Below are 72089 nucleotides of genomic sequence, written 5' to 3' on the forward strand. Positions count from 1 at the left end.
GCTGATAACTCAGATGAGTTAACGTTCACAGAGGGAGAGGTGATCATAGTGGATGGAGAGGAGGACCCGGAGTGGTGGGTAAGTACTGTGTATATATATATATACACTCACACACACTCACACTCAAGTGTTGTCATATCTGTACTACTGACTGTATCCTGTCCTGTGTATATTACAGTTTGGACATATGGAGGGGGAGCCAACCAGGAGAGGGGTCTTCCCTGTGAAATTTGTACACTTCATCACTGACTGATGCATCTGATGGTGTGACCGAAGCTGTCTCTCGCCTCTAGGCTGTCTTTATCTATGGCTGTATCAGAAGAGGCTGGTGGGAGGAGCTATAGGAGGGCAGACTCATTGTAATGGCTAGAATGGAATTGATGGAACAGAGTCAAGCATATGATTTCCATATGTTTGATACTGTTCCATTTATTCCATTCCAGACATTATAATAAACCCGTCCTCCTACAGCTCCTCCTACCAGCCTCCACTGGTCTTTATGTGAGACTGTGAGTGAAAAAAGATGTGGAATGTGCACTGTGTGTATGATGTTATTCTCATGCATCCAAACGTCAAAAGAAAATGTCTGCTTCCCAAATGGTACCCTATTCCCTAAATAGTGCACAACTATTGACCAGAGTCCTATGGGTCCTGATCAATGGTAGGGCACTGTATAGGGAATGTATACTATGTGACCTGCCAACAGAATGTTCTACAATTATGGAAAATGTGTGACAAACTATGTAACAACATTAACCAAATAAGAGGCAAGGAGAAAACTGTTCAGCCCGCACCCCAAGTGTTGAGAAACTTCAGTTTGTTGGGACAACTGGAAATAACTGGAGAAAGATTCTGGTTAGACTATGGCTAGAATTCAATCCAATCGCACTTCGTCCACAATGTGCATTTTAAAGGCAATGTTCCCTCGTCCGCGGAGACCACATTCATGGTATACGCTGCACATGTCGGCTTAATCAAAGATGACCTTTAAATGGTGTGTTGTCCCTCAGATCCAGTAATGTGTATTGTGTTATTAACTCAATGGGTATTGAAAGAGTAAACTCATAATGTAATAAAAAACATATTGTACAGACATTCAAAGTTTTCTACATATTACATTAAACTGCTGTGAATCACAAACACTTGCCACTGTGCATGGTCATCCCTGACCACCTCTGCTGATGGGAAACTGATATGTTTGATCCTAACAGAAAAAAATCTAATTTATCAAGAAAGCATTTGTGAATATATATCATGCTATCGAAAGGGTTACAGGGTAACTCTGTATGTACATTGTTGTAGCTGTACAATCATCTTCCCTCTTGTTCTTCACAAGGTCATTAAAACTTGAAATGGCTCATTGTGTGTTTTGTCTTCAATTCATCATGTTATGACGGATCAGTATAGTGGTCACTCTACTTACACGTACTGTAATGACAGTCCAGATGATGATGATGAGGACATGACCGATCATAGCAATCTAATAACTGCTCTTGCTGCTATGCCCTAAAATGTTGTTACAACACTGGTGTCGTGCCGAAAATCTCCCCCCTGCCAGAACAAACTTAAATAATTTATGTATGTGTGTTATATTAAACGTAGAGGAGGGAGTAAAATGTTGGCAAGCAATAAACATTTCAGAACAATTATGGCTGAATTATTATCCTTCCACTTTCAAAAATACTAATCGAATAAGACATGGGAGAGATGAGGAATTTTGGCGAAGAGATTTATTTATAGACTAATACAAAATCAGTAGCAGATTTAAGTACGGCGACATGGGCAGCCGCCCAGGGCGGCATCTTGCCGTCACCAGCGGGCGCGGCTGCTGTAGGGGGTGCTCGCCCAGGGCGCCATACAAGCTACAACCTCCACATACACTTGGAAACAAATAGCTAAACTGAAAACTACAGACAAAAATACTTTCTGCTACTAAGATCAGTGAAATGTAGGTTAAACTGATGGAGTGAAGAGCAGAAATGTCAACTAGCAAGCAAGTCGCAGCAATGACTCTGTCAATCACCACATTCTTATCGGCAGACTCAATAACCTTGGCTTTTTAAATGACTGCCTTCGCCTGGTTCACCAATTACTTCTCAGACAGAGTTCAGTGTGTCAAATCGGAGGGCCTTTTGTCCGGACCTCTGGCAGTCTCTATGGAGGTGCCACAGGGTTAAATTCTCGGGACGACTCTTTTCTCTGTATATATCAATGATGTCGCTCTTGCTGCTGGTGATTCTCTGATCCACTTCTACGCAGACGACACCATTCTGTATACATCTGGCCCTTCTTTGGACACTGTGCTAACAATCCTCCAAACGAGCTTCAATGCCATACTACACTCTGTCCGAGGCCTCCAACTGCTCTTAAACGCAAGTAAAACTAAGTGCATGCTCTTCAACCGATTGCTGCCCGCACTCTCCCGCCCGACTAGCATCACTACTCTGGACGGTTCTGACTTAGAATATGTGAACAACTACAAATACCTAGGTGTCTGATTAGACTAAACTCTCCTTCCAGACTCACATTAAGCATCTCCAATCCAAAATGAAATCTAGAATCAGCTTCCTATTTCGCAAACAAAGCCTCCTTCCCTCATGCTGCCAAACATACCCTCATAAAACTGACTATCCTACCGATCCTTGATTTTGGCAATGTCATTTACAAAATAGCCTCCAACACTACTGGATGTAGTCTATCACAGTGGCATCCATTTCGTCACCAAAGCCCCATATACTACCCACCACTGCGACCTGTATGCTCTTGTTGGCTGGCCCTCACTACATATTCGTCTCCAAACCCACTGGCTCCAGGTCATCTATAAGTCTACGCTAGGTAAAGTCCCACCTTATATCAGCTCACTGATCACCATAGCAACACCCTGTAGCACGCGCTCCAGCAGGCATATTTCACTGGTCACCCCCAAAGCCAACACTTCCTTTGGCCGCCTTTCCTTCTAGTTCTCTGCTGCCAATGACTGGAACAAATTGCAAAAATCACTGAAGCTGGAGTCTTATATCTCCCTCTTTATCTTTAAGCATCAGCTGTCAGAGCAGCTTACCGATCACTGTACCTGTACTCAGCCAATCTGTAAATAGCACACCCAACTACCTCATCCCCATATTGTTATTTATCCTCTTGCTCTTTTGCACCCCACTATCTCTACTTGCACATCATCATCTGCACATCTATCACTCCAGTGTTAACGCTAAATAGTAATTATTTCACCTCCATGGCCTATTAATTGCCTTACCTCCGTTATTGTCCAAAGATGCCCAAGTGTTTTTACCGGGCTAAATATGTAGCTAGCTAGTTGGTATTTCCAAGTAGTTAGCCAACTCATTTACTATGCATTCTATGAGGTCTCATCAAGATGCATTTTTTATTTTGCTGTCAAAATATTGCCATAATGCGTGCTTGTTCTGAATCTGTCAGAACGTCAATTTGTGTCAAAGGTCATCATCAGACAGTCGACTCCTGTTTCCCTCAAACAGTGGAGCTGGACAGGTCATGCATCATTCTGGAGTTAATGGGGACCAAAAATCATGGCAATGTAACACACCTTCAGTCATAAACTCAGCAAAAAAAGAAACGACCCTCACTGTCAACTGCATTTATTTTCAGGAAACTTAACACGTGTAAATATTTGTATCAACATAAGATTTAACAACTGAGACATAAACTGAACAAGTTCCACAGACATGTGACTAACAGAAATGGAAAAATGTGTCCCTGAACAAAGGGGGGGTCAAAATCATGGAGGGATTGTGCCTTCCTGGTGTAACTCGGGCAGTTGTTGTTGCAATCCTGTACCTGTCCCGCAGGTGTGATGTTCAGATGTACCGATCCTGTGCAGGTGTTGTTACACATGGTCTGCCACTGCGAGGCCAATCAGCTGTTCGTCCTGTCTCCCTGTAGCCCTGTCTTAGGCGTCTCACAGTACGGACATGACCATTTATTGCCCTGGCCACATCTGCAGTCCTCATGCCTCCTTGCAGCATGCCTAAGGCACGTTCACATAGATGAACGTGCCTTAGATGTTTTTCAGAGTCAGTAGAAAGGCCTCTTTTGTGTCCTAAGTTTTCATAACTGTGACCTTAATTGCCTACCGTCTGTAAGCTGTTAGTGTCTTAACGACCGCTCCACAGGTGCATGTTTATTAATTGTTTATGGTTCATTGAACAAGCATGGGAAACAGTGTTTAAACCCTTTACAATGAAGATCTGTGAAGTTATTTGGATTTTTATGAATTATCTTTGAAAGACAGGGTCCTGAAATGGGGACGTTTCTTTTTTTGCTGAGTTTATTTGTCACACAAAATGTGTGAGTCAAACTTCAATAGAAGTAACCTGATATGCTCAATCGTTTGCAGCTGGACTGGAATTCACCAAGGACGGGATGGAACGCAGGCCCTCTCCCTGTATCGATTTGATCAACCCGGCTGAGACAGACCTGCTTCTCATCAGCGAGTGAGTTTTCCTTCCCTCTCATCTGTTCTGTAGAAAACACAATACACAAAAGAAAACAAGTATTTTTTAACAAGTGATTTTTATTGGACAAATCCAGGTAGTCCCCCGTTTCAGTATGGGGATACCTAGTCAGTTGTACAACTGAATGCATTCAACTGAAATGTGTCTTAACCCCACCCTTCTGAATCAGAGAGGTGCGGCGGCTGCCTTAATCAACCTCCACGTCATCGGCGCCCGGGGAGCAGTTGTTGTTGGGGGTTAACTGCCTTGTAGGGCAGAACGGCAGATTTTTATCTTGTCGATTTGGGAAAATCGATCTACACAGCCATGTCTTCAGGCCAAAAACTACAGGATGCTGCTGTGTAGATTCGTTGTAGAGATGCCATCATCCATTATGGACAATTAGGGTTCACATGGTGTCGGTGACTGTCTCCGTTTTTCCTCCAGATAACATCTCTGCAGACGACATGCTGCACACAGAGACCAACGTGGATGAGAGCATGGAGAAGATCGAGGCCATCAACCTCTACGAGGTGAAAGAGGTGCCCGGCATTATGTTATGCTGTTACCACGCGGGTCATGTCCTGGGCACAGCCATGTTTATGATGGAGATAGCAGGGGTAAAAGTGAGTACTGAGTTTAGAAAATGAGGAGAGCTTTTTCAACTTCTTCTTGAAAGGTTCCATTGGTGCATGATTTCCCCTGATTTTGTCCAGTTTTATTATTCTTGAATATCTCCACCTTGTTTTAATAGATGTGCCATTATAAAGTGTAATAATCATCTCCCCAATGCATCACATAGATACAGAATGTGTTGTTTAATCTGGCCAGTAGATGGCACCCATATGCTGGACAAATGTTCCTGTACAAGGCCATTCATGCGATGTTGTTTTCCATGTCTCATCCCCGTGTTTGCCTTGGAAAAAGGCCAGGAATTTCTGCTCATCCTGGGTGAGATTCTCCAACCAGTCCCCACTTCAGCCTGCTTATAGAGCAGGGATCTTCCTCTGTTCTACAGCTCGGGTCACTCTCAATCATGCAAGAGTTCACTAGGAACCAAACGACACATGGCCTCCAATCAGAAACACACTTTTCACTTTCCGTTGCGTGCTCTAATGAACACAAACCCTTCTCTAGTGTGTGTGTGTGTGTTTTTTCCCAGAGGTACTAGCATAACCACCCAGAGCGTCATGACATTCCTGTCTAGTACGCATAGTCTCTGGCTGAAAGAAGTGCTGCTTACCAGACCTACATCAATGCTGTGAACGACAAGATCTGCAAGGCCATCAATGTCAACAACCCCTTTCTCTTCAAGCACATCAGCAACCTCATGGTGGGTAACATTAATCCGACCGCAGGGCACTACAGAGGGTAGTGCGTATGGCCCAGTACATCACCGGGGCCAAGCTTCCTTCCATCCAGGACCTCTATACCAGGTGGTGTCAGAGGAAGGCTCCAGCCACCCTAGTCATAGACTGTTCTCTGCTACCTCACTGCAAGCGGTACCGGAATGCCAAGTGTAGGTCCAAGAGGCTTCTACCCCCAAGCCATAAAACTCCTGAACAGCTAATCAAATGGCTACCCAGACTATTTGCATTGCCCCCATCCCACCACACACTGCTGCTACTCTCTGTTATTATCTATGCATAGTCACTTTAATAACTCTACCTACATGTACCTATTATCTCGACACCGGTGCCCCCAGTGCATTGACTCTGTACCGGTACCCCCAGTATATAGCCCTGCTATTGTTATTTACTGCTGCTCTTTAATTTTGTTATTCTTGTCTCTTACTTTTTTTCTCCTTAACTGGTTAAGGGCTTGTAAGTAAGTGTTTCACTGTAAGGTTGTATTCGGCATGTGACAAATACAATTTGATTTGAGTGGCATTTTATTACTTTTTTATATATTAGGTACCAAATAGTAGATAGACTGAAACGGGGAGGGACTACATGTACTTATTCAATAAGAAACTATGTTAATTTCCTTTGCAAATAGATTTGCTATGTACCCCTCGGTCCATGCTAACTCTGCTGTACCCCTCGGTCCATGCTAACTCTGCTGTACCCCTCGGTCCATGCTAACTCTGCTGTACCCCTCGGTCCATGCTAACTCTGCTGTACCCCTCGGTCCATGCTAACTCTGCTGTATCCCTCGGTCCATGCTAACTCTGCTGTACCCCTCGGTCCATGCTAACTCTGCTGTAGCCCTCGGTCCATGCTAACTCTGCTGTAGCCCTCGGTCCATGCTAACTCTGCTGTAGCCCTCGGTCCATGCTAACTCTGCTGTACCCCTCGGTCCATGCTAACTCTGCTGTAGCCCTCGGTCCATGCTAACTCTGCTGTAGCCCTCGGTCCATGCTAACTCTGCTGTAGCCCTCGGTCCATGCTAACTCTGCTGTAATCTTCGGTCCATGCTAACTCTGCTGTACCCCTCGGTCCATGCTAACTCTGCTGTACCCCTCGGTCCCTGCTAACTCTGCTGTACCCCTCGGTCCATGCTAACTCTGCTGTACCCCTCGGTCCATGCCAACTCTGCTGTACCCCACTTTGATGACGGCGGGCCCAGTGTGGTGATGGCGTCTCCAGATATGATGCAGAGCAGTCTGTCCTGAGAGCTGGTGCAACGACAAAAGGAACTGTCATCATCGCCGTATACTACGTGGAGGATACCCTCACCAAGTTGGGGCTGAGTCTTCAACACGTCTTAAGTTGCCCTTTTAAAGCAGACATTGCTCAGTCACGGTGACACGTTACACCAACAATAATCCTACAGTGTGGATTCATTTCAAGCCAAACTTTGTGATGAAATATTTATAATCAAATGACAGATAAAGAACACAATAACAGAATGAAGTCATTTAAAGACTAAGCTATGAGTGTGTATGATCTGTTCATGAGTTGACTGTTTCTCTACGACTATCCTCAGTACATCATGTCAGAGCCAGAGGAGATCACCACCACATCAGGACAGGAGCTGCAGATGTCAGTGGACTAGAGAGGAGAGGGCTGTATTGGTTAGAACATTTATCCTCTCCCAAAATCAGGGAAAGGATTTTTTTTCTAGAACGCAAATAGGGCAAGCCTATGACCCTCCACATCTCTCAAGACGTCTCAACTTTTAAATAGCACCTGGGCCAGCACAGGTGAAACACCTTCCCATTAACGAGATGGCAACCAGGGCAGGACTACCTGACATGACTCCTTGCTGTCCCCAGTCCACCTGGCCGTGCTGCTGCTCCAGTTTCAACTGTTCTGCCTTATTACTATTGGACCATGCTGGTCATTTATGAACATTTGAACATCTTGGCCATGTTCTGTTATAATCTCCACCCGGCACAGCCAGAAGAGGACTGGCCACCCCACATAGCCTGGTTCCTCTCTAGGTTTCTTCCTAGGTTTCGGCCTTTCTAGGGAGTTTTTCCTAGCCACCGTGCTTCTACACCTGCATTGCTTGCTGTTTGGGGTTTTATGCTGGGTTTCTGTACAGCACTTTGAGATATCAGCTGATGTACGAAGGGCTATATAAATAAATTTGATTTGAGGTGTAACACATACTGACTAACGAGGTGACACCAGTCGGTGCGCAAAACGTGGTAAAATCCAACCTCAAAACATAAATGGGAAAACCAAAGCCTGTAACACCTTCCCCCTTAAGACAAATATCCTATACTCAAAAATATTATTGCAACAATTTCAAAGATTTTACTAAGTCACAGTTGAGAAAATCTGTCAATTAAAATACATTGGGCCATAATCTGTAGATTTCACATGACTAGGAATACAGATATGCATCTGTTGGTCACAGATGGGCCTCACAATGGACCTCAGGATATCGTCACAGTATTTCTGTGCATTCAAATAGCCAAAATGCAATTGTGTTTGTAGTCCGTAGCTTATGCCTGCCCATACCATAACCCCACCATGGGGCACTCTTTTCACAACAGCAAACCGCTCGCCCACACAATGCTATACGTGGTCTGCAGTTGTGAGGCCAGTTGGATGTACTGCCAAATTCTTTAAAACAATGTTGCAGGCTTATGGTACAGAAATGAACATTCAATATTCCTGCGACCACACTAGTGGACATTCCTGCAGTCAGCATGCCAATTGCACACTCACTCAAAACTTGAGACATCTGTGGCATTGTTTTGTGTGACAAAACTGCACATTTTAGAGTGGCCTTTTGTCCCCAGCACAAGTCGCACCTGTGCTGGATCATGCTGTTTAATCAGTTTCTTTTTATGCCACACCTGTCAGGTGGATGGATTATTTTGGCAAAGGAGAAATGCTCACTAAAGGATGAAAATAATTTGAGAGAAATAAGCTTTTTGTGCATATGGAACATTTCTGGAATCCTTTATTTCAGCTCATGAAACATGGGTCCAACACTCTGCATTTTATATTTGAGTATATTGTTGGACAAGTTTGCGCACCAACAGAAAACTTCCATCTCACAACTTAAATTCATCACCTTCGCCAATGTAAACATGGCATCTACTGGCACTCAATAATGAAATAAAAAAGACACCCACTTTTTGGTAAATATAATCACTTAATTTTCTTATAGCTGCTGAAAACTCATAAGTTAATAATGTATGTTTCTAAAACTCTCATCCCCCTGGAAAGAGCGCAACCACAGCATTGAAAAGTGCTAACATGCTCCAACAGATTTGTTGCCCTGCAACAACCTCTCAGTATTCTCAAAGTACCTTTGACATGATGTCCAAACACAAGATCATTCGGACTAAAATCGAGATATTCCTGAACAACCACCCGCGCTGTAAACAGCACAAGACCCCTTCATCCCAGTCTCTCAAACGCAAAGCAGTAAACTCTCAACATAGACTTCAAAGTCTGATAAAATCTCAAGAGCACCTTGAAACTCTGGGTGGTAGGCACTAGAGGGGCAGTGGGTAACACCCAACTATTGTAGCACTTGCTGGAAGATTTGCATTTAAATTTAAACCTTGGTCCGACTGCACTACCTGCGGAAGTCAAAACGTTCAAAATAATGTCACCATAGCCTTAATGTTGGAAGCTGTGATTTTCCTCAGGGAAACAGCCTCAGGGAAACGGCCTCAGGGAAACAAGTGGCAGTACACATAATGGTCAAGAGAAACTAATTATCACTCTGTTTTGGGCAAAGGAACAATACAATCCACCAGAACACTGCTGAAAGGTTTGTCAAGAGCAGGATTAGGCTGCAAAGGTGCAACCGGTACAGCTTGGTTTGGTTTAACCTTCCGCTGGCAAACGCGGCAGGATTTGCAGTAAGACATCCTGTTTCAGACCAGAATAAGTTATGCAAGAAACGGTCATACGTCTCGACCCCAAGAAGGACTGCCTATCACATTGTTTAAAATGTTTGGAGACAGCCGCAGGAATACGTAATAGGGGGTTTTAATACTCCACCCAATATATAACATGACATGAAAAGGCACGGGGACGAAGCCCAAAACAAACATGTATACAAAAACACAGGGATGTAACCCAAACAAAAGAGTGAGGTTAAACCTCTAATAAATACAAGGGACCCGTAATAACAATACACAGGACGAGACCCGTAATAACAATTGCACAATACTACACGGGACGATACACGCAAGCCAAAACAACAAAGCACAGGTACTCACAAGACCAACAGATATGGGAACAATAACCAACAAAACAATGGTGAACAGAGGGCACATATACAATTACTAATCAGGGGAAAATAGGAACCAGGTGTGCGTAATTAGACAAGACAGTCCGGGGTTGGTGGAAAATGAACCAGTTCAGTGACACCTAGAATTTGAGATACACTGGGCCAATCGTCTTCCTAAGAAGTGGGGCGAGAACACCATTTCCTCATTAGAACACCACCTCTGTCAAAGTAACCCACACAAATGTATCTCAGCAAAAAGAAGGGGAAGGGAAACGGCTTTACTCTGTTCTGCAATCAGCTGCTTCTTAGACATTGAAGCGTCAGCTGTAAGGACGCTCTCTTCCTTCAGCGGTCCTACAAACTCGCTCACCTTTGGTCAACTCAGGAGGTTTAGGATCACCTATAAACGTCTCATAAGGATTGACCATGGTGGGATCGCTGACATCCTCAATGCTTGCTCCCGGGGACTTTCTTAGACACGTGTAACGGCACATGCTGAGAACACACAAGGGTACTTTTCTGATAACCCATCAGGTTCCTCCACTCTGGGTTCCTTACAAAGTACAGGATTTGGCAAGACCTTCCCTCCAGCCAAATCGTTTCCCAAAATAAATGAGACCGCCTTCACCGGTAGACTTTACTCCAACGACAACAGAACCAAAAATAAGATCAGACTCTAGTTCCACATTATACAAAGGAACTTCCATGCAACCCATCTCCACACCGTGTACTGACACACTGTAACTAGTTGCTGAAGTGTCAGACAAAGGCGAAACACCCTCCAAAAAATGTTTTGTCATGTAGGAGCCGCTCTTATCCAGAGCGATTTACAGGAGCCTTGCTCAGGGGCACATCGACACATTTTTCACCTTAACCGCTAGGCTACCTGCACCAGTCTTAATGGGCTCCCACAAGAAGAAACAGACATTTCTCTCATTTTCTGTTTCAACTTAGGACACTCAGAGATAATGTGTCCTTTCCCACGGCAGTAATGACAAACTGTAGGATACGAAAAACCAGTTATCTGCGGCTCTATATCTTTGGGCGCTGTAGAAATGGACTGAAACCTTGGCAGTAGGAGGTGACTTCTCTGGATCGATTTCTGCGTAGGGAAAACTTTCCTGGAGACAATTCTTGAACTGCTCAAGATGTATGAATGTATTTAAATCATTGACATCTTGAGAACCATACCACCAATCAAAAAGACATGTTTGTGAACTCAACATGGCGTTGTGATTCTTCTGTCTTTCGTAATTTAATGAAACTGTCTGTATGCCTCTGGGACCAACTCGTAAGCCCGAAGGAGAGCAGCTTTAATAGTTTCAAAATCTGAACTCTGGTCAAGAGATAAAGCGGCGTACACTTTCTGAGATTTTCCCACAAGATCACTTTGGAGGAGCAGCAACCACTTATGTTACGGACATTTTAGGGATGTGGGTATCCTCTTAAACAGAGTAAAATATACTGTACCAGTCAAATTTTGGACACAAACCAAATGGGATGGCGATAATGAACTCATCCTCTGGTTTTTGCGACTGCACTTGAAGAAACTTTCAAAGTTCTTGAAATTTTCCGGATTGACTGACCATGTCTTAAAATAATGATGGATTGCAGTGCTTATTTGAGCTGTTCTTGCCATAATATGGACTTCATATTTTAGCCCTACCTTCACAACACAACTGATTGGCTCAAGAAGGAAGGAAAGATATTCCACACCTGTTAATTGAAATGCATTCCAGGTGACTACCTCATGAAGCTGGTTGAGAGAATGCCAAAAGTGTGCAAAGCTGTCATCAAGGCAAAGAGTGGCTACTTTCAATAATCTAAATATAACATATATTTAGATTTGTTTAACACTTTTTTGGTTACTACATGATTCTATATGTGTTATTTCATAGTTTTGATGTCTTCACTATTACTCTACAATGTAGATAATAGTACAAATAAAGAAAAACCCTTGAATGAGTAGGTGTGTCCAAACTTTTGACTGGTACTGTATATTCACTATAACCCCTGAGGACTACCTGCCTGTGGCATGGTACAAGTGAATCACACATCCAATATGGAGGCTTATGGGGAATTCTTTCATCCAGATCAAAGATGTGTGAGACCATAAAATAATCACAAACAAATTCAGAAATATCAGAGGGACTTTGGGAGAAGTACAATGTAAACACGATTAAAGCATAACACGTCAGTGAGATAACGTCGCTAGCAGATCACAATGAAACAACAAAGAAAATGCCACAGACAATGTTCATTAGTGTCACGGCCTGACCATAGAGAGCCCTTGGTTCTCTATGGTGTAGTAGGTCAGGGCGTGACTAGGGGGTGATCTAGTATATCTATTTCTATGTTGGTGCTAAAAATGAGGTAAGGAAGTTTTGGACTTGGGAGGACATGAGGACACGAGACCCTTCCTTGGCGGGAGTCGCCAAGGAGCATGGAAGGCCAGCGACGACGCCGGGGACCACGGCCACAAAAACCCCAAGATTGGAGCTGGAGGTGGAGCTGGAGGTCGAGCAGCGGAGAGTGCCAGAGCCTGTTTGGGAGTTGGAGGAGGAATTTGATGAAAGATTCCGGATAGGGGTGGTAGCGATGAGAATGATTTTGTGCTGAAGAGCGTGACACTAGTCCGGTGCCATCTGCACCGGTTTCACGCATCTGGCCTCCAGTGCGCCTTCCCAGTCCGGTACGTCCTGTGCCCGCTCCCCGCACTCTCCCTGAAGTGCGTGTCACCAGTCCGGTGCCACCTGTACCGGCTCCACGTACTAGGCTTCCGGCGACGGTCCACGGTCTGAAGCTTCCAGGTAAGGCGTCCAGTCCTACTCCATGGCCGGAGCCTTCTTCTGCGCCGGTGCCCAGTCCAGCCCAACCCAGCTCCATGGCCGGAGCCCTCCTTTGCACCGATGTCCAGTCCAAGCACGGCGTTCAGCCCGGTGCGATGGCCGGATCCGGGGTCTGGGCGGGGACTACAACCTGCACCGGAGCCGCCACCGACACTAATCACCCCCCCTACCCTCCCCATTTGGTTTCAGGTTTTGCGGCCGGAGTCCGCACCTTTTGGGGGGGGGGGGGGGGATTTGAATCGGCTGTGTTGTGCTAGGACATAAACCAAAACGTGCACCCAGGGGGGCCCCAGGCCCGAATTTGTGAAACCCTGCCCTAATGAACACGACCCAGGGCAGGTCAACTCAGGTTCTCATTAGATCCTATTGTCGTCTTCAATATACCGGACGGGTCGAAGCCATGAGGGTATGGAACCAGAGCAGTGTTACCACTGCTACAGTAGTTGAAGTATAGGGAGTGCTCTGTAGTGTTCTTAGCAAATATTCACATCACAACATAATATGGTACAATTTATACAGAACATTCTAGAACTGTTTGTCAATCTTTCATAGATTAAACCATGTTGATTTATAATTTTTGTTCAGAAGAAAATGGCTTTTCAATGCTCAATAGGTTTAATTTTAGCCCTGTGGGTACTTTCAACTGAATTCCCATTTTCAACTGAAGCTGCTCTCCAACTCCATATAATACGTTATATAACTGTCAGCCCACATATTCTGTCCTACAAGTCCTGCTTGTTCTACTTTGCGGTCTGCCCTTCAGTGCTGACTGAGTGAGCATCATCTCCCACTCTGTCCTCTCCTCCTCCTCCAGTCTCTCTCACTCCCTTTTTCTCCTTTGTGTTAGGAGCCCTCTATCTATCTCCCTCCCTCCTCAACTCCCCTTTCCTCTCTCTCCCTCACTCTCTCCCCTCCCTCTCTCCTTTCCACTTCCCCTTCCTCCTTTCCTCTCACTCTCTTCCGTCCCTCCCTCACTCCCCTTTCCTCTAACCCTCTCTCCTTTCCTCTCCTACACCCTCTCTCCTTTCCTCTCCTCCGCCCTCTCTCCCTTCCTCTCCTCCGCCCTCTCTCCTCCGCCCTCTCCCCCTTCCACTCTCCCATCCTCTCTCTCTCCCTCCTTTCCTCTCACTCACTCTCTCCCGTCCCTTCTTCCCCCCTCTCTCTCTGTCTCCATCTCTCTCAGCACTCTGTCTCCTTGCTGTTGATGCAGGCCTGTCTCTGTAGTCTGAAGGATAGGGCCTTGTCGCTGTGTCGGACCAAGGGCCCGTGCTCCGTCAGGTCCTCAAAGGATTGTGGAGCTGAACTCCCATGGGAAAGTCCCCATCCAGGGCCTCCTCATCAAAGCTGGGGTCCTCCGGATAGTGGCCATGCGTGGGCTCTCCAAGGGGGGCAGGGGGCTCTGGCTGGGGATGGGGGTGGAGGTTGGGACTGAGGCCTCAGGGGTTGGGGCTGGAGCTGCGGCTTGGATCCGGGGAGTACAGGTCTGCTGGGGGCCAGAGGGCTGGAAGTGCAAGACTGAGACTGCTCATAAACTCTGCATTTTGGAAAAACACACAGGGTCAAAGTCAAGGGTGAGCTAACCAAAATAACTACAGTGCCTTCGGAAAGTATTCAGACCCCTTGACTTTTTCAACATTTTGTTAAGTTACAGCCTTATTATAAAATGTATTCATTATATAAAAATCCTCAGCAATCTACACACAATACCCCATAATGACAAAGCAAAAACAGGTTTTCAGAATTGTTTGCAAAAGTATTCAAAATAAAAAAACTGAAATACCTTATTTACATAAGTATTCAGACCCTTTGCTATGAGACAAGAAATTGAGCTCAGGTGCAGCCTGTTTCCATTGATCATCCTTGAGATGTTGCTACAACTTGATTGGAGTCCACTTGTGGTAAATTAAATTGATTGGACATTATTTGAAAAGGCACACACCTGTCTATATAAGGTCCCACAGTTGACAGTGCATGTCAGAGCAAAAACCAAGCCATGAGACCGAAGGAATTGTCCGTAGCGTTCTGAGACAGGATTGTGTCGAAGCACAGATCTAAGGAAGGTGCCAAAAAATGTCTGCAGCATTAAAGGTCCTCAAGAACACAGTGGCCTCCATCATTCTTAAATGGAAGAAGTTTGGAAGCACCAAGACTCTTCCTAGAGCTGGCCACCCGGACAAACTGAGCAACCGGGGGACAAGGGCCTTGGTCAGGAAGGTGACCAAGAACCCGATGGTCCCTCTGACAGAGCTCCAGAGTTCCTCTGTGGAGATGGAAGAACCTTCCAGAAGGACAACCATCTCTGCAGCACTCCACCAACCAGGCCTTTATGGTAGAGTGGCCAGACAGAGGACAGTCCTGGGTAAAAGGCACATTGCCAGAAGGCACCTAAAGACTCTCAGACCATGAGAAACAAGATTCTCTGGTCTGATGAAACCAAAATGTAACTATTTGGCCTGAATGCCAAGTGTCACGTCTGGAGCAAACCTGGCACCATCCCTACGGTGAAGCATTGTGATGGCAGCATCATGCTGTCAGGATGTTTTTCAGCAGCAGGGACTGGGAGACTAGTCAGAATCGAGGCAAAGATGAATGGAGCAAAGTACAGAGAGATCCTTGATGAAGTCCTGAGCGCTTTGGAACAGGTTCTCTGACTGGGGTGAAGGTTCACCTTCCAACTGGACAACGACCCTAAGCACACAACCAAGACAACGCAGGAGTGGCTTCGGAACAAGTCTCTGAATGTCCATGAGTGGCCAAGCCAGAGCCTGGACTTGAACCCAATTGAACATCTCTGGAGAGACCTGAAAATAGCTGTGCAGCAACAGTCCCTATCCAACCTGACAGAGCCTGAGAGGATCTGCACAGAAGAATGGGAGAAACTCCCCAAATACAGGTGTGCCAAATTTGTAGCGTCATACCCAAGAAGACTCGAGGCTGTTATCACTGCCAAAGGTGCTTCAACAAAGTACTGAGTAAAGGGTCTGAATACTTATGTAAATGTGATATTTAAGCATTTTACTGTAAGGTCATTTTACCTGTTGCATTCTGTGACAAATACAATTTGATTTGATTATTTACGTTTTTATTTTTGATAAATTAGTAAAAATAAATTAAACAACTGTTTTTGCTTTGTCATTATGGGGTATTGTGTGTATTTTTTTTTCTTTCACCTTTATTTAACCAGGTAGGCCAGTTGAGAACTGCGACCTGGCCAGGATAAAGCATAGCAGTGCGACAAAAACAACAGATTGATGCGGGAGAAAGATTGATGCAGGGGAAAAAAACAGAATAAGGCTGTAAGGTAACAAAATGTGGAAAAAGTCAAGGGGTCTGAATACTTTCTGAATATTTTTTTTATTTAACTTTTATTTAACTAGGCAAGTCAGTTAAGAACAAATTCTGTATCAGTGAAGCCTCTAACACTGAGATGCAGTGCCTAGACCGCTGCGCCACTCAGGAGCCCGAATGCACTGTATATACAAAAATATATGGACTCCCCTTCAAATTAGTGGTTTTGGCTATTTCAGCCAAACCCATTGCTGCAATCTCCATAGACAAACATTGGCAGTAGAATGTGCTTACTGAAGAGCTCAGTGACTTTCAACGTGGCACCGCCTTGGGATGCCACCTTTACAAAAAGTCACTTAGTCAAATTTCTTCCTGCTAGAGCTGCCCCTGTCAACTGTAAGTGCTGTTATTGTGAAGTGGAAACATCTAGGAGCAACAACGTCACAGCCGCGAATCAGTAGGGCACACAAGCTCACAGAACGGGACCGCCGAGTGCTTAAGAGCGTAGAAAACGTCTGTCTTTGGTTGCAACACTCACTACCGAGTTCCAAACTGCCTCTGGAAACAACGTCAGCACAATAACTGTTGGGAGCTTCATGAAATGGGTTTCCATGGCTGAGCAATCGCACACAAGCCTAAGATCACTATGTGCAATGCCAAGTGTTGGCTGGAGTGGTTAAAGCTCGCAGCCATTGGACTCTGGAGCAGTGGAAACGCGTTCTCTGGAGTGATGAATCACGGATTCACCATCTGACAGTCTGACAGACTAATCTGGGTTTGGAGGATGCCAGGAAACGCTACCTGCCTGAATGCATAGTGCCAACTGTTAAGTTTGGTGGAGGAGGACTAATGGTCTGGGGATGTTTTTCATGGTTCGGGCTAAGCCCCTTAGTTCCAGTGAAAAGAAATCTTAACGCTACAGCATTCTCCACCAAATACAGACGATTCTGTGCTTCCAACTTTGTGGCAACAGTTTTGGGAAGGCCATTTCCTGTTTCAGCATGACAATTCCCCCTTCCATACAGAAAAGTTTTGTTGAGATCGGTGTGGAAGAACTTGACTGGCCTGCACAGAGCCCTGACCCATCGAACACCTTTGGGATGAATTTTAGCCGTGACTGTGAGCCTGGCCTCACTAATGCTCTTGTGACTGAATGGAAGTCCCTGCAGCAATGTTCCAACATCTAGTGGATGTTAGTGGATGTAGCCTTCCCAGAAGAGTGAAGGTTGTTATAGCAGCAAAGGGGGACCAACTCCATATTTTGGAATGAGATGTTCGACGAGTAGGTGTCCACATACTTTTGGTCATGTAGTGTATATTCCGGACATTGCTTGTTCTGATATAAAACAAAATAGGGGGGAGATTATGTGTGTATTGTTTTGTATTGCTAGATATTACTGCATTGTTGCAGCTAGAAACATAAGCATTTTGCTGCACCTGCGATAACATCTGCAAATCTGTGTACACGACCAATAAACTTTGATTTGATTAATCTACATTACAAACGGTCAAATTAAGTGAAAATACGGAAGGAGAACAAGATTCCATTTTCCTTAAGAAAAAAGGGGGAAAAGACAATGATCATCTGAGAGGTTATAGTGGAACATCTCCTGGTTCATCAGCCTGTTGCAGCTAGCTTCCCTGTTGGATCTGAACATATCCTGGATCGTCAGCCTGTTGCAGCTAGCTTCCCTGTTGGATCTGAACATATCCTGGTTCATCGGCCTGTTGCAGCTAGCTTCCCTGTTGGATCTGAACATATCCTGGTTCATCAGCCTGTTGCAGCTAGCTTCCCTGTTGGATCTGAACATATCCTGGTTCATCAGCCTGTTGCAGCTAGCTTCCCTGTTGGATCTGAACATATCCTGGTTCATCAGCCTGTTGCAGCTAGCTTCCCTGTTGGATCTGAACATATCCTGGATCGTCAGCCTGTTGCAGCTAGCTTCCCTGTTGGATCTGAACATATCCTGGTTCATCGGCCTGTTGCAGCTAGCTTCCTATTGGATCTGAACATATCCTGGTTTGTCAGCCTGTTGCAGCTAGCTCCCGTTGGATCTAAACACTGTATTCTTTATAGTCCCACCACGTCATCCTATAGATATCATCCACACGGTCAATCAGCTCAATCTGCCTGACCAATCACATCAGGGAGAATGTAAACTGTGTTTTTCACAAGCAACCATCAAGTCAAAGACTACTCCACACGGCATCGTCTGCATCACAAATGGCACCCTATTCCCTATAGTGCAGTTATTTTGATCAGAGCCATGTGGGCCCTGGTCAAAGTAGTGCACTACATAGGGAATAGGGTGCCATTTACAATGACAGCCTACCCTGGACAAACCCTAACAACGCTAGGACAATTGTGCGTGGCCCTATGAGACTCACAATCACGTCTGGTTGTGATTGGAGCGGCAGGTAGCCTAGTGGTTAGAGTGTTTGGTCAGTAACCGAAAGGTTGCTAGATCGAATCCCTGAGTTGACAAAGTAAAAATCTGTAGTTCTGCCCCTGAACAAGGCAGTTAACCCACTGTTCCTAGGCTGTCATTGTAAATAACTTGCCTAGTTAAATAAAAATAAAATGATACAGCCTGGAATCAAACCAGGGTCTGTAATGATGCCTCTAGCACTGAGATGCAGTGCCTTAGACTGCTGCGCCACTCGAGAGTCAAATGTAGTCTACATGTGGTTTGGAATGAAGAGTTATGAGGGACAGGATTCATTTGGGAAAGCACAGGGGAGGTTGGTTTGAGGTCAGTTTCCTCCTCCCTTACTCACCCTCTTCCTGCAGTCTAGCTGACCTCAGGCCATTATAGTCAGTTTTCACGTAGCCACAGACTTTGGGCGAGGCCAGTCGGCTGATGTCCTCAGAGCGGTATACCAACTGATGGCCATCGGGGGGCGCCGCCGTGAACCTCCATAGGGGCTGAGGAGGGAAAGAGATTTGATTTAATTTGATTTGTTAGGTTTGATAAGGATAACGAGTGTGTGTGTCTCAAATGGTTCACTATGCACTACTTTTAACCAGGGCCCATAGGGCTAAAAGTAGTGCATTATATAGGGGAAAGTGTACTACTTTTAACCAGGGCCCATAGGGCTAAAAGTAGTGCATTATATAGGGGAAAGTGTACTACTTTTGACCAGAGCCTCGTGGGCAATTTGGAAGGTAACCTATAAACTCCAGTTGTTTCTATGCAGTATGTCCACAACAGGCATTTCAGATGATTGTCATATTGGTTTCGTATCATAATCTGTCGTTGAAATAGTACAATATGATACCTCTATGTTGTACTCTGCTTTGTCAGTGAGGATGTGTGCCGAGAAGTTGTTGTCATCGATGTGCGCCTGTACTCTGGAGTTCTCCTCTCCTTCAAATGGACAACACTGAGTAAACAATGTTGCTGAGAAAGAGCACAAAATATAAACATGGGACAAAGCCAAAGCAAATTCTTGAGGCTCTAAAAGATGTTAAAGTGATAGTTCACTCCAAAATTAGATGTTCGCCAGATGTTTTCAGACCTCAAAAGTGGTGTAAAGTTGATGAGTCCATTTCTCAGGCTACCTGTAGATTCAGCTATATGCCGCAATCTCAAATGAATGCACTTAAAGGCCCCTTGACAATGTATGTGACCTAAGTCTGATGGTTTCTGTGCCCAACCAGTGGTGTCTGTCTTACCAATGACATGGCCGTTGAAAAAGTTCTGTCTGTTGACCTCGTAGCTGTCCTCCTGTCCATCCTCATCCATGAACACGGCCCTGAAGTCTTCTGTGAACAGCTCTGTTGGTCCTCAGGTACAGCCTGAAATGCCTAGCACAAGTGAGAAACGGGGAATCACAATGCTCATGATGATTAAGACAAGCGACAAGTGCAACTGAGGCATTGACATTTGATGTACATCCCAAATGGCACCCTATTCCATATATATTGCACTATTTTAGACCAGGCCCATAGGCTAGGCACAGCCTTGGAGTTCCTACCTCTATAAGGCAGTGAAGCTGAGATGTCGTTCAACATGGGTCTGTGTCTGGACATCCCGCCGCCGAACTGAGTGAGTCTGGAGATTGGCAAGGGGTAGCACCTTGAAGTCTGGGAGAAAGGCAGAGGAATAACAGAACAGAAAAGTACAGAACACATTTTTCCTCACTAAATTGCACTGACACAAAGAACGTTCATATACCAACCTATTCTATCATATTCAACCTCAAACTATTCAGTTTCATTCTATTCTATGTCAGAGCAGTTTTCTCATAACTCTCAATGCCAGCTAGCCCAGTGTTTAGAGAAACAGCTCTCTGCCAAATAATAAGGATGGTTAACCCACTGTTATTGGTTCTACTATCATCATTATGCTCCCATGCCATGCTGCCATGCCCATGATTGCTACATTGGCCCATACTGTGCCAGTGTGTGGGATGTTTGTGACCATTCCCATCTCAAGAATCATCATAAATAACTCATGACATTTGTTTAACGGAAAATTAAGTTAGGCCACTCTCCATTCACCATATTACGGATCTACAACCTCCGCCGCCGGTGTTGTTGCACCATCCGTTAAAAATAGGGACATTTTAAATAAATAGAACATCTGCATATCAGCATGTATCGCTTAAACAATATGTAAAAAGGGAAAAAAAATCCATACACGGGTTAAAAAACAGCTTCGACAGAATTTGTCCTATCGGGATATGATCTTCCCAAAAGCGCACTTTTTTTTTCGCATACTCAAGGAAGGTAACAATGTGATTTAATTAGTACAGTGACAATATAACCAAACGTTCTGTCGTTCAGCAACTGTAACAGATTGGAGTTCAGATTGTAAATTCGGACTTCTAGTTTGGGCAAAAAAAAACTTTTTTTTGATAACCAGGGCCGCATACTTGGAAGTGTTGTGAGAGACAATTATTCCCATTAATGATGGGGGGGATATACAGTCGCCTATAGTTCACTCGAGTTAATATTATAGCTCAATGACAGTAACAGGACGCGGTACTCAAACATTTCTTTCGCAGTAAATCTACCTGCTATCATAGACTGCTTTTACTTATGAAAATAAGATTTTTTTTTGTTCATCTGTCGATCTGAGTTCGGAAGATATTGCAGAAAATTGTAGTTTAGGTTACTTCAGCACTCTTACATCAGGATAATAAAGCTTCAGCAGCAGGAGAGTGATTTCAAACCCGAGCAACATCTGGGCCGATACATTTTTTTAATGCTTGGTCATCCCATTTTAACTTCTAACATTTGCGTTTAAAATCTGAACCAATATTTGACTGGGTTGTCGTGTTTGTATAGACCCATAATGTGAAATTGCTGTTATTTTTACAGTCAAATATAACTTTTTATTTTTGCCATTTACTGACAAGACAATGAAATAACCTAAATGATTATACAATTCCATTTGTTTGACATCTATTCCTGCACAAACGGACATTAGGTAATAATCCGTGTCAAATTAAGTACAGTATGACGTACATTAAATTGGCGAACACTATTCTTGAAGTGATGTGAGATGGGCTCAAAAGACAGCTATTTTCATTCTGAAGTCCCTAGTCTATTAATATGTCTGGGATTTAATGAGGCTACTGGGACATAGTATTCCCACTCTGTATGAGGATACTGTATGAATCTCATGTAGTCAGTTTTACCAGACACGTACTGTATTATCTTTGTCCTAAATGGCACCCTATTCAGCGCAGTACTATTGACTAGGGCCCTGATCAAAAGTAATGCTGTATAGGGGAGTGTTTCCCAAACTTGGTTCTGGGGCCCACCATGGGTGAGTCTTGGTTTTTGACCTAGCATGACACAGCTGATTCAAATAAATCAAAGCTTGATGAGTTGGTTATTTGAATCAGTTGTGTTAGTGCCAGGTCAAAAACGAAAACATACACTCGGGGGCCCCAAAACCCTGCTATAGGGAAGAGAACAACTTGTTGTCCATGTACAGCTCCAAGACAAAATGAAAGTGAATATGTTTTGTCCAGTGTAACCGGCGTGAAATGGCTAGCTAGTTAGCGGGGTGCGCGCTAATAGCGTTTCAGTCAGCGACATCACTCGCTGAGACCTTGAAGTAGTTGTTCCACTTGCTCTGCAAGAGCTGCGGATTTTGTGGAGAGGGTCCTTGGTTCGAGGAGAGGGATGGAAGCTATACTGTTATACACACAACCAAGTAAAACATGCTGTATAGCAGGGATCAACGAGATTCATCGAGCTGATTTTTTTTCTTGGGCGTATGGTAGTGGTGCCAGAGCATAACTATAAATTGCCCGCAAGAAACCAACAGATTTGACAAAAACTAACATTTCGAATATATTTGTATATGATCACACCTCTGTTGTGTGAGAATACTTTGGAACAGATTTCCAAACTATAAAACGACGTGGAACTGATTGTCTGGTGTTTTTAGTCATGTCCAACGAAACAAATTGGGCGCCAAATAAAACCACAACATGACTGGTTCATAAACAATGTCTGCTCACAAATTATGGTTTACAAAATGTCATTTTTATTCATGTTACATAGGTGTTACATAACATCAGGGCATTAAACATTCTCACAAAGGTTTGGGGGCTACAATCAATGATTAGCAAAAACACTAGTGGTCTCAATCTCTAATGACAATCACTGGACAAACCAAACACCCTCTGACATGTGCACAAACCTGCAAAGAAAAGTACTGAACAAAAACGGGACTCTGTATGCAATATTGATTCCCCATTCCAGTGTACAGTGAAACAAAATTAAAGGGGCATGCATGCACTTATTCTATTGCCATTCCACATTCTTTTTTTGTCTTAAAGTACCAACTTTTTATTGTCAGACATGCTACAAAGTAACACATTGAGGTGAATAATATAACTAGGAAGGGGTGTTTTGTAACCGTGGAGGGAGACCTTGTTACAAGAGCCCATGGATAGGACTTGCTCTGTTGACAGTTAACATCCCAAATAGCACCCTATTCCTTCAATAGTGCACTACTTTACTTTAGTCCACAGCCCTAGGGGCCCTGGTCAAAAGTAGTGCACTATAAAGGTGATAGGGATGCAACCACTGGTTGGATAGCCCCCACATATTCATAAAATACAGGTTTCAGGAGTGTTCACGTTACCAGACAATTTATATCCCAAATAGCACCCTATTACCTTTCATAGTGCATTACGTTTGACGAGGGCTCTGGTCAATACTAGTGCATTAAAAAAAGGAATAGGGTGCCATTTGGGATAAACCCAATATGTCAGGTTGGCTTTCATGGGCCAGCAGGTGTTGACAGATGCAACTACCTAGCAACCTTTTTGGAAGACCAACACACAGGGGGACAGTGGAGGCAGCCAGAATTCCTGTCAAATTTGGGTCAGCTTGACATACCTTTCCCTCCCCACCATATGCCCAGGCGGCACGATACTTGCCGTTTGCAAATGGCCTTTCTGGACACACACACACATCCTATATTGTCATGTTGAACAGACAGTTAAAGTGAAGCTAATATTTTTTTAAAGCAGAAACTGCACATTAGGAAGGCGGGGACAAGCAAACTGAGGCATGGCGATAATATTATTTACTTAATTGAGCTTTTCTTCATACCAAAAAGCAGAGTCGTGGTGAAAACTAAAATGATTCATGTCACACACACACACACACACACACACACACACACACACACACACACACACACACACACACACACACACACTGTAGCTCCATTGTACGACTGGCATTCATTACTAGAATCATTTCAAGTGGAACAATAAGGAATGAAGGTGTAAAAATGATTGTTTTCCTCATTTTTTTTGTTGTATTTCTTGGCGAGGGTTGACAGGGAGCATCTCAGTTCTCTCCATCTCCAGCCTCTGGCTCATCTGCTGCATTGTCAGACGTCCATAGCTGAAACACACAAGACAAAATACCATTAAACTGACAATAAGCATCTCAGATATCCAAAAGACCCTGCTGGAGTGAAGTCAGACAAAATGTACTGACTGTACCGTAAATCACTTTGAAATCAAGTGTGTACTAAATGGTAAACAGTGCATTCAAAAAGTATTCAGACCCCTTCACTTTTTCCCAATTGTTGTTACAGCCATATCTAAAATTGATACAAAGGTTGTTTTTCCTCCACCACAATACCACATAATGACAAAGCAAAAATAGGTTTAGAATCTCTCCAATTTCTTAAAAATAAATGACATGTACATAAGTATTCAGACCCTTTACATTGAAGCGCCTTTGGCATTGATTACAGCCGCGAATCTTCTTGGGTTTGACTCTACAAGCTTGACACACCTGTATTTGGGGAGTTTCTCCCATTCTTCTCTGCAGATCCTCTCAAGCTTCGTCAGGTTGGATGGTGAGCATCACTGCACAGCTATTTTCGGGCCTCGCCAGAGGCTGTATGATCAGGTCTAGACCACTCAAGGACATTCAGAGACTTGTCCCGAAGCCACTCCTGCTGTATTGGCTGTGTGCTTAGGGTCGTTGTCCTGTTGCAAGGTGAACCTTCACCCCAGTCTGAGGTCCTGAGTGCTCTGGAGCAGGTCTTCATCAAGGATCCCGCTGTACTTTACTTCATTCATCTTTTGCTCGATCCTGACGAGTATCCCAGTCTCGACAGCAAAAAATAAATAAAAACCATCCCCACAGCATGATGCTGCCACCACCATGATTCACAGTAGGGACGGTGCCAGGTTTCCTCCAGACGTGACACTTGGCATTCAGGCCAAAGAGTGCAATCTCGGTTTCATCAGACCAGAGAATCTAGTTTCTCATGGTCCGAGAGTCCTTTAGGTGGCTTCTGGCAAACTCCAAGCGGGCTGTCATGTGCCTTTCACTGGAGGAGTGGCTTCCGTCTGGCCACTATCATAAAGGCCTGATTGGTTGAGTGCTGCAGAGATGGTTGTCCTTTTGGAAGGTTCTCCCATCTCCACAGAGGAACTCTGACAGAGCTCTAGAGTGACCATCGAGATCTTGGTCACCTCCCTGACTAAGGCCCTTCTCCCCCGATTGTCAAGTTTGGCCAACTCTAAGAAGAGTCTTGGTGGCTCGAAACTTCTATTTAAGAATGGAGGCCTCTGTGTTCTTGGGGACCTTCAATGCTGCAGAAATGTTTTGGTACCCTTCCCCAGATCTGTGCCTCAACACAATCCTGTCTCGGAGTTCAACGGACAATTCCTTCGACCTCGCGGCTTGGTTTTTGCCCTGACCTGCACTGTCAACTGTGGGACCTTACATAGACATGTGTGTGCTTTTCCAAATCATGTCCAATCTATTGAAATTACCACAGGTGGACTCCAAGTTGTAGAAAGATCAAGAATGATCAATGGAAACAGACTGCACCCTGAGCTAAATTTCAAGTCTCATAGCAAAGGACCTGAAAAATACATTTTCGCTTTGTGTGTAAATTGAGGGGAAAAATGTCATCCATTTTAGAATAAAGCTGTAACGTAACAAAATGTGGAAAATGTGAAGGGGTCTGAAAACTTTCCGAATGCACTGTGTGTAATATATAAAATACCTATGCTCCACTTGGTTCAAATCCTTATATCATAGCTTGTCACTCAGAAAATGGCACAGGCTCCTGCTTGCCATTAAAATACTGAAATGAGATGCACATACACTAGACTGGGTTGCAGTCACAGTGTCTGTGGGTGTATGGTGTGTGTGGGATGTGTTGATGAAGCGACCAATCCCGTGGCTCGGTGGGGGGAGGTCAGAGGATACTTACTGTGAGGTTGTCTCTAAGCAACTGCATGATGAGGGTACTGTCTTTGTACGAGTCTTCACTCAGCGTGTCGAGCTCGGCGATGGCATCGTCGAAAGCCTGCAAACACACAAATAACAATGGTTGATATGCATATGAACAGGGAGATGAGGCAAAGATGGAGATGGACAGGAGAGAGATGGCACATAATGCAGCTGTGTGTGTACACTGAGTAAACAAAACATTAAGAACACCTTTGTTATATTGAGTTGCAGCACCCCTCCCCATTTGCCCTCTGAACAGCCGCAATTCGTCGGCGGATGGACTCTACAAAGGTGTCGAAAGCGTTCCACAGGGATGCCGTCCCATGTTGACTCCACAGTTGTGTCAAGTTGGTTGGATGTATTTTAGGTGCTAGACCATGCTTGATACACACAGGAAACTGTTGAGCGTGAAAAACCCAGCAGTGTTGCAGTTCTAGACACATTCAAACCATAACCAGTTCAAAAGGCACTTTTTTTTTACGCGTTTGTCTTGACAATTCACCCTCTGAATGGCACACATACAAGCCATGTTGCAATTGTCTCAAGGCTTGAATTTTTTTTTAACCAGCCTCCTCAGCTTCATCTACACTGATTGAAGTGGGTTTAACTAGTGACATCAATAAGGGTCATAGCTTTTACCTGGTCAGTCTATATAATGGAAGGTAATGTTTTGTACACTCAGTGTATATAGTACACCCCATAATCTCACCCTATATAGAGCACTACTTTTGACCAAAGCCCCATAGGCCCGGTGTCAAAAGAAAGCACTATATAGGGGATCTGGTGCTGTTTGTATGGGCTGCTGTGTTGTCTCATCATCCCTACCTGTTTGGCCAGTGAGCAGGCCTTCTCTGGAGAGTTGAGGATCTCGTAGAAGAAGACAGAGAAGTTGAGGGCCAGGCCCAGGCGGATGGGATGTGTGGGCTGCATCTCCTTCTTGCTGATGTCAAACGCCTCCTGGTAGGAGTCTTGAGAGTTGGATATTGTCTCTGTGGAAAGGGGAGGAACCATTGAGATAGAGCTCCAACTCTAAAACATTGTCTACGTCCCAAATGGCACCCTATTCCTTATATAGTACACTACTCTTCAAGGCCCATAGGGTCAAAAGAAGTGCTCTATTAAAGGGAATAGGGTGCCATTTGGGACAGAACCAGTCTTTCATTACAAACTTTGTAAATTTGAAACATTACTCCTCTAGGTAGGCCTATCCATCATTGCTGCAAATGGGGTCACTTTCCTTTCCCTGGTCTGGCCACTGTAAGCATTCCTGAAAGCTAGGCTACATGAGGTAATGGGCTTATAAATATCCTTTGTTGAGCACCGGAGCTACATTACCGACGACAGGACGGTGGTAGGCCTGATCACCAACGACGAGACAGCCTATATAGGGAGGTCAGAGACCTGGCAGTGTGGTGCCAGGACAACAACCTCTCCTTCAACATCAGCAAGACAAAGTCGCGGATCGTGGATTACAGGAAACAGAGGGCTGAGCACGCCTCCATTCACATAGACGGAGAAGGTTGAGAGCTTCCTCAGTGTCCACATCACTAATGATCTACCATGGTCCACACACACCAACACAGTTGTGGAGAGGGCACGACAACGCCCCTTACCCCTCAGTAGGCTGAAAAGATTTGGCATGGGCCCTCAGATCCTCAAAAAGTTATACAGCTGCACTATCGAGAGCACCTTGACTGGCTGCATTAACGCTTGGCATGTCAACTGCTTGGCATCCAACCACAAGGCGCTTCAGAGAATAGTGCGTACGGACCAGTACATTACTGGGGCCGAGCTCCCTGCCATCCAGGACTTTTATAACGGGCGCTGTCAAAAGAAAATGTGTCAGACCCCAGCCACCCGTCAGACTGTTCTGTCTATTACCGCACAGCACCAAGTCTGGAACCAACAGGACCCTGAACAGCTTCTACCCCAAAGCCATAAGACTGATAAATAGATAACCAAATACCTACCTGGACTATCTATTTATCTGCATTGACCCTTTTTGCACTAACCACATATGCTGCTGCTACTGAGTATTATCAGTCACTTTATTCCAAGTTATATGTACATATCTACCTCAAATTCTCTTGTACCCCTGCACATCGACTCAGCTATATACACACAGGGTAGCAGTACCAAGTTATCGTTACTAATTGTTTATTATTAATGCGTTTTACTCTTCTATTATTTCTCTGTAACAAATGGAAGGGCCTGTAAATTAGGTGTAGACTAAGTGAAATTTGGTTGCTTAGCAAGCATGTGACGAATAAAATCTGATTTTGATTTGAATAGTGCTATGGCATTTTCTAAGAACAACAATGTAACAAATAATCCCTGGATATGTTACATGTGGATCAAGTTGCAAAGTCCCTGGCCTGGTTGCCAAAATAAGCCAGCAAGCGTTAGGCTACTAACTAACGAGGCCTACATTTCAACATCCTCCCTCCCCTGTTCAAACCTCCTCAGTTGGGGCGGTGCTGTAAGGGGAAAACCATGACAGTAATTCTGTGCAGTCTCGTGTTCAGTGGCTGAGGCTTGCCAGGGAGGAGGCGGCTGGCAGATAGGGCTCTCACTGGGGGGGAGGGCATGGCAGGAGGAAAGAGAGAGAGGGAGGCAAGGAGGGGAGAGAAGTATGGAGGGAAGGGAAAGAAGTATGGAGGGAGAAAAGGTAATCATGGATGGATGAGATAGGGAGACATGGGAGAGGGACGAGGGAGGGAAGGTAATCATGGATGGATGAGATAGGGAGACATGGGAGAGGGACGAGGGAGGGAAGGTAATCATGGATGGATGAGATAGGGAGACATGGGAGAGGGACGAGGGAGGGAAGGTAATCATGGATGGATGAGATAGGGAGACATGGGAGAGGGACGAGGGAGGGAAAGAACCCTGCAGCAGGGAGGGAACATTCATATACCCATCACCACGTTCAGACCAAACTCACTCAGCTTGCATTAAACCAACAAGCTTGCATCCCCTGGAGCGAGAGGTCTGGATGGAGCTCCAGACACACACAACATTTGCTAGATGAGCTTGTTTTGAGATCAATGCGAGAGCTGCATGTAACCACTTCTGCACATTTGTTCATATTCTTTGTTAGTGAGTTATTAGCCCAGTTACAGCTCATTTCTCGTCAGCAATGGGGGAGGGGTTGCTTCCTGCAAGAGCATAAAATGTACATTTCTAGACATCTTTGGAAAGCAAGTCAGGTAAAGAGCTTTTTTTAGGTCTTAAAAGGGACAGTGCTGTATTTTGAGACCGGCTTGAATAAGATAAGTAGCCAATAAGAGAAAGGGAGATAACTCGTCAGCTGTACAACAATGCATTCAACAGAAATGTACCTTCCGCATTTAACCCAATCCCTCAACAATAGGCAGAGGGTAGCATCATTTATCTGAGTCGCTGAAATAATGGCATGGGAATAATGAATTTTATTTTGTAAAGTGGTCTCTTGAATCAAACAACATTTTCAGTCAGCTTGTCTGAAGGACAAGTGGACAAAACAAACAGGTTAATGTAAATCCCTACACGTTTTTTGTTAAGTCTCATGAATGTAGGCCTACATTGAAAACCACATTGGCTGAATGATAAAAACAGCTTTTTAAAATGTTTTGGGATACACTTTCTCCATTGTTTTTGTTTTTAAAATGGTAGGCCACTGATAGGCCTACATTACGATCAAAAAAGCCACAGTAGTCTACTTGGCCACTGTTCTAACTAACTTAAAAGCAGGTATAGCCTTAGTGGTCCCAGTAAACTCGTGGCTGAAGACGGGAGAATTTTCACAGTTCTAAAGTGCGCGCAGCCGGCCCCGAAATTTGCTTTAGTGCCGAAGAATGATAAAACATTGCTTGGTAGCCTACAAAATAGTGTTAAATAAGCACCAAATGCTTTGTCTTTATAAAATAATTCCTTCCAGGACTCAAAATTAATGGCATCCTGTCCGTGATGACAGATCTAAAATGAATACAACCATTGCACATTAAATAAGAAATATATTGAAAAGCAATGAGGCTGATGCAACCGATCAGACCATTCAGCTTAAAAATGTTGATCAAGTTTTATTTCTTCATATTATAAGATCAACAATGTGCACATGGCTGTAGGCTACACAGGAATGTTCCAAACTGCAATTAGCGGGAACTCAAAAGCACACCACGTGCGTGAGCGGTTTCATGTGACAGATGAAACAGTTAGAAATCAAGACCGGAGCTCTAAAGACGCATCAATTAGCATGGGTTACTAACATGACTAGGATTATGCCTTTGGCCGCACAAGAAAAAGTCAATTGGCATATTAAGTGTTTCTAATATAATTACCGCAACATTTATATGGCTACTTTGAAACAAGGTAAGACATGCTTCATAAAATATAAAAAACATCCAGGTTTTAAACAATTACGTTCATGGTAAACGGTTTCAAAAATGCTGAGCACCTTCACCCACCTTCAATCTGAGTGGTGTGCGGTGCGCAACAGGCACATTCCTTCACTCTCCGTCTTGTGACTATTTGATCTGATTGATCAGTGCCTCGACTATGTCGACAGAATCAAGCTTCTAAACGTTCATTATTATTTGTCAAAACATGACTGCCGTTTAGTCTAACTTTATGCAACTGGAAGTCTCATTAAAGTTAAGCTACATTTTCTGCCACCTCCCTCATGTCAGCATCGGTTTGGACATGAGGCTGTAGCAAATATGCATATCACCTACACATTGACATGTAGGCTTTTTTTATTGATGTATATTAAAAATAGATTAGAATATTATTCCAATGTTGGCCCCTCTGGTCAGAGTAATTGTTAGTGATTTTTTGGGGGCATTGTCCTGTAGAAAAACAAATGATAGTGGGACTAAGCGCAAACCAGTTGGGATGGCGTATCGCTGTAGAAACAGCATCACCAGAAAAGCACCCCCCACCTCCATGCTTCAGTGGGAACCACACATGCAGAGATCTGTTCACGTACTTTGTGTCTCACAAAGACAGCGGTTGGAACCAAAAACCTCACATTTGGACTCATCACGCATTAAGGACACTTCTATCGGTCTAATGTCCATTGCTCATGTCTCTTGGCACAATCAAGTGTCTTCTTATTGGTGTCCTTTAGGTAGAGGTTTATTTGCCATGAAGGCCTGATTCACGCAGCCCCCTCTGAACAGTTGATGTAGAAATGTGTGTTACTTTAACTCTGAAGCATTTATTTGGGCTGCAATTTCTGAGGCTGGTAACTCTAATGAACTTATCCTCTGCTGCAGAGGTAACTGGGTCTTCCTTTCCTTTGGCGGTCCTCATGAGAGCCAGTTTCCTCATGGCGCTCGATGGTTTTTGCAACTGCACTTGAAGAAACGTTCAAAGTTCTTGAAATTTTCCAGATTGCCTGTCCTTCATGTTAAAGTCATGATGGACTGTTGTTTGTCTTTGCTTATTTGAGCTGTTCTTGCCATAATATGGACTTGGTCTTTTACCAAATAGGGCCATCTTCTGTATACCACCCCTACCTTGTCACAACTGATTGGATCAAACATATTAAGGAAAGAAATTCCACAAATTAACAAGACACACCTGTTAATTGAAATGCATTCCAGGTGACTACCTCATGAAGCTAGTTGAGAGAATGCCAAGAATGTGCAAAGCTGTCAAGGCAAAGGGTGGCTACTTTGAAGAATCTCAAATATATTTTGATTAGTTTAACACTTTTTGGTTACTACATAATTCCGTATGTGTATTTCATAGTTGATGTCTTCACTAATATTCTACAATGTAGAAAATAGTTTAAAAAAATACACTTGAATGAGTCGGTGTCCAAACATTTGACTGGTACTAATATAGGGAGAGACAGCGAGGTCAGTTGGAGCCAGCAGCCCAATAACTCCTGAGAGAGTAGATTTGAGTCCCAAATGACCCTCTATTCCCAATATTGTGCACTACTTTTGACCAAAACCCATGACTGTAGTGCACCTTATAGGGAATATGGGGCCATTTGGGTCATGGTCCAAAGTAGTGCACTATGTAGGGAACAGGGTGCCATATGGGACGTAGACTGGAGACCCACTTACCCTTCTTGTCGTCTCCAGAGGCCACCTCAGCCAGGTATCTGTAGTAGTCTCCCTTCATCTTCAAATAGAACACTTTGCTCTCCGCATTAGGGGCATTTTCAATCAAATATTTGCTCAGCAGCCCCTGAGGGAGAAAACAGACAGGAGGAGAGTTCATTTAAATTTTACAAATTCCATGGGCACGTCCCAAATGGCACCCTATGCACTACTTTATAGGGGTGCCATATGGGATGCATCCTATCACAAATAGCTATATCTTTTTTGTAACACCCATAAAATTGTGATGACTCCTTCATTTGGCTTCATTCCATCTTATTAAAAACACCCTAATCTGCCTGCCTGGCTGTCTCGCACAAAAACACGATGGAAAATGGGGGTTTTGTGCAACAACAAAACAGGATGTAGTAACTTTACTTTGATGCATCATTCGATTAGTTAACATGAAAATCAGAGCATCTACAGTGGCATGCCTTAACTTCAGTTGCAAAAAGGGGCATCTCACTTTCGATCCCCATCAGTCATCCAAGCTGTACTCGATGGCTTCACCGTTGCCTCAATTTGTGGGTGTAACACAAAAACAGGTTGTGGTGGCATTCACATAACACCGGTACGAAACAATGAGCACTCTACAGCCAGATTCCTGTGTGAGCCAAACGCCTCTCCACTTCCTTTTAAGGGCAAGCTGCTAACAGCCGAAGACAATAGTCTTGCCTAGAGACCACGTGTGACAGGTAGCCTGGTCCCACAAGTTTGTGTCCTTGTCTCCTCCATTGCAGTCATTGGTACGTCAAACTTGTTTCACGTGGTAATGAGTGACAGAGTTGGCATGGCAGCACAAACGCTGGCTCTAAGACTACACGTGTGGCATGGTAACAGCTAACCAGTTGCCTGCTCTCTGCAGAGGTCAGGCGTTCCACATGGAGAGACCACTGTTCAGCCTAAAGGAAGGAAATACAAAGGAGGTTAAATCTGGGTCCAGAGGGAACACTGGCCTGAACCCAGATAACTCAGTGAAAGATGCTGAGGCATAGATATAACCCAGTGGAAGGCTTGAGTGAAGGTGATACCATCCACAAGCTGCCGTTCATGCTGGCTCTCTAATACCCGATTATCAGCTCGGCATGGGCTGACGACAACCTGAGTGAGAGGCACTTACAGGCAACTATACTCTGCCCTACCAACTGTTCAGTGAGATGACATAATACTGCTATAGATATGGACAGCCAGAGGGGAGAGTACAGCTTAACTGCTGCTTGTTCTGAGAAGTCACTTGCTTAAACACACGTTTCAGCCGAGCAGCCAACCCAGGAACAGGGTTGGACCGGCCACCATTTCCTCTGCGTGGCATCAGCACCAACATGGAGAAAGAGGCACTCCTGTATCCTCAGCCGCCACAGCAGTTTGTGGGTGTTAGTAGCAGGCCAGCAGGCCAGTGAAGCAGAGGTCCCTCTCCTCACAGGCTCAAGGTATGATTTAGTACCGCTGACCATTTTACCAGGAAAAATAAAAACCTCAATCCAGCATGACAGTTATAGTGAAGAGCGTACTTGAAGATCCCTCAAACGAACATGAATGGTCAATAATTATATAGACCACTTCTCTGCCTTCATCCACATTTGGAACTCACCCATAGACACCCAATTTCCCATTTAGTGCACCACATTTGGTCAGGACCTATAGGACTCCGGTCAAAAGTAGTGCAATATGTAGGGAATAAGTTGCCATTTGGGTCATCTCTAGTGGGAGGATGGGAATCCGGACAGAAGATCCCTTTTCTCCACCTGTCGTCGGCAGCAACCTTGTCGCCTCACAACATGTGCTCAGACATTCAGCATGTGTATCAAATGGTACCCTATATAGTGCACTACTTTTAAACAAGGGCCCTATGGGTAGTGCACTATAGGATGCCATTTTAGACATCCATTTAAAAAGACGGATAGCAAAAGAGCTGGGCCCTGTCATGTCCCTAACTCTAGGCTAGCTTTGTCTTTTCCTCTGCACCACAAAAAGTTAGCCACTGGGGCTATTTTACCACACACACACACACACACACACACTGATGCAGGGACTGGTTTGAGTTTATTTTACCTTCTATAAATGTGATACGCAACTCTGGCGTGTATGTCGGTAATAGTTTACTCCGTTTCCTACATGAGTCATCGCTCGCCCTCATCCTTTTTGCCGCTAACCACACAAAGCCCTGCCCCGTCACTCAAGGAGAGAGCAGTTGCACAACGACAGTCACAAGCATTTTGTTGACGTTCACTTTGCATGGTCAGATGGACACAATGTTGGTGACAGAATGCTTATGGAAAGCAGCATAACTACACCATTAGTGTGTGGTGTCTTACTATATGCAAACTACTGTTTGCTAGTTTCTTTTCTTAGCAGGGTGTTTCTAAATAAAAAATTAAGGAGCAACAATAAAATAACAGTAGCGAGGCTATATACAGGGGGTACCAGTACAGAGTCAATGTGCGGGGTTAGTCAAGGTAATTAAGGTAATATGTACATGTAGGTAGAGTTATTAAAAAAAGTGACGATGCATAGATAAACAGAGTAGCAGCAGGGTAAAAGGGGGAGGTGGGGGGGGGGGGGGCAATGCAAATAGTTTGGGTAGCCATTTCATTAGATGTTCAGGAGTCTGGCCTTCGAGACAGAGTTGCAAAGAAAAAGCCATCTCAAACTGGCAAATAAAAATAAAAGATTAAGATGGGAAAAAGAACAGACACTGGACAGAGGAACTCTGCCTGGAAGGCTAGCATCCTAGAGTTGCCTCTTCACTGTTGATGTTGAGACTGGTGTTTTGCGGGTACTATTTAATGAAGCTACCAGTTGGGGACTTGTGAGGCATCCGTTTCTCAAACTTGACACCAATGTGCTTGTCCTCTTGCTCAGTTGTGCACCGGGGCCTCCCACTCCTCTTTCTATTCTGGGTAGAGGCAATTTGCACTGTTCTGTGAAGGAAGGGAGTAGTACACAGCGCGATATGAGATACTCAGTTTCCGGCGCTCCGGTACCACTTGCCGTGCTGTAGCAGAGAGAACAGTCTATGACTGGGGTGACAGGAGCCTTTTACAATTTTTAGGTCCTTCCTGACACCACCTGGTATAGAGGTCCTGGATGGCAGGAAGCTTGGCACCAGTGATGTACGGGGCAGTACGCACTACCGAGCAGTACGCACTGCCGAGCAGTTGCCATACCAGGCAGTGATACAACCAGGATGCTCGATGGTCCAGCTGTAGAACCTTCTGAGTATCGGAGGACCCATGTCAAATCGTTTCAGTCTCCTGAGGGGGGATAGGTTTTGTCATTCCCTCTTCACAACTGTCTTGGCATTCTTGGACCATGTTAGTTTGTTACGGGCATGCTCAGTCCTTTTCCTGTAGTCCACAATCAACTCCTTTGTTTTGATCACGCTGAGGGAGAGGCTGTTGTCCTGGCACCACACGGCCAGGTCTCTGACCACCTCCCCATAGGTTGCCTCGTCGGTGAGCAGGCCCACAACTGTTGTGTCATCTGCAAACTTGGTGTTGGAGTCGTGCCTGGCCATGCAGTCATGAGTGAACAGGGAGTACAGGAGGGGACTGAGCACGCACCCCTGAGGGGCCCCTGTGTTGAGAATCAGCATGGCGGATGTGTGTTGTTACCTACCCTTATCCTGGAAGTCCAGGATACAGTTGCAGAGGGAGGTGTTTAGTCCCAGGGTCCTTAGCTTAGTGATGAGCTTTGAGGGCACTATGGTGATGAACGCTGAGCTGTAATCAATGAATAGTATTCTCACATAGATGTTCCTTTTGTCCAGGTGGGAAAGGGCAGTGTGGAATGCAATAGAACCTGCATCATTTGTGAATCTGTTGGGGCGGTATGCAAATTGGAGTGGGTCTAGGGTTTCTGGGATAACGGTGTTAATGTTAGCCATGACCAGCCTTTCAAAGCACTTCATGATGGGAGTGCTACCGGTCAGTAGTCATTTAGGCAGGTTACCTTAGTGTTCTTGGGTACAGGGACTATGGTGGTCTGCTTGAAACCTGTTGGTATTACGGACTCGGACAGGGGTTGAAACTGTCAGTGAAGACACTTGCCAGTTGATCAGCGCATGCTCGGAGTACACGTCCTGGTAATCCGTCTGGCCCTGCGACCTTGAATGTTGACCTGTTTTAAAAGGTCTTACATTGGCTGCGGCGAGCGTGATCACACAGTAGTACGGAACAGCTGGGGCTCTCATGAATGCTTCAGTGTTGCTTGCCTTGTAGGTTTGTGTCACTGGACAGCACGCGACTGTGATTCCTTTTGTAGTCTTATAGTTTGCAAGCCTTGCCACATCCGACGAGCGTCGGAGCCGGAGTAGTACGATTCAATCTTAGTTCTGTATTGACACTTTGCCTGTTTGAGGGTTCGTCGGAGGACATAGTGGGATTTCTTATAAGTTAGCTTGCTACATGAAGTAAGAAACATTAATTAGGGTCACCTGGAAACAGTGAACAGCACTTTGGTTCCAACCTTATCAATAATTCCTCACTGGCTTGTCACGTAGATTAGGCCAGAAGGCTAAACTGAAAAACCTAACCTCTATCAAATAAAAAGATGGTGGAGCCGCAAAAGTACTTCTGTGCAAGGGTGTTTATTTACATAGTGAATCCGGAAGAAAAAACAACAGTACTGCCATCCAAACTACACATTAAGGGGACAGCTTAAAAAAAAACAATGCTGCCCCATCAACAGCTCAAACCAAAATGGTTCCCCCCTTGAACTGAGACTCTTTTTGTAGGGGAAGCCCCTCCCATCAGAACATACCCAGCACTAATTAATTAAGCAATTACCTTCATCAAAGCCTACATTTTCCATTCAGCTAAACATAATGAATTATATACATTGCAACACATTTCTCAAAATACAATAAACCAATAACACATTAACAAAATCCCATCCCTGCTGACATGGAGTCTTCCAATATGCTCATTCACATGAACAAGCTTTATGAGGGTGTGTTTGACAGCATGAGTTAAGGTTGCGGAATAGGATGCCGATTCTAGATTTAATTTTGGATTGGAGACGCTTAATGTGAGACTACAGTCTAACCAGACACCTAGGTATTTGTAGATAGTACAGACATTTCACACTTTATTCTAAGATGGTGAAGTTAACAATGTTGGTCAACAACCAAGATAACGTAGCTGATAACAGAGCAGGGAGGCGGATGAGTCAACAGGTTCCGCACATTTTTATATGGCTCTTGTATCTCTGCAGCAGATATATAGTAAGCAATATGTTTGTAAAATCAAATTGCAATTCAATCGCATTATCGAATCGCAGTGAGATCAAGTTGTGAGGTCCCCGGCAAATCCCAGCCCTACTATCCATGGTGGTCAGATCAAACAAACAGCATGCACGATGATCACAAGAGGAGTAGGCCTATATGGTAAAGAAGGTTATCAGTAACATACACAATAATACTGAGACTCCAGTATATCAGCAGCTGTAATCATTCTGCATAGTTATCCATCACCCGAGTGGCACAGCAGTCTAAGGCACTGCTTCTCAGTGCTAGAGGCTTTCACTACAGACCCTGGTTCGATTCCAGACTATCACAACTGCCGTGATTGGGAGTCCCATCGGGTGGCACACAATTTGCCCAGCGTCGTCTGGGTTAGGCTGTCATGGTAAATAGGAATGTTCTTAACTGACTTGCCTAGTAAAATAAAGGTAAAATAAAATAAAAAACTTTGGTTGAGTTTGTAAGAGTTCATAAGCTTACCGTAGGTTACACAAATGACCTACTTATTGTAGCTTATGAACTCTTACAAACTCAACCAAAGTTTTTTATTCATTTTTTTTATTTTTTATTTCAAGACAGAGGGCCACTGGAGAGTGTAGGGCACTAGCCCAGAGGCACCCCATGTAGAGGGCACTGGCCCAGAGGGGCCCCGTAAAGCAGGGCGCTTTAACAGATGGCCAGTGCAGAATTAGAGCACCCAGATGTGGCTCAGTGCGCGCGCTAGCTCAGTGCTGAGCCTGCCACACCAGCACACACTCAATGGACAGCCGTCTATCAGGGTCACAGCTTCCTATACAGGAAGTGACAGCAGGATAATGCCATATGTGTAGTTTATTTTTAAAGAAGAGTTCCACTTAACCATACGAGGCTATTGGACAGGCATAGATCTAGAAGGGTGACATTAGATGAAGGGGGAGACTGGGATTGAACCCTGGTCCTCGTGGGGAGGAGTGTACACATGGCTTGTGCCCTGAGGGTCACCCACTTGATCAAGGCTCTGCACGCCATGTGTGTAGGTTAAGTTCAGGGTCTGTGTGGACGAGAGCTTGGCTTGCGTAGATCAAAAGGGTGTCGAGTAGAGGATGGACCCATCTGGAATACTAATGACCGGCTTTAATCCACCAGAGTGATTGATCTAAACCCGATCTACAAGAGACACAATGTAAGTGAGATTTTCCTCCATCACCAAACATCTAGCTAATGTACAATAAGTGTGTCTGGACAACTGTAAAAGCCACATGTGCTCAGGACTTGTGTGCCTGTCTACCATGCTATATGTTAAATGTTTCAGACACAACCTGTTGAATGAAGTCACTGCCACACAAGTCCCCCTTTTGACAGGAAACCACTCTTCTTCGGTGTCAAGGATGTGCATTAGGTTCTGTATCAAACTAGCCTGGCTTTTGGAACCGATCCATCCCCTTTCCTTTGAGGCCCAGGTCTGCATTCCAAACGACATATTCCCCATAGGGCCCTGGTCAAAAGTAGTGAACTATATAGGGGATAGGGTGCCATTAGGGACGCAGACCCTGATGTGGAGGACACCTCCTGTTCGGAGGGATAAACTGAACAATACAGTTAGACGTCGCGCAAACATCTCTTAATCCGCCAACAGCACTAATATCGCTGCCCTATTTAGAGTAAGGCGGCTACATACATTCTTTAGACACACACGGTTATTGTGCTGGTTGAGTAGTTAACACTAGAGAAGAGAGTACTACATTAAAGCTGAATACAGTGAGCCCACGGGAAGGTCATGAACTACCAATGAGAAACTAAAGCTTGGTTTTACGCATTGGGCAAGTATGTCAAGAACGCCAAATAAACTCTGACAAAAGGTGGCGAGGGCCAATACTTAAAATAAATAAACAAGTCATACTGGCAAGAGCAGAGTGGAATTAAGAGTAAATTAGCCTCGTTTGACATTTAGCCCATAGCCTCTGTACAATTTGGATGTCAAGCAGCAGTATTTGTTAAAGTGGATGACCACTAGGGGCTGTGACATGTAATCTGAGAGAGATTACAGGTGCTGTCTTTCACCATGGCCACACCTACTCAAACCCTACAGCCAGGTGCAACAATACACTTTCCCATAGTGGCAGTAGATGGGACAATGGGAGCAAACAGGTCAGGTAACTTCCAGCTAACACACGTTATGGGGTCTCAAATGGCACCCTATTCCATATTTAGTGCACTACTTTAAACCAGGGCCCTACAGGCTGCCATTTCAGATGCAACCATGGCCTTCTGTTGAACAAAGAACTGAGGGACAGCAAAGGCCACAGGATCCACCAGATAGGGTTGGGGGATATGACCAGCCCATGACAGCCAAACTTAGTTGATCCCCAAAATAGTGTTCCCTACTACATGGGAAGGAAGGTGTGTGCTTAAAATTAGTTCAGTTCCACAGGAAATGCATGAAACAACCATCCTGTACAAAATCAAAAATAAAATGGCCTTGGATTGAAAAAAAGATGGGGGGCACACATTCTCAAAATGTAGTAGTAACAGAATTATTACAGCGCTGTCAGTCATTTGCCAATATTATCAGTAGCACAGGTCCAACTCAAAAAAATAATGTTTTACGCGTCATCCTATCTAGATGCTGTAACATCTCCACTGGAGGCCCAGTTCACTGGCTGCTGCTCTGCCTTATTGATCTGGCATATCAAACTCAAGCAGACAATCAAACTAAACCACACAAGTCTGCCAAGTAAAAGTAGAGCCCCTTACGTGAACATTTGCCATGGCCTTTGACTCAGAATGTCTGACTGTTCTGTTGACAACCCTAATAAACTATTCAGTGAAATTTAAAGAAGGAAAGAAAGAGGTGCTGCCTGCCTTACGACACATTATTGAATGGGAGCAGCAGTGGAAAGGGGAGGTCATGCCACTTCACCACTGTGGCTCAGAATCAATTGGGGCAGACTTTCTGCATAGTTTCAGATAAACGTCACAAATAGAAGCATTGCAATGTCAAAGTCCATGAATGAGGGACTTATGACAGCGCCATTGTGCACTACTAGTAATTCGATTTTCATAGAGAGGGGGATACCACTACTCAGTCAACCGAATCACCATTTCTTTCCCCAAGAAAAGGAATGGATGACAGCTTATTTTGCTTTTCAGTTTCTCAAACCAAGAGCCCATTGGTAATTGTATGAATCCTGTTGTGTTAAGCTACCATCTATCCAAGTTGGTGCCGCCCTCAGCCTCACAGAAACATAGTGTGTTGGTGATTCTATCAATCAAACTTTTTATAACACAAGTGACCCCGTTTGCTGCTTGTGCTGAGCCTACAGGCTGAGATGGTTTATTGCTGTCGTCACTGAATATCTGTCCTCAATTTACAGCAGAGAAGATAAACGAGGTAAATCAAATGTGGCTCTCTCAAAGCCATGCATGCCCATACTGGCTAGAATAAATACATTAACTCACCAATACATCGTTGCAGATGTCTCGTAACTCTGTCTCCACCTTCTCCCGGTACTCCTTGACCATCTGAAGCTTCTTGTCGCTGCCCTCTGTCTTCTGCTCAATGGCGGAGATGACCCGCCATGCAGACCTCCGGGCCCCGACAACATTCTTGTAGGCGACCGAGAGAAGGTTCCTCTCCTCGCATGAGAGCTCTGCACCCTTCTCCGTTACCTCCTTCATGGACGAAGCCATGTCGTCGTAACGCTCCGCCTGCTCGGCCAGCTTGGCTTTCTGAATCAGCTCCGTTTTATCCATGTTTGTGAGTTATCGTATGTTCAAACTGTCGCTTGCAGTTTCAAAGAAAGTCCGAAGATGTGAGAAGGGGACAACGGTGTGGGGACAGATCGTGTATAACGATAGTTATAATCTTTGGGCAGGTGGGTGGAGGTACAGGTATGTTATCCAGACACCTGGGGAAGAAAATTGTTTAGGATGGTCAATGCATGCACACCTTGTAAGGCCGTTTGGTTGGCTAGCTAGTCAACTCAACTCAGTTCACCTGTAACAAAAATAAATCAATTCAATAACTTGTTAAGATAACATTAGCTAGCTGGGATACCGAACTGACTTGCCTAGGAGATGGGAAACGCCATTTAAATTGTACTAATGCCCATTGTGTAAATTGCCCATGAGTCATCAATGGGCCGCACGGTGCAATCTGGACGATTCTGAGCGCTCATTCAAGGAGTCAATTTCATGAACAAGTACAACAATGCAAATCTTTTCAGAGATGTGAGAATTACCTTGCTCTCTATAATATTGTAGATTTGGAATAACCACATTATGTACTTACGAGGAAAATGGGAAGGTTTCGCGACTCATATCCTGACTGAGAAGGGATTGCGCAATGGTTAGTTTAGCACCCGCGTTACGCACCATGACACGATTGGTCGACAGTCTGCTGGGTGGGGCATTATACGTTTCTTCATACATTTCCCAATGGGATTATTATCTCCTCCATTCTCTAATATCTCTGATTATACCATAATGAACACGGAGCCAGATGTCTCACCGGATGTATAAATCTGAAGCATCTGGTTGGAATTTCCACTCCACAACAAATATGGTGAGGAGAGGAAGATCAGTGGCCGGCAGTGTTACGAATAGACTGCACTAAGTTATGTTTTTTCTGGTTTCAAACTATTGTTTACAAGGCGTGCACAAATACACTAAACAGAGCAGGCATTCCCTAAAGGAAATAGGCATACTAGAACGTGCCAAAAGGATTTCACTAACTCCTGCTTGGCTCTTCCCAACTCATTGCCTGTTCACGCCACTATGCTTAATTTGCTCCCATTGAAAACGACACAGGTGAACCATCTTGGGTTAGTTATAAATATCTTTGGATATACCTTAACTTTTCTGCTAGTTAGCTAAAGTAACATACTCTTCCAATTAGTTGCTAAGGGAAGTTCACGAGGGGCGCAGCAGTCTAAGGCACTGCATCTCAGTAGTAGGGGCTTCACTACAGACCCTGGTTCAATCCCGGGCTGTATCACAACCGGCCGTCATCGGGAGTCCCTTTGGGCGGCGCACAATTGGCCCAGCGTCGTCCGGGTTAGGGGGAGGGTTTGGCCGGGGTAGGCCGTCATTGTAAAATAAGAATGCGTTCCTAACTGACTTACCTAGTTAAATACAAAAGGTACAAAAATAAAAACGCATTCACCACTTGACTAGCTAACAGACAGTTAATGGTTGGAGGACTGATATGTTGTAACTCAAAAGACTTGTTCAAGAGTTAACATCCTAGCCGCTACAACTGCTGTTTTCTCGTTAAAAGCAAGTGTGTTGTTTTGCCCTGACAAGCGAATGCTAACTAGCTTGCTTGACTAACCCCGCGCGACACAGAATGAATCGTTTTTATGAAGCACCACTGCACTGGCGACCAAACGACATCGTATACTAACTATCCATAGACAGTTTACATTTCCTTACAAAATTGGAACAATTGAACTTCATGTTAAATGTAATAACCTACACATTAATTTCCAAGATTTAAAGAAAAAAATGTTAATATATTTCCCCAACCTTTACCTGGTTCCAATCCGCCACTCCGAGTAAATACCTTACGAAGATATTCGGGCAGGGAAATAATCTATGCCTTCAACCAAATCAGACCAACGGGCGTGTCTAACAAAACGGTAGCCCAATGAGAACCCGTTTTTGAGACGGATCAACCAACACTGTTAAAAACAAGAATCAATAGGATGATAGCGCGGGGGGAGAGGCGGGCTTTGAGGCCACGGGGTTTCCTCAAATTAAAGCAAGGGAGAAGACGTCATCATTACCATGGATATCTAACACTTTTCCACATCACATATGCCGCGTTCAAAACAACTGGGAACTCGGAAAAATGCGAAGTAAAATCATGACGTCAGTGATTTTCAGGTCGGAAAGTTGAAGCTCTAGAAAGAGGTCCGGGTTCCCGAGTTGGAATTCCGAGGTGGATGACCAGTCAAATCGATTTTTCCAGTTGGAGCTCGTTTTTTCCGAATTCCCAGTTGTTTTGAAAGCACTGAAGTCCGAAATCGGAGATTTCCGAGTTCCCAGTTCCGAGTTCCCAGTTGTTTTGAACGCAGCAAAACGCACACACAACAACACACAAACGGTATCAGTAGGCCGCTAGTGGGTGTGGCAGGGGGAAATGATACACACAGTTTTGCAATGAACTTTGCATTTAACATGTAATTGATGGATGGATCAGCCTATTCTGTTTTTCCCAAAAGTGTGACCACCTAGGATTAAATAATAAGCTATTACAAGGTTTTTGAATCAGTACACTTGTTTTATTTGCATTGGATAGATTTGCATAGGATAGATTGCCTATAGTCATCATGGGTTAAGGAAATAGTTATTCATAGGGAACTGGTCAAAAGTAGTGGACCATGTAGGGAATAGGGTATGACTTCTCTTTGGCAGCTGGAAATGAACACATTAGGATAATCAGTAGCATTAAATGTAGAATATTTAACAAAAGTAATTGTGAGCGCTTTGATGATATTTCATGGGAAAATGTTTATAATCAAGTCGATGCAGAGTCTGCTTACCAGACTTTTCTCACATCTTTCAATCCTGTATTTCACCACTGCTTTCCCGTAGTTAAACCACAGAGAGCAGTAGAAGGGTTATGGAAACCTTGGTTTACAACCGTTCTCAAAAAATTCTCACTTTAAAATAACTGTCCCCGGAATTCTGCAAATTACAAAAGTATAAGAACAAATTTACTCACCTACTTTGGATATCCCCCAAATTATATTTTACTAACACATTTCAAGAATCCTTAAAATAATATGAAGTCATCTTGGAAAATCTTCAATCAACTGTTTAAAAAAAAGCATCTACAGTAGAACTATTCCATCTAAATTTACTGTTCGAAATAAGACCTACAGTGACACCGATGTTATTTCATGTGAATTGAATAACTTTTTTGTGAATGTTGGTTACTCTCTGTCAAATACATTTAAGAAAACTGATGGAAATCCCTTGGATTACATTAAGGGACATTTGGTGTGTAAGAGAATGTTGGAACATGTAAATCAACACTGTGTTCTATATGAGCACCAATATGGTTTTCGTAGAAACTACTCTACAGATATTGTTTTTTTGCAGAGTTGCAAAGAAAAATACATATCTCAGACTGGCCAATGAAAATAAAAGATTAAGATGGGCAAAAGAACACAGACACTGGACAGAGGAACACTGCTAAGAAGGCCAGAATCCCGGAATCGCCTTTTCACTGTTGATGTTGAGACTGGTGTTTTGCGGGTGCTATTTAATGAAGCTTCCAGTTTAGGACTTGTGAGGCGTCTGTTTCTCAAACTAGACACTCTAATGTACTTGTCCTCTTGCTCAGTTGTGCACCGGGGCCTCCCACTCCTCTTTCTATTCTGGTTAGGGCCAGTTTGCTCTGTTCTGTGAAGGGAGTAATACACAGCTTTGTACGAGATCTTCAGTTTCTTGGCAATTTCTCACATGGAATAGCCTTAATTTCTCAGAACAAGAATAGACTGACGGGTTTCAGAAGAAAGTTATTTGTTTTTGGCCATTTTGAGCCTGTAATCGAACCCGCAAATGTTGATAGTCCAGATACTCAACTAGTCTAAAGAAGGCCAGTTTTATTGCTTCTTTAACCAGAACAACAGTTTTCAGCTGTGCTAATATAATTGCAAAAGGGTTTTCTAATGATCAATTAGCCTTTTAAAATGATAAACTTGGATTAGCTAACACAACGTGCCATTGGAACACAGGAGTGATGGTTGCTGATAATGGGCCTCTGTACGCCTATGTAGATATTCCATTAAAAATCTGCCGTTTCCAGCTACAATAGTCATTTACAACACTACCAATGTCTACACTGTATTTCTGATCAATTTTATGTTATTTTAATGGACAAAATGTATGCTTTTCTTTCAAAAACAAGGACATTTCTAAGTGATCCCAAACTTTTGAACGGTAGTGTACAGTACCAGTCAAAAGTTTGGGCACACCTACTCATTCCAGGGGTTTTCTTAATTTTTACTATTTTCTACATTGTAGAATAACAACACATCAAAACTGTGAAATAACACATATGGAATCATGTAGCCACCAAAAAAATGTTGAACAAATCAAAATATATTTTATATTTGAGATTCTTCAAAGTAGTCACCCTTTACCTTGATGACAGCTTTGCACATGCTTGGCATTCTCTCAAACAGCTTTATGAGGTATGGAATGCATTTCAATTAACAGGTGTGTCTTGTTAAAAGTTAATTTGTGAAATGTCTTTCCATCTTAATGTGTTTGAGTCAATCAGTTTTGTTGTGACAAGGTAGGGGTGGTATACAGAAGATAGCCCTATTTGGTAAAAGACAAAGTCCATATTATGGCAAGAACAGCTCAATAAGCAAAGAGAAATGACAGTCCATCATTACTTCAGGACATGAAGGTCAGTCAATCCAGAAAATGTCAAGTGCAGCCGTAAATCCCATCAAGCGCTATGAGGAAACTGTCTCTCATGAGGACCGCCACAGGAAAGGAAGACCCAGAGTTACCTCTGCTGAAGAGGATAAGTTCATTAGAGTCAACAGCACCTCAGATTGCAGCCCAAATAAATGCTTCACAGTGTTCCAATAGCAAACACATCTCAACATCAACTTTTCAGATGAGACTGCGTGAATCAGGCCTTCATGGTCGAATTATTGCAATGAAACCACTACTGAAGGACAACAAGAAAAATAAGAGACTTGCTTGGGCCAAGAAACACGAGCAATGGACATTAGACCGGTGGAAATCTGTCCTTGGGTCTGATGAGTCCAAATTTGAGAGTTTTGGTTTCAACCCCTGTGTCTTTCTGAGACGCAGAGTAGGTGAGCGGATGATCTCCGCATGTGTGGTTCCCACGGTGAAGCATGGAGGAGGTGTGATGGTGTGGGGGTGCTTTTCTGGTGACACTGTCTGTGATTTATTTCGAATTCAAGGCACACTTAACCAGTATGGCTACCACAGCATTCTGCAGCGATACGCCATCCGCCATGGTTTGCACCTCGTGGGACTATCATTTGTTTTTTAGGACAATGACCCAACACACCTCCAGGCTGTCTAAGGGCTATTTGACAATGCAATTATCACAACACATAGGTTGTAATATCGAGGGGGCTTGGCTTCCCCAGTGATTTTACCCACGCACCGCCACTGCTTGGAGTTAGAATTCCCTATCCCTCAGAAGACCACAGAAGACACAGACAACCTTTCATCTCCCATTTGTATCTATGACAAAAGACATTGATGCAATGAAACCCCTGTAGGTGTGTCAGCCAGGAAAATACCCCATTCTGCGAATATCACAGGATGATTGAGTTTAAGTGTGAACTCTTCCGAATGTGGCACTTTGAATCGCCTCAGGACATTAGACTCATTGGCACTTTGACTTTACTCATTACATGCACCCAATCAGCCAGTCTATGTCAAAGGTGTGTTTTTTAAAAAGCAAGACATGTATTAGCACAAAACAAATCACATTAAACAAGGAAAGAGGTGTCTTGCGTCTCTTGTTGTGCTGTTTAATTATGGTATTACACAGGCTTTAAGAAGGGCAAGTCTGGGCATATGCATGGTGGGGTAAGGCTGAACAGTGAATAGACAGGGGAGACGGAGCTGTGTGTCAGTGGAACTGGAAGGAAGCATTATCTGAGCTTTTACCACTTTGTGTTGGCTACGCCCTCCAGTATTAGGAAAGCTTTGATGAAAACTTTGGAGAGGGTTTATTGGTCTGCAAAATGTTCTATTGCTGATAGTTAGAACAATGATGTGATTCTCTCCCTAGCAGAGTTAGTTACCTATGGGCCAGATTCTGGAAGTCTGGAATGTTCTTCTGAGCTGTAATCCCATCCCTATATGCCAGAGGCAGAATGATACAACACATAGACATTTTTCTGTCCTTGCTAAATCTTGTTTCATACTCCCCAGAGAAATGTGTGACACTCACAGACGTCAACATAATCCAGAGAAAGCTATAGGGCTTTGTATCTGAAGCTAATACATTTTTATGTTGTGCTGTTAATGAGTCACTGAGAACAAAAGAAGCACTGTACTGTCAAGTGGTCACTATCCTCTCCTCTCATTTACGTATGACCATTGTCAGTCAGCAGCCTCACCCACCTCATTAGACAAACACAGTTCAGTGACACGTTAATGTGTCAGAGACGTGTCATTGGTTCAACGACCGCAGCCCAGGGATAAACTCAGAGATAAACTCTGAGGATTTCTGATATACTGCACCAGCTCTGGAGGGAGAGGAAAGAGAGAGGGAAATAGCGAGGACGAGTGAAAAAGAGAGGGAAAGAGAGTCACAGGGACAGAGAAAGAAAAAAAGAGACCAGGTGTGGTTAACGGTAACAGCTACAGCCATCTGAGCGTGTGTAGAGGGGGGTTCAACAGAAGGGCGAGGAGGGAGATGTGAAGTACTATGGCTAGAGGTAAGAGTAGCCATTACCCACTCTCTGGATTCCAGCTGGAACATCGACACAGACACGGCTTTGTCAGGACTCTCCCTCTGTGTGTGAGAGTGTGTGTGTGTGTGTGTGTGTGTGTGGGTGGGTGGGTGGGGGGGGGTAGCTGGGGAGTGGCTGTGCCCCTGACAGATGCCAGTAACCTCCACCCCCACACCCCTTCTAACACACACCCATCCTGCTTCTCTTCCCGCCAGCAAAGTGGATCACCCAGGCCGCCGTGTAAGGCCTGAGCCGTCGAGCGGCATTACGTAACTGCCACTCTTTCAGAAAAGAGAAAGAGAGAGAAAAAAAGCCTTTGGGCGTTGTCTGGTCTCCTGAAACCTGCCTGGAAACAGGGCTCACTATCTCAGCCTGAGCAGTGAGTACCAATGCCCACTCCACCTACCCTCCTCAACCCCACACTCCCTGTCTGCTACTGCTGTGCCCTGTAGTGCAGTCAGCATGGCATTGGAACACACAGCCTTACATATGTCCTCCTGACTGTCCCAAAATCACAATATTTAGAGGGTACATTGATTGTGGTGAGCTGTGATTACACAGGCATGGTTTTATCCATGTACTCCCTCCTCCTTTGTCCTCAACAATGCCTCTAAAAAATAGGTATGTCAAACTTTGCACCAAGCTCGAGAGAAATTCCTAAAACCAGTATAATTTTATTGCAGTTTCATCACTCACATTTGCATGCACAACGTCCCTCGAAAGATCTGTGGTATTGCTCTGCTTGTCGGTACTGGAACTAATTCCCCAACACAATTAGTGAGTTTTTCTCCTTTTTTTCTCTACCATGAAATTGAGAAAGAAAACGTTTTTAACAAAGCTTAAGGGACTTTAATGTCATTTTCAGCTCAGTGAATTTCCCACTCTTGACGAGTTAACCTTGAAATGCTGAGTCATCATGATGTTCCAGGGGTAGCTAGCTTTACATGGTGCTTTCTGTCCCCACAGGTAGGCAGACATCACTCAGCCATGTCTAAGGCTTAGTCATACCTTCCAGACCAGATCACCTTCCCACCAGGCAGGTTGGGGCCTGAGTGACATGGAGGATGAAGCTGCCCCTAAGCACTTGATTTGAGATCTGAGAGACTTTAACCTTCTAAAGGACAAGACACACCATAACAAACGTTGGCTGTGCGCAATATCTCACCTGCTGGGCGTGTACTGAGGTGATTCAACATGTAGAATCGTTGGGAAATTAACAGAAAATGACAGCCGATGTTCTGTGGTCACAGGTGATAGGACGGCCAACCGCTGCCCACAGATGACATTCGTTATGGTGAGTTTTGACCATAATAGTTATGGTTAGCACCACAAGATGGAGTCTTGTCCATCAGCATTGGTAGAGATCAAGTTGAGTGGGGTGGGCTTTTTACACAATGTTCCTTCAGTCAGATACTATAAATAGCTTAGATTTACATATGAAGAGTTTCATTCCAAAATGCTATACATCCATTTTCAAAAATGTTGATAAATTCGTTTTTATTGTTTAAATATCTTGTAAAATTGATGAGTGTGTTTCTTCACCATCTAATCATGACATGGGGTAGTTCGGTGACAGACATGTTTTTGTTTGAAATGTATCACTTGATGGTTTCATTTCAGAGAGACAATAATCAGGTTTTGTAGCAAAACGCTACATATCTGCCTCACTCTCAGAAAAATAAGTAGTATTGCTAGGTTTAACAGAGTAAAATGTAATAAATAACTACATTTTTTAATATAAAGTACTGTGCAAATGATACATTTGTGCCATCAATATTTAATGATCAATACAGTAATATAGTTGACATTTTAGTCATTTATCAGATGTTCTTATCCAGAGCGACTTACAGTTAATGTATTCATCTTAAGATAGCGAGCTAGTTGAGACAACCACATATCCAACCAGCTTTCACAGTCTCACGTCAGAATTAGACGTTCATCCATCTTTTTCAAACGTCAAATTTTGAAGTTGTTGCAAACTTCACATTTCGAAGTATTGAAGGTTAAGTTTAGGAATTAATTTAGAAATATTAATGTTAGGCATTAACTCAGAATGGTTAAGGTTTGGGATAGGCTTAAAAATAAAAATCTCACAAACAACTTTCTATCGCTGGATTTGAATATGCAACATTTGGAATCAGAGGCAGATGCTTACACCCGTCCGCCACAACGCCCTAGCAAATCTGAAACCTAGTTAAAAGTAACAGTGCTCAATTTTGCCCCTAGCGGCCGGTTTCCACTTCATCTTCCGACTTCCCCACGCATGGATGGACGTCGAATACTGACTTGTATCATGGGTGACCTGGCTGACAAATCACAGTCAAATGTACAGAATACGAACACAATGAATATACACGGAGCGTACAAAACATTATGAACATTATGAACAGGGCCCATGGGGCTTTGGTCAAAAGTAGTGGACTATATAGGGAATAGGGAATAGAGTGAGATTATGGGGTGCACTATATACACTGAGTGAACAAAACATTAAGAACACCTGCTCTATCCATGAAATTGACTGACCAGGTGAACGCAATGATCCCTTATTGATGTCACTTAAATCCACATCAATCAGTGTCGATGAAGAGGAGGAGAAAGGTTAAAGAAGGATTTTTAAGCCTTGAGACATGGATTGTGTATGTGTGCCATTCAGAAGGTGAATGGGCAAGACCGAAGATTTAAGTGCCTTTGAACAGTGTATGGTAGTAGGGTGCCAGGCGCACCGATTTGTGTCAAGAACTGCAACACTGCTGGCCTTTTCACGCTCATAAGTTTCCCTTGTTTCCCGTTGGGTGGTGGACCAACGGGAAACAAGAATGGTCCACCACCCAAAGGACATCCAGCCAACTTGACACAACTGTGTGAAGAAATGGAGTCAACATGGGCCAGCATCCCTGTGGAATGCTTTCGACACCTTGTAGAGTCCACGATCCAACGAATTGAGGCTGTTCTGAGAGAAAAAGGGTGCAACTCAATATTATTTATAGTCCTTAATATTTGTACACTCAGTGCAACAAAACACATTTTAATACACATCTAAATTCTATGAATAAAAAATCTGAAAACAGCAATGTTTTACACACACATGGAGGTACCCATGAGCAATACTTTCTGATGAAAAAACACAAATGTGATAATTGGTGGATATAGTGCTTTGGAACAAAACTCTCCATTACATACAGTACCAGTCAAAAGTTTGGACACAGCGACTCATTCAACATTTTTTCTTTATTTGTACTATTTTCTATATTGTAGAATAATAGTGAATACATCAAAACTATGAAATAACACATATGGAATCATGTAGTAACAAAAAAAGTGTTAAACAAATCTAAAAATATTTTATATTTTAAATTCTTCAAAGTAGTCACTTTGCCTTGATGACAGCTGTCACGAATCCCGCCGAAGATGGTGCCTCTTCCTGTTCGGGCGGCGCTCGGCGGTCGTCGTTGCCGGCCTACTAGCTGCCATCGATTCCCTTTTTTGTTTCTGTTAGTTTGGTCTGATTGGTTACACCTGTTTTGAGTTTAGTTTTGTTTGTGGGCTATTTAAGGGCACCAGGCCCGCTATTGTGCGGGCTTGTTTTCTGTTCATGGTGTTGGATTATTTGTGGATTCTATTTTTCCGGACAGTTTAGTCCTGTTTGTTTGGACTGGTTATTTCATGCGCCCTTGTGTTTAGCATGTCCGTTTTCACTGTCTTTGGAATAAAGATCCACATTCGGAACTAAACCTGCTCTCTGCGCCTGACTCCTCCACCCACTACTCCTAGAAGCCTTAACAACCGCTTTGCACACTCTTGGCATTCTCTCAACCAGCTTCACATGGAATGCTTTTCCAATAGTCTTGAAGGAGTTCCCACATACACTGAGCACTTGTTGGCAGCTTTTCCTTCACTTAGCAGTCCAACTCATCCCAAACCATCTCAATTGGGTTGAGGTTGGGTGATTGTGGAGGCCAGGTCATCTGATGCAGCACTCCATCACTCTTCTTCTTGGTCAAATACCCTTACACAGCCTGGAAGTGTGTTGGGTTATTGTCCTGTTGGGAAAAAAATTATAGTGGGACTAAGCGCAAACCAGATATTCTCTGCAGAATGCTGTGGTAGCCATGCTGGTTAATTGTGCCTTGAATTCTAAATAAATCACAGACAGTGTCACCAGCAAAGCACACCCCCACCATCACACCTCCTCCATGCTTTACGGTGGGAAGATCATCTGTTAACCTACTCTGCACCTCATAAAGATGCAGTGGTTGAAACCAAAACTCTCAAATTTGGACTCAATGACCAAAGGACAGATTTCCACCGGTCTAATGTCCATTGCTCGTGTTTCTTGGCCCAAGCAAGTCTCTTCTTCTTATAGGTGTCCTTTAGTAGTGGTTTCTTTGCAGAAATTCGACCACGAAGTCCTGATTCACGCAGTTTCCTCTGAACAGTTGATGTTGAGATGTGTCTGTTACTTGAACTCTGTGAAGCAGATATTTGGGCAGCAATTTCTGAGGCTGGTTACTCTAATGAATGATTGATGGTTTTTGCGACTGCACTTGAAGAAACTTTCATTTTCCGATTGACTGACCTTCATGTCTTAAAGAAATGATGGACTTCTCTTTGCTTATTTGAGCTGTTCTTGCCATAATAAGGACTTGGTCTTTTACCAAATAGGGTTATCTTCTGTATACCAACAGAACTTTGGAGAATCTCAGATATTAAATATATTTTGATTTGTTTAACACTTTTTTGGTAATTTCATGATTACATATGTGTTATTTCATAGTTGTGATGTCTTCACTATTATTATACAATGTAGAAAACAGTCAAAATAAAGAAAACCCCTTGAATGAGTAGGTGTGTCCAAACTTTTGACCGGTATTGCATGTAGGATCTTAATTTGAGACAGTTTGCTACAGCAAACTAATAATATTGCAGCAACAGGAAATGTGGATTATTATTTTGTGATTAGAACTAATGCATATTTTTTGTAGGGGTTGATATATTTTTCTTTAGGTCAAATCAGGTCTGACATTTTAAAATGAAAATTACAAACTATAGAAACCTTTGCATTTCCTGCTGCACAGGAAAATTCTCAGCAACAAAAGAATGATATGAAAAAGGCATCTATATTCCATCTCAATTTATTGTTGTAAATAAGACCTATAGTGATCCTGATGTTATTTCATGCGAATTGAATAACTTTCTTTGTTAATGTGGGTTCCTCTCTGTCCAAGGAAATTGAGAATACTGATGGAAACCCGATGGGTCAAATGTAGGGATATTTCCCTTCTCTGCTTCAGTTTGATCCTCCTGATGTAATGGAGGTGATGATGTAATGGAAGTGATGGAGGTCATTGGTAACTTCAAGGTATCAGCAGCTGTGTATTCATTGACACTGTACTGGTATCCCCTGTATATAACCCCGCTATTGTTATTTACTGCTGCTCTTTAATTATGTGTTATTCTTATCTCTTACTTTTTTTGAATTTTCTTAAAACGTCATTGTTGGTTAAGGGCTTGTGAGTAAGCATTTCACTGTAAGGGGAAATGTTGTATTCGGGCGCATGTGACAAATAAATGTGATATGATTTGATTTGAGCTGAACATTTAACATTTCAATCCACACTGTGTTCTATATGAATACCAATATAGTTTTTGTAAAAACTAATCCATAGATATGACTCTTTTGCAACTTGTGCCCTGAACAACAATGAATACGCTCTTGCCATATTTTCACATTTGCAGTGGATACTGCACTTGATACGGTTGATCATGAAATGTTACTTTCTAACCTGCATTATTACGGTTCCATGGTTATACATATAATTGGTTATATCAAATCAAATCAAATGTTATTTGTCACATACACATGGTTAGCAGATGTTAATGCGAGTGTAGCGAAATGCTTGTGCTTCTAGTTCCGACAATGCAGTAATAACCGACGAGTAATCTAACCTAACAATTTCACAACAACTACCTTATGCACACAAGTGTAAAGGGATGAAGAATATGTACATAAAGATATATGAATGAGTGATGATACAGAACGGCATAGGCGAGATGCAGTAGATGGTATCGAGTACAGTATATACATATGAGATGAGTAATGTAGGGTATGTAAACATATAAAAGTGGCATTGTTTAAAGTGGCTAGTGATACATTTTTTACATACATTTTTCCATTATTAGAGTGGCTGGAGTTGAGTCAGTATGTTGGCAGCAGCCACTCAATGTTAGTGGTGGCTGTTTAACAGTCTGATGGCCTTGAGATAGAAGCTGTTTTTCAGTCTCTCGGTCCCTGCTTTGATGCACCTGTACTGACCTTGCCTTCTGGATGATAGCGGGGTGAACAGGCAGTGGCTCGGGTGGTTGATGTCCTTGATGATCTTTATGGCCTTCCTGTGACATCGGGTGGTGTAGGTGTCCTGGAGTGCATGTAGTTTGCCCCCAGTGATGCGTTGTGAAGACCTCACTACCCTCTGGAGAGACTTACGGTTGTGGGCGGAGCAGCCGTACCAGGCGGTGATATAGCCTGACAGGATGCTCTCGATTGTGCATCTGTAAAAGTTTGTAAGTGCTTTTGGTGACAAGCCAAATTTGTTCAGCCTCCTGAGGTTGAAGAGGCGCTACTGCGCCTTCTTCACAACGCTGTCTGTGTGGGTGGACCAATTCAGTTTGTCCGTGATGTGTACGCCGAGGAACTTAAAACTTACTACCCTCTCCACTACTGTCCCGTCAATGTGGATACGGGGGTGCTCCCTCTGCTGTTTCCTGAAGTCCACGATAATCTCCTTTGTTTTGTTGACGTTGCGTGTGAGGTTATTTTCCTGACACCATACTCCGAGGGCCCTCACCTCCTCCCTGTAGGCCGTCTCGTCGTTGTTGGTAATCAAGCCTACCACTGTAGTGTCGTCTGCAAACTTGATGATTGAGTTGGAGGCCCGTCAGGAAGTCCAGTACCCAGTTGCACAGGGCGGGGTCGAGACCAAGGGTCTCGAGCTGATGACGAGTTTGGAGGGAATTATGGTGTTAAATGCTGAGCTGTAGTCGATGAACAGTATTCTCACATAGGTATTCCTCTTGTCCAGATGGGTTAGGACAGTGTGCAATGTGGTTGCGATTGTGTCATCTGTGGACCTGTTGGGGCGGTAAGCAAATTGGAGTGGGTCTATGGTGTCAGGTAGGGTGGAGGTGATATGGTCTCTCAAAGCACTTCATGATGACGGAAGTGAGTGCTACGTGGCGGTAGTCGTTTAGCTCAGTTACCTTAACTTTCTTGGGAACAGGAAAAATGGTGGCCCTCTTGAAGCATGTGGGAACAGCAGACTGGGATAAAGATTGATTGAATATGTCCGTAAACACACCAGCCAGCTGGTCTGCGCATGCTCTGAGGATGCGGCTTGGGATGCCGTCTGGGCCTGCAGCCTTGCGAGGGTTAACTCGTTTAAAATGTTTTACTAACGTCTGCTGCAGTGAAAGAGAGTCTGCAGGTTTTGGTAGCGGGCCGTGTCAGTGGCACTGTATTGTCCTCAAAGTGAGCAAAGAAGTTGTTTAGTCTGTCTGGGAGCAAAACATCCTGGTCCGTGATGGGGCTGGTTTTCTTTTTGTAATCCGTGATTGACTGTAGACCCTGCCACATACCTCTTGTGTCTGAGCCATTGAATTGTGACTCTACTTTGTCTCTATACTGACACTTAGCTTGTTTGATTGCCTTGCGGAGGGAATAGCTACACTGTTTGTATTCGGTCATGTTTCTGGTCACCTTGTCCTGATTAAAAGCAGTGGTTCGCACTTTCAGACTCGCACGAATGCTGCCATCAATCCACGGTTTCTGGTTTGGGTAGGTTTTAATAGTTGCTGTGGGTACGACATCACAGATGCACTTGCTAATAAACTCACTCACTGAATCGGCGTATTTGTCAATGTTGTTGTTTGACGCAATGCGGAACATATTCCAGCCCACGTGATCGAAGCAATCTTGAAGCGTGGAATCAGATTGGTCGGACCAGTGTTGAACAGACCTGAGCGAGGGAGCTTCCTGTTTTAGTCTCTGTCTATAGGCTGGAAGCAACAAAATGGAGTTGTGGTCAGCTTTTCCGAAAGTAGGGCGGGGGAGGGCCTTATATGCGTCGCGGAAGTTAAAATAACAATGATCCAGCGTTTTACCAGCCCTGGCAGCACAATCGATATATGCTGATAGAATTTAGGGAGTCTTGTTTTCAGATTAGCCTTGTTAAAATCCCCAGCTACAACGAATGCAGCCTCAGGATATGTGGTTTCCAGTTTACATAGAGTCAAATAAAGTTTGTTCAGGGCCATCGATGTGTCTGCTTGGGGGGGAATATATGTGGCTGTGATTATAATCGAAGAGAATTCTCTATAGTTCTGTTTATGATAGAGAACTATTTGTTTATGCAAACAGCTAAGCATCTACCAGGGCCAAGATATCCTGTGGCGTGCCACAGGGTTGGAGAATTGTTATTCCTAATCTATATCAATGACCTTGCTGCTGTGTCTTAAAATCAAATCAAACTTTATTTGCCACATCCCCTGAAAACAACAGGTAGTCCTTACAGTGAAATGCTTACTTGCAAGGCTTTAACCAACAATGCAGTTCAAGAAAGAGCAAACCAAATATTTACCAAATAAACTAAAGTAAAAAAGAAAAAAAGTAACACAATAAAATAACAATAACGAGGCTATATGTACCTATACCGAGTCAACGTACTGGGGCACAGATTAGTCAAGGTAATTTGTACATGTAGGTAGGGGTAAAGAGACTATGCATAGATGATAAACAGCAAGTAAAAACAAATGGGGGGGGGGGGGGGGGGTCAACGTAAATAGTCCAGGTGGCCATTTGATGAATTGTTCAGCAGTCTTATGGCTTTGGGGTAGAAGCTATTAAGGAGCCTTTTGGTGCTAGTCTTGCTGCTCCGGTACCGCTTGTCGGTTGGTCTTCTACTGTACTTCCCATTCTCTTTGCTGATGATACCAATTAGATTTTATCACACAATAATTTTTATTCACTAATTATTGAAGCTAACTTAGGCATGGCCAAATGTTCTGAATTGTTCCAGATAAACAAAGGATCTTTAAATGTAAAACATTTTTACAACATTATTGTATTAACTAATAAGAATAAGAAATATTGAACAAGTCACATCCACTTGATTTTAATTGATGAAAAGTTATATTTCAATTATGAAAAGTTATATTAAATTTGTCTGCAGCAAAGTAATGAAATATGTTGGTCTCATCAGAAAGATTATTGGTTTCGTTCATCAAGCTTGCTTTACACTATAGCTTCCAAACTACTCAGTAATCTCCTCCATATAATAACTCTCACACACTCACATGCACACACGCATTCATATTTTCTTTCTTCGTGATTACTGATCAATTCATTTATACATGTATAATTAGTAGGTTTTGTTATCTGTTTCAGCAAAACTTTTTTATTTTATTATTATTTATTTTATTGTATATTGTTTTGTTGTGAGGTTTTCATATAATAAGCCCTTGGTTTTCCAACCACACCTGCACACTGTAAAAAAAAATGTTTTTATCTGTTCCTTTTGGTACAAATAAATAAAATAAATCACCTCATTGATTATCTGTGCCTTAGTGTACAGAGAGAGATGTGTCATGTTGTTCATCATAAAAAAAATCCATAAGACTTTCTCTGTACAACTAAAGGGTGCCTTGGTGTTCCTCAGGGATGTGTCTACAGTCTAATGACTTTCACCGTTTAGTGATCGTTTAGTGTCATCTACATAATGCAAATGGGTTATCGATTTTTTGTTTGCAAAATGGGCTGTGGGGTACAGCGCTAACAATCAAACATGATAAATGTGTATGACAACTGTTTCAGTCGGCTGTATTAATATTATTCAGACGATGTCCTTCCCGTTCTTGTATCAGCGTGGAACTGAAAACAAACTGTCTCAAGAATGAAATCAGACAGAAAGAAATCTGCCATAGTATATGGCGATGGAGAGAATAGAATGAATAGGAAGAGGCCGAGAAAAAAATGTTTTTATCACGATTCAATTTGTCTGACAGTGTACAGATGAGAGCATGTGGTGATGATCTGATATCTCTGTAATCAGAAGGAGACTGTCTGGGAGCGGGATAATGAGACAGAGGGTTTGTCCCAAATGGCACCCTGTTCAATATATAGTGCACTACTTTTGACCATGGGCTCATAGGGCTCTGGTCAAAAACATTGCACAATATGGGGAATAGGGTGCCATTTGGGATGTAGACAGAGGGAGATAGGATGGCAGGGAGGAAATTCAGACGTGTGGGTCCGTGTTAATCCATGGCAGGTCAGGCAGGAATATATCAGTTTTGATCAGATTGGCATTGTAGAATGAATAGTAAGACCCGTTGTCATGCAAACTAATTGCAGTCGTGAGTGTTGTGACAATAGATATTAGAGGAAGTGTTTTGTATTCTGTTCTAGACTAATACTGTCTGGAACAAGCACATTTGAAAGTGAAACACATGGACATACGGGCGCGCGCACACACACACACACACACACACACACACACACACACACACACACACACACACACACACACACACACACACACACACACACACACAGTGAGTTGAAATGTGCCTGAACTTTTGAATCAGATACTGTATATTCCTCTGAAGAAGGGAGAGAATGGGGCAGTTGACATGCTGAGATATTTCTCAGTGTCACACTTTAATGCCTCTGTGGAACCACATGATTACATGAATGATAGAAGATAGTGAGCTAAAAGGGAAGAGAACTCAGTCTATGTCCCAAATGACACCGTATTCCCTATATTGTGCACTACTTTTGACCAGGGACCATAGGGGCACTATATGGGGAATAAGGTGCCATTTGTGACGCAAAATTTAGTCACGACGCAGGGGAAGAACAGCCCACAGCACTGTTTCTTAGAAAATGGTGCTTCTGTTCTGTATCAATTTCCCAGGAGTGCCCTGAGCTGTTAGGTTCCAGTATGTGATAAGGGTCTGTACTGGGGCACATTCCATCCAGGTATTTTGCTCACGTGTGTGTTGATGTATGGCTGGATGCATACTGAGATTGTTGAATCAAATTAATCAAATCTCAGAAGAGAACAGCCTTCCAAATGGCATATAATTCCAGGACCATAGGGTGCCATTTTGAATGCTGCAGAGGACAGCAGAACCTATCTATTATCTGAGGGCGGAGGAGTACAAATTATGGGCACTGTTTGAAGCATTGGCCGTGGTAGCGGTGGTTTAATATACCGTACAGTATAAGGCTGAGTCATGTATAATCGCCCTTCGTTTTTGGGCCTGTTAACAGTGGTGTAAAGTATTTAACTATCTGTACTTTACTATTTATATTTTTGACTACTTTTACTTCACTACATTCCTCGAGAAAATTATGTACCTTTTACTCCATAAATTTTCCCTGACACCCAAAAGTATTAGTTACATTTTGAATGCTTAGCAGGACAGGAAATGGTCCAATTCGCACACTTATCAAGAGAACATCCCTGGTCATCCCTACTGCCTCTTGTGGACTCTATAAACACAAATGCTTTGTTATTAAATTACAGTGCCTTGCGAAAGTATTTGGCCCCCTTGAACTTTGCGACCTTTTGCCACATTTCAGGCTTCAAACATAAAGATATAAAACTGTATTTTTTTGTGAAGAATCAACAACAAGTGGGACACAATCATGAAGTGGAACGACATTTATTGGATATTTCAAACTTTTTTAGCAAATCAAAAACTGAAAAATTGGGCGTGCAAAATTATTCAGCCCCTTTACTTTCAGTGCAGCAAACTCTCTCCAGAAGTTCAGTGAGGATCTCTGAATGATCCAATGTTGACCTAAATGACTAATGATGATAAATACAATCCACCTGTGTGTAATCAAGTCTCCGTATAAATGCACCTGCACTGTGATAGTCTCAGAGGTCCGTTAAACGCGCAGAGAGCATCATGAAGAACAAGGAACACACCAGGCAGGTCCGAGATACTGTTGTGAAGAAGTATAAAGCCGGATTTGGATACAAAAAGATTTCCCAAGCTTTAAACATCCCAAGGAGCACTGTGCAAGCGATAATATTGAAATGGAAGGAGTATCAGACCACTGCAAATCTACCAAGACCTGGCCGTCCCTCTAAACTTTCAGCTCATACAAGGAGAAGACTGATCAGAGATGCAGCCAAGAGGCCCATGATCACTCTGGATGAACTGCAGAGATCTACAGCTGAGGTGGGAGACTGTCCATAGGACAACAATCAGTCGTATATTGCACAAATCTGGCCTTTATGGAAGAGTGGCAAGAAGAAAGCCATTTCTTAAAGATATCCATAAAAAGTGTTGTTTAAAGTTTGCCACAAGCCACCTGGGAGACACACCAAACATGTGGAAGAAGGTGCTCTGGTCAGATGAAACCAAAATTGAACTTTTTGGCAACAATGCAAAACGTTATGTTTGGTGTAAAAGCAACACAGCTGAACACACCATCCCCACTGTCAAACATGGTGGTGGCAGCATCATGGTTTGAGCCTGCTTTTCTTCAGCAGGGACAGGGAAGATGGTTAAAATTGATGGGAAGATGGATGGAGCCAAATACAGGACCATTCAGGAAGAAAACCTGACGGAGTCTGCAAAAGACCTGAGACTGGGACGGAGATTTGTCTTCCAACAAGACAATGATCCAAAACATAAAGCAAAATCTACAATGGAATGGTTCAAAAATAAACATATCCAGGTGTTAGAATGGCCAAGTCAAAGTCCAGACTTGAATCCAATCGAGAATCTGTGGAAAGAACTGAAAACTGCTGTTAACAAATGCTCTCCATCCAACCTCACTGAGCTCGAGCTGTTTTGCAAGGAGGAATGGGAAAAAATGTCAGTCTCTCGATGTGCAAAACTGATAGAGACATACCCCAAGCGACTTACAGCTGTAATCGCAGCAAAAGGTGGCGCTACAAAGTATTAAATTAAGGGGGCTAAATAATTTTGCACGCCCAATTTTTCAGTTTTTGATTTGTTAAAAAAGTTTGAAATATCCAATAAATGTCGTTCCACTTCATGATTGTGTCCCACTTGTTGTTGATTCTTCACAAAAAAATACAGTTTTATATCTTTATGTTTGAAGCCTGAAATGTGGCAAAAGGTCGCAAAGTTCAAGGGGGCGGAATACTTTCGCAAGGCACTGTATGTCTGAGTGTTGGAGTGTGACCCTGGCTATCCGTTAATAAAAAATAAAATAAAAATTGTGCCGTCTGGTTTGCCTGATATAAGGAATTTTAAATGATTCATGCTTTTACTTTAAAACCACATACTTTTAGTAGCCTTTTTTACTGGGTGACTTTCACTTTTACTTGAGTCATTTTCTATTAAGATATCTTTACTTTTACTCAAGTAAAACTTTTTCCACCACTGTCGGTTAATACACTAGTTTGTCACATGCAGAGCGAGTATAATCTAAATGCTCAGGAGGATAAGTTAGTTGTTGTGTTCCCACAGCATTCTCTCTCTCTGAAGCCTTATCTGACTGAACCTCGTCATGGTATTTCAACACCTTTCTCATATCTTACTGCACCGCATATTGATTTCCTATTGATCTATTATGTCAGTCTGGGTGGACCTATTATGTGCCAATACTATAGAGAAAGTAACTGAGTTCGGTCTGTAATGGAATATTCCACCTTACAACATCTGGAATTGTGATATCCATGCAATCAAAAGGAGTTGCAACCTGCTATATGGAGTGGCACCAGAAATTCTATCTGAATTTAATAATTTTGAATTTGTAGCCTCCTTACTGATCTTGATCACTTTCAGAGTCAATATAAGAGTGTAAGGGGTTCTTCCGGTGCTGTTGTCAGCCAAGAATCCCACCAAGGCATGTAACCCAACCCGTGGACTCTCACACATGCACGCACGCACACACACACACACACACACACACTTACCCAATGCTGTTCATGAGCAGATGTGTGAATTTGGTCCATTGGTCCAGTGAGAGGAGAGCTGAGTGTCTCCAGGCACAGTGAATTGTGTGCGTGTGTGTGTGGTGTGCCATCCACTTGGCAGCGGTTCAGCAGCCCTTTAGTCCTGAGCGAGTGGGGCCATGTCTTACACCCACAGTACCCTTATGGAAGCCTGCAAAGGCTAAACCAGGCTAAACACAGTGCTTAGTGGTAAACCAGACAAAACACAGTTCTTAGTGCTCACTGTGATTAAATATGAATATATTCAACCCTCTGGAAGAAATGCACTAAGTTTAAAAATCTCTGGGTTATTTTGGACGGAATCTCTAACATTATTTTCTTCAGATGCTAATGGTGTAGCCTCATCGGACTGTCCTGATCTCAGAGCTTACATTTTGTTAAGCGCAGGGGTTTAGTCAGGATGGTGGATCAGGCTACTGACGGGGATGAGATACCAACATACTGTTCTCTTGGATGAAGCAGCCTGCTGCTGTTGTATAAATGGGTGTACAGTACAACACCTTTTTCTATGTAAGGTCATAGAAAACAACAACAGGGGAAATAGCTCATTAATTAAAAACACTGTCAGACAAGATTCCAGACATAACTGTCTGACTGGGTGATTTGACGAGTTCTTCCTCAGCAGTGCATCGAGTCCAGTGCCTCTTGACGGCGCCAGACATGAAAGTAATTTCTCCTCCAAGTGCTTACATGGCATTAAACGCCAAGGGAGTGCTGCCTGTTGCCGTGTAGATTGACTGACACCGTAGATCCTGGGCTCATCCGGCCAAGCCGACCGGCCTTGACCAAGCTACTCTATTATTCATAACCAGCTTTTAAACACAGACAGATCAGGCAACCTTTCGCATCCCTCAGTGTATGTGTGTGTATATTTGTATCTGTATGTGTGTGTGTGTATGCAGAGAGAGAGAGTGAAATAGAATAGCTCACACTGTACACTGAATATACAGTGAGCAACACTCACAAACTGTTGTCATTACGGTCAGCCAACAAACTGTTGTCATTACGGTCAGCCAACAAACTGTTGTCATTACGGTCAGCCAACAAACTGTTGTCATTACAGTCAGTCAACAAACTGTTGTCATTACAGTCAGTCAACAAATTGTTAGCCCATATGACTAAGCTGACCGATAAGAGGTTAAACATCTTGAAGCGTTGTCAGATAATGGACTCCAGTTGTTTTAGTCCAAGCTTTCACACACACACACACACACGCACGCACACACACACACACACACACACACACACACACACACACACACACACACACACACACACACACACACACACACACACACACACACACACACACACACACACACACACACACACACACACACACACACACACACCTGTTGATCAGTGACAACAGAAGCTATCCAACAGCCCGCTCCTCACTTGAGAATGCATGGCTCTTTGGGGTCCTTCTTGTCATCACTACAGCTCGTCTCATGCTGGTGGAACAGCTCTCAGAGAGCACTGCCCTACTGAGGGGCTCATACAGAGACACTCTCCACACAATTAGCCCACACAATTAGCCCACACATTTGGCCCACACATTTAGCCCACATAATTAACCCACACAATTAGCCCACACAATTAACCCACACAATTAACCCACACAATTAGCCCACACATTTAGTCCACACATTTAGCCCACACAATTAGCGCACACATCTAGGGTTTATTTTACTCTCATTCTCTCTCTGTCAGTTAGTTATCTATCATCAGTTGTTACTGGGCTATTGATCTTAGTTGTAATTGAACTTTTCATATACTAGAGATGGAAATAGTTATCTACTGAATAAGCAAACAGTAGCCTACTACAGTGTAAACTGGTTTGTAGGAGTTTGATTGGGGTACAACTGCATACAGTAGAAAATATAATCCACAGATCCACTAAACACAAAAAAAGCCCAATTAAACCTCTGCTTTTTTGCCATAGTTATCTTCAATTCCAGCAGGGTGACTGCTTTGTTGTTGTTTGAATCCCATGTTGTACCTTTAATACTGAACAAGGCCATGTGGATAGTGTTGTCCACATCCAGTATTTGTCCCACAATATTGGCAGTGGTAGAGTGAGATTTAATAACTCAAGAGCCCCTCTTAAACAAGGCTGTGTGCTTTTAACCCAACACCTAACACCATACAGCTTATTTGACACTTGAAAGGATTCTTCTTTCAAAAGCCACTTGATATGTAGCAGAATACTGTATATTGGCCAATAGTCCTAAATTCTTCAAGTTGATCGGTCATCCTGGTAAGCCAACCACACACAATACCACTAATGTTAATCACCTTGATTCTAAAAATGGCTTTATGTCTTTTGTGTTGTCAACAGCAAATGTCAGCCTTACCTCTGGGCCCTGGTCAAAAGTAGTGCACTATGTAGGGAATGGGTTGCCATTTGGTTGGGACGTACTCCCTGAGTGTTTTGTTTTAGATGATGGGACTGCTCCCTCCCTCCACCAGTCACTTTTAGGACTTGACACGCCTCTGGGGTAGCAGTACATGTACATGTACATTTCAGTCATTTAGCAGGTGCTCTTATCCAGAGCAACTTATAGTTAGGGGGTTAATTAAGATGAATGCCCTAAGGTCTAAGTCCCAGGGCTGGGTTTCTACTTAGCTAACATATGGAATTGTTCAGCTATTTGATTGTGAATTTTAGGGGACACTGTAGCCAACGAGGCATGATATAACCCCATTTTGCCAATGCACAGGACCCACACCACCTGAGGGATATCAACCGACCACCAATGAACTACCCTAAGACAAGGCGTAGAATAGCCCTCAAAGATCTCCCCCAACGCATGAGCCCAAGGGGGCACAAAACCGGACAAGAAGATCACATCAGTGACTAAACCCACTCAAGTCGAGTACAGTGCATTCGGAAAGTATTCAGACCCCTTGACAGTTTCCACATTTTGTTACGTTACAGCCTTATCCCCATAATGACAAAGCGAAAATAGTTTTTTTGACATTTTTGCTAAATGTATTAAAAAAACTGAAATACCTTATTTACATTAGTATTCAGACTCTTTGCTATGAGACTTGAAATTGAGCTCATGTGCATCCTGTTTCCATTGATCATCCTTGAGATGTTTCTACAACTTGATTGGAGTACACCTGTGGTAAATTCAATTGATAGGACATTTGGAAAGGCAGACACCTGTCTATACACACACACACAATACCCCATAATGACAAAGCAAAAACAGCTTTTTAGAAATATTACATTTACATAAGTATTCAGACCCTTTACTCAGTACTTTATTGAAGCGCCTTGACAGCGATTACAGCCTCGTGTCTTCTTGGGTTTGACGCTACAAGATTGGCAAGATCCTCTCAAGCTCTCTCAGTTTGGATGGGGAGCGTCACTGCACAGCCACGTTAGATCGGGTTCAAGTCCGGGCTCTGGCTGGGCCACTCAAGGCCAGTCAGAGACTTGTCTCGAAGCCACTCCTCCATTGTCTTGGCTGTGTGCTTAGGGTCGTTGTCCTGTTGCAAGGTGAACCTTCGCCCCAGTCTGCGGTCCTGAGCGCTCTGGAGAAGGTATTCATCAAGAATTTCTCTGTACTTTGTTCCGTTTATCTTTCCCTTGATCCTAACTAGTCTCCCAGTCCGTACCGCTGAAAAAAATCCACACAGCATGATGCTGCCAGCACCATGCTTCACCATAGGGATGGTGCTAGGCTTCCTCCAGATAATCTTTCCCCATGGTCTGAGAGTCCTTTAGGTGCCTTCTAGCAAACTCCAAGCGGGCTGTCATGTACCTTTACTGAGGAGTGGCTTTCTTCTGGTCAATCTATCATAAAGGCCTGATTGGTGGAATGCTACAGAGATGGATGTCCTTCTGGAAGGTTCTCCCATCTCCACAGAGGAACTCCAGAGCTCTGTCAGAGTGACCATCAATTCTTGGTCACCTCCCTGACCAAGGCCCTTCCCCCCGATTGCTCAGTTTGGCCAGGTGGCCAGCTCTAGGAAGAGTCTCGGTGGTTCCGAACTTCTTCCATTTAAGAATGATGGAGGCCACTGTGTTCTTGGGGACCTTCAATGCTGCAGACATTTTTGGTACCCTTCCCCAGATCTGTGCATTGACACAATTCTGTCTCGGAGCTCTATGGACAATTCCTTCAACCTCATGGCTTGGTTTTTGCTCTGACATGCACTGTCCACTGTGGGACCTTATATAGACAGGTGTGTGCCTTTCCAAATCATGTCCAATCAATTGAATTTACCACAGGTTGACTCCAATCAAGTTGTAGAAGCATCTCAAGGAAGATCAATGGAAACAGGATGCACCTGAACTCAATTTCGAGTCTCATAGCAAAGAATCTGAATACTGAATATTATGTGCATATATTTCTAAAAACTTGTTTTCACTTTGTCATTATTATTATTATTGTGTGTAAATTGTTGAGGAATAAGTCTGTAATGTAATAAAATGTGGAAAAAGTCAAGGGGTCTAAATATTTTCTGAATGCACTGTACATCGAAAAAGGTCTGGCACAACGTGATGCACCCCTCCTAGGGATGGCATTGGAGACCACTAGCAAGCCAGTGACTCAGCCCCTGTAATATGGTCAGAGGCAAAGAATCCCAGTGGAGGATGGAAAAAATCTGCTCTTGAAATATTTTTGATATGTTCGTCAAAAGAGAGATCAGGTCCAGAGTAATGCTGAGGTCCTTCAGTTTTATTTGAGATGACTGTACAACCACCAAGATTTATTGTCAGATCAAACAGCCGATCTCTTTGCTTCTTGGGACCCAGAACTCTTTTTTAGCAGTTTAAAAGTTAAACTTTTTCCGCCATCCACTTCCTTATGTCTGAAACACAGGCTTCCAGGGTAGGCAATTTTGGGGCTTCACCATGTTTCATCGGAATGTACAGCTGTGTGTCTGTATAGCAGTGAACGTTGACATTGTGTTTCCGATTGACATCCCCAAAAGGTAGAATTAATAGTGAAAACAATAGTGGTCCTAAAACGGAACCTTGAGGAACACCAAAAATGACCACTGATTTTTCAGAGGATATATTTCCGACAGATCAAATCTAAACCAGGTAAGAACTTGTCTGTGTAGACCAATTAGGGTTTCCAATCTCTCCAAAAGAATGTGGTGATCGATGGTGTCAAAAGCGACATTAAGGTCGAGGACTACGAGGACAGACGCAGAGCCTTGGTCTGCAACCATTAAAATGTAATTTATCACCTTCACAAGTGCGTCAAATGATATGCCTTCAAGAAGGCCCTGAGATGATGAACAGTTTTTTCAACAACAAAAAAAATAGAGGAATGTGATATTTGATATAGGCTGATAGTTTTTAAGTTTTCCTGGTCAATGTTTTTTTTTCAGGAGAGGCTTTATTACTGACACTTTTAGTGAGTTTGGTACACATCCAAAGGATAGGGAGACGCTTATCATGTTCACCATAGGAGGGCCAAGCACAGGAAGTAACTCTTTCAGTAGCTTAGTTGGAATAGGTCCAGTATGCAGCTGGAAGGTTTAGAGGCATGACTATTTTCGTGAATGTGTCGAGAGATTCATGATTTTTTTTAAATGGAGTGTCTCCATTAATCCGAGGTCCTGGCAGTTCTGTGCGGACTCAGGACAAGTAAGTCTTGGAGAAATACACATATTCAAAGAGGAGTTCGTAATTTGCTTCCTAATGATCATGATCTTTTCGTCAAAGAAGTTAATTAATTCATCGCTGTGGAAGTGAAGGCCATTCTGATTTGGGGAATGCCACTTTTTAGTTAGCTTTGCGACAGTATCAAAAATAAATGTTGGATTGTTTTTATTCTCCTCAATCAGATTGGAAAAGTAGGCTGATCGAGCAGCAGTGAGGGCTTTTCGATATTGCACGGTACTGTCTTTCCAAGCTAGTCAAAATACTTCCAATTTGGTGGAGCACCATTTCCGTTCCAATTTTCTGGAAGCTTGCTTCAGGGCTCAGGTATTTTCTGTATACCAGGAAGCTAGTTTCTTGACAAATGTTTTTTTGCGGTGTGACTACATTTAGGGTATTACGCAATGTTTAGTATAGATCCTCGGTTGGGTGGTTAAAGGATTTTTGTACTGTCTTGGGTACAGTGCATTCAGAAAAGTATTGAGTTTTTTTAGCAAATGTATTAAACATTTAAAACAGAAATACCTTATTTACTGCCAAATGTGCTTCAACAAAGTAAAAGGTCTGAATACTTATGTGATATTTCCATTTTTTATTTTTAATACATTTGAAAACATTTCTAAAAACATGTTTTTGCTTTGTCATTATGGGGTATTGTGTGTACATGTATGAGGGAAAACAACTATTTAATACATTTTAGAATAAGGCTGTAACGTAACAAAATGTGGAAAAAGACAAGGGGCCTAAATACTTTCAAATCAAATCAAATTTTATTAGTTATATGCGCCACAGTCAAATGCTTTCTTATGAGCCCTTAACCAACAATGCAGGTAAAAAAAAATACAGATAAGAATAAGAAATAAAAGTAACAAGTAATTAAAGAGCAGCAGTAAAATAACAATAGCGAGACTATATAAAAGCGTTTGGTACCAGTACAGAGTTAATGTACGGTGGCACTGGTTGGTTGAGGTAATATGTACATTTAGGTAGAGATATTAAAGTGACTATGGATAGATGATAAAAACAGAGAGTAGCAGCGTAAAGGGGGGGGGGAGCAATGCAAATAGTCTGGGTAGCTATTTGATTAGGTGTTCTTGAGTCTTATGGCTTGGGGGTAGAAGCTGTTTAGCAGCCTATTGGACCTAGATTTGGCGCTTCGGTACTGCTTGCCGTGTGGTAGCAGAGAGAACAGTCTATGGCTAGGGTGGCTGGAGTCTTTTTAGGGCCGTCCTGGTATAGAGGCGATGTACTGGCCATCTTGGATGGCAGGAAGCTTGGCCCCAGCGATGTACTTGGCCGTTCGGACTACCCTCTGTAGTGCCTTGCGGTCGGAGGCCGAGCAGTTGCCATACCAGGCAGTGATGCAACCAGTCAGGATACTCTCGATGGTGCTGTAGAACCTTTTGAGTATCTTAGGACCCATGCCAAATATTTTCAGTCTCCTGAGGGGGAATAGGTTTTGTCGTGCCCTCTTCACGACTGTCTTGGTGTGCTTGAACAATGTTAGTTTGTTGGTGATGTGGACACCTAGAAACTTGAAGCTCTCAACCTGCTCCACTGCAGCCCCGTCGATGAGAATGGGGGCGTGCTCGGTCCTCTTTTTCCTGTAGTCAACAATCATCTCCTTTGTCTTGATCACGCTGAGGGAGAGGTTGTTATCCTGGCACCACACGGCCAGGTCTCTGACCTCCTCCCTATAGGCTGTCTCGTTGTTGTCGGTGATCAGGCCTACCACTGTTGTGTCATCGACAAACTTAATGATGGTGTTGGAGTTGTGCCTGGCCATGCAGTCATGCGTGAACAGGGAGTACAGGAGGGGACTGAGCACGCACCCTGGAGGTGCCCCTGTGTTGAGAATCAGCATGGCAAATGTGTTGTTACCTACCCTCATCCTGGAAGTCCAGGATACAGTTGCAGAGGGATGTGTTTGGTCCCAGGGTCCTTAGCTTATTGATGAGCTTTGAGGGCACTATGGTGTTGAATGCTGAGCTGTAGTCAATGAATAGCATTCTCACATAGGTGTTCCTTATGTCCAGGTGGGAAAGGGCAGTGTGGAGTGCAATATAAATTGCATCATCTGTGGATCTGTTGGGGCGGTATGCAAATTGGAGTGGGTCTAGAGTTTCTGGGATAATGGTGTTGATGTGAGCCATGATCAGACTTTCAAAGCACTTCATGGCTACAGACGTGAGTGCTACACGTCTGTAGTTGTTTAGGCAGGTTACCTTAGTGTTCTTGGGCACAGGCACTATGGTGGTCTGCTTAAAACATGTTGGTATTACAGACTCAGACAGTGAGAGGTTGAAAATGTCAGTGAAGACACTTGCCAGTTGATCAGCGCATGCTCGCAGTACACGTCCTGGTAATCCGTCTGGCCCTGCGGCCTTGTGAATGTTGACCTGTTTAAAGCTCTTACTGACATTGGCTGCGGAGAGCGTGATCACACAGTCTTCTGGAACAGCTGGTGCTCTCACGCATGTTTCAGTGTTATTTGCCTCGAAGCGAGCACAGAATTAATTTAGCTTGTCTGGTAGGCTCATGCTTCCCTTTGTAGTCTATAATGGTTTGCAAGCCCTGCCACATCCGACGAGCGTCAGAGCCCGTGTTGTACGATTCAATCTTAATCCTGTATTGACTCTTTGCCTGTTTGATGGTTCGCCGGAGAGCATAGCTGGATTTCTTTTAAGCTTCCGTGTTAGAGTCCCACTCCTTGAAAGTGGCAGCTCTGGGGGGATGGTAGGGGACGCCATGTGTGACTGACGTGTTCTCCGTTTGCTCCCGTGGTATTCTTAAAGTTTATGTGAATTCTGCAGCAGAACCGTATTTATTTTCAAATATTAATTTGGTGATCCCTTTCCGTAAAAACCAAGACTACTTTGCTTCCGAATGTCAGCATGTCGACCAAACATAAGGCCAAGAGCATGACTTTGAGAAAACCCGGCCTACAAGACCCGCTCTCATCACCGCCCTCCCCTGAGTCTGAGGGCCCGGGGACGCACACTTTACCCGGGGGCGCGGCTTGGCCTGGCGGCGCTGAAATGAACATTCTCGAGGCCATCAGGCTACTACGCTCTGAGATAGTTGAAATGAAAACACAGGTGGTTGCTACGATTGAGGCCAGAATACAGGAGGTTTCTGATACTTTAAAAGCAGATTTAACCATCCTGCGGAACGAGACTGTGCGGCAATTACATTACTCAAAACAACAACTGCGTCACACACTACAACGATTGCAGCACTGGAGGCCTCCGCTACTAATGTCTCCGATTTAACTACATCCCTGGAGACTGAAGTTAAACGCCTAGCTGCGGATTTGAAAAAGGTGAGGGAGTGCTGTGTGAGTTTAGAGGGACTCTCTCGACGCAATAATCTGAGACTTGTATCAGTCCCAGAGTCCGCTGAAATGCATCGCGCCACGGATTTTGTTTCAGGGCTGCTGAAGGATGTTCTTGCCTTAGATGAAAAGCCCCTGATTGATCGAGCCCACCGGTCGCTGCGCCCAAAGCCCCGGGATGGGGAGAGGCCCCGTGACATAATTCTTTGAGTGCACTTTTTTCATGAGAAGATGGAGATCCTCCGACGAGCCCGCAATACCACTCTGAGCTTTCAAGGACAGAGCTTCTCCATCTACCAGGACTACTCCCCCACTGTTTCCAGGCAGCGCGCAGCTTTCGGACAGGCCAAACGAGTACTTCGGGACCATCCAAGTGTGAAGTATGGACTGCGATTCCCGGCCCGTTTATGGATATCTCATGAGGGTAAAGACCACACATTTGAATCTCCGGATGAGGCTATGGCTCACATTCAACGTCACATCAAGAAGTCTTGAATATGCTCATAGTGTGGATTGTAAGTACCCCACTTGTGGTACAATTATGTTTAGATATAACAGGCTAGTCTTGTATAGTTGGTCAAACTATTCAGGCTTATTTGATGTGATCTAATGTTTTGATTATCTAGTGTGCGTGCCTTATCTCGCTCACCTATTTAGTTTGTTTACACATTGTCTCAGTGACTCAAAATAGTTTTGGTTATTTGTTTACTGCATCCGTTTGCATTGACCCAGTAAACAGAAAATGTCTCCTGAGGCTACACGGTTTCTGGGGCCTCACTTTCATTTTAAAAGTTTTGAGCGTCATTTATGCCCAGCAAACGTTCAACGTTGCGCACACGTAGTTTTTTGGTATTGGTTGTAAGCTGTCTCAGCTTCAACTAGACTACTATTATAATTACTATTATTTTTGATTGTCTAACTACGATTTCCTTACTTCAAATTAGATTTTTGGCTGAGAGCCTTTATACATTTTATTTATTTTCTCTCTCAATGCCTGTTATAAGACGGGTGAATACAATTATATACATCTACAAGTGGTGCTTTTGTCATTCCGTTTGCACAAGGGATTCGCCTTTTTTTTTATTTGAAAAAATACATACAAATCTTTCTTTTTGCTGCTTGATCCACTAACAAAACACGACTTTAAAGAGCGGGACTGTGGGTTTAGGTTTAAGACCGCACTCTCACAGACATACTGTGCGAAGAGAACATGTTCTATTTAGGCTTGTACCTTGTTTGGGGAGGTATTGTCTGGGATGGGGGGAGGGGGTGGGGGGCAGGTTGAATTGTTCAGTTCTAATGTTGTCATTCTGTCTTTTTAGTTTTTTTTTCTGTTTTTTTTCTGTACTTTTT

General features: G+C 43.5%; 2 protein-coding genes and 1 pseudogene across 6 annotated transcripts in view; 1 reads left to right on the forward strand and 2 right to left on the reverse strand.

Annotated features, from left to right (window-relative positions):
• Nucleotides 1-1357, forward strand: part of LOC139415006 (arf-GAP with SH3 domain, ANK repeat and PH domain-containing protein 2-like) — a 53412-nt gene extending 52055 nt beyond the window's left edge. For all 4 annotated transcript variants that reach the window (XM_071162726.1, XM_071162730.1, XM_071162727.1 and 1 more), the window contains 2 exons: nucleotides 1-78; nucleotides 179-1357. The exon at nucleotides 1-78 is cut by the window's left edge and continues 42 nt beyond it. In XM_071162726.1, the coding sequence (XP_071018827.1) occupies nucleotides 1-78; nucleotides 179-253 (153 nt within the window). In that variant the 3' untranslated portion in view covers nucleotides 254-1357. The remainder of the gene's footprint in view (nucleotides 79-178) is intronic.
• Nucleotides 1358-14143: 12786 nt separating this feature from the next.
• On the reverse strand, nucleotides 14144-20844 carry LOC139415398 (uncharacterized; annotated as a pseudogene).
• Nucleotides 20845-22735: 1891 nt separating this feature from the next.
• On the reverse strand, nucleotides 22736-42987 carry LOC139415007 (14-3-3 protein zeta-like). 2 transcript variants are annotated; one of them, XM_071162731.1, is made up of 6 exons: nucleotides 42837-42987; nucleotides 40764-41212; nucleotides 32048-32171; nucleotides 26817-26980; nucleotides 25972-26067; nucleotides 22736-24134 (listed from the first exon to the last, which is right to left on the reverse strand). In XM_071162731.1, the coding sequence occupies exons 2-6, from the start codon at nucleotides 41055-41057 to the stop codon at nucleotides 24078-24080; spliced, it is 735 nt and encodes a 244-aa protein (XP_071018832.1). In that variant the 5' UTR covers nucleotides 41058-41212; nucleotides 42837-42987; the 3' UTR covers nucleotides 22736-24077. The 2 variants fall into 2 exon arrangements, with proteins under 2 accessions (XP_071018832.1, XP_071018833.1); XM_071162732.1 differs by having other exon boundaries at nucleotides 42831-42931.
• Nucleotides 42988-72089: the final 29102 nt, after the last annotated feature.

The sequence above is a fragment of the Oncorhynchus clarkii genome, chromosome 8 (assembly GCF_045791955.1).
Source record: "Oncorhynchus clarkii lewisi isolate Uvic-CL-2024 chromosome 8, UVic_Ocla_1.0, whole genome shotgun sequence".
NCBI classification, from domain to species: Eukaryota; Metazoa; Chordata; class Actinopteri; order Salmoniformes; family Salmonidae; genus Oncorhynchus; species Oncorhynchus clarkii.

Bases quoted from the DNA above. Each gene is read 5' to 3' on its own strand.
- LOC139415007 (XM_071162731.1), bottom strand. From the start codon at position 41,057: ATGGATAAAACGGAGCTGATTCAGAAAGCCAAGCTGGCCGAGCAGGCG. The intron at 26,981-32,047 runs GTAAGTGGGTCT...CCCTTTCCACAG, and splicing joins CTCTGGAGACGACAAGAAGG to AGACAATATCCAACTCTCAA. The intron at 24,135-25,971 runs GTAAGTATCCTC...TGTGTGTTTCAG, and splicing joins TGCTTAGAGACAACCTCACA to CTATGGACGTCTGACAATGC.